This window comes from Vicia villosa, linkage group LG4 (genome assembly GCF_029867415.1).
Source record: "Vicia villosa cultivar HV-30 ecotype Madison, WI linkage group LG4, Vvil1.0, whole genome shotgun sequence".
Taxonomy (NCBI): Eukaryota; Viridiplantae; Streptophyta; class Magnoliopsida; order Fabales; family Fabaceae; genus Vicia; species Vicia villosa.
Window position 1 is genome coordinate 106,541,256 of NC_081183.1, and position 72,089 is coordinate 106,613,344.

General features: G+C 36.1%; 4 protein-coding genes, 1 long non-coding RNA gene and 1 pseudogene across 5 annotated transcripts in view; 3 read left to right on the forward strand and 3 right to left on the reverse strand.

Moving 5' to 3' along the window:
- Positions 1–7,931: 7,931 nt before the first annotated feature.
- LOC131597625 (uncharacterized) lies at positions 7,932–8,282 on the reverse strand. Its single transcript, XM_058870312.1, has one exon. It carries the CDS (start codon positions 8,280–8,282, stop codon positions 7,932–7,934), a length of 351 nt encoding a protein of 116 aa, XP_058726295.1.
- A 19,340-nt stretch (positions 8,283–27,622) lies between these two features.
- Positions 27,623–28,262, forward strand: LOC131599433 (uncharacterized). The gene is made up of 3 exons (XM_058871785.1): positions 27,623–27,707; positions 27,806–27,893; positions 27,982–28,262. The coding sequence occupies exons 1-3, from the start codon at positions 27,685–27,687 to the stop codon at positions 28,237–28,239; spliced, it is 369 nt and encodes a 122-aa protein (XP_058727768.1). The 5' UTR covers positions 27,623–27,684; the 3' UTR covers positions 28,240–28,262.
- Positions 28,263–31,752: 3,490 nt separating this feature from the next.
- LOC131599434 (uncharacterized) lies at positions 31,753–32,562 on the reverse strand. Its single transcript, XR_009282769.1, has 4 exons — positions 32,426–32,562; positions 32,200–32,320; positions 31,938–32,058; positions 31,753–31,856 (listed from the first exon to the last, which is right to left on the reverse strand). It is a non-coding gene; the product is annotated as an uncharacterized LOC131599434 (long non-coding RNA).
- Positions 32,563–35,913: 3,351 nt separating this feature from the next.
- On the forward strand, positions 35,914–37,640 carry LOC131597626 (uncharacterized; annotated as a pseudogene).
- A 6,485-nt stretch (positions 37,641–44,125) lies between these two features.
- On the reverse strand, positions 44,126–45,212 carry LOC131597627 (uncharacterized). The gene is made up of 2 exons (XM_058870313.1): positions 44,202–45,212; positions 44,126–44,152 (listed from the first exon to the last, which is right to left on the reverse strand). Exons 1-2 carry the CDS (start codon positions 45,210–45,212, stop codon positions 44,126–44,128), a joined length of 1,038 nt encoding a protein of 345 aa, XP_058726296.1.
- Positions 45,213–65,292: 20,080 nt separating this feature from the next.
- The window catches only part of LOC131597628 (uncharacterized), a gene marked incomplete at its 5' end in the record, with an annotated part of 12,724 nt that continues 5,927 nt past the window's right edge, over positions 65,293–72,089 (forward strand). The window contains one exon of the mRNA XM_058870314.1: positions 65,293–66,525. Within this exon, the coding sequence (XP_058726297.1) occupies positions 65,293–66,525 (1,233 nt within the window). The remainder of the gene's footprint in view (positions 66,526–72,089) is intronic.

The following is a 72,089-nucleotide window of genomic DNA, read 5'->3' on the forward strand; positions in this document are numbered from 1 at the left end:
TATCACAGTTTGTGATTATAGCTTTTAAGAAGCAATTGTAATACTCTTAGAATTGATTACATTAAGTTGTAAGGAACTAGAGTGATCGTGTGGATCAGAATACTCTAGGAAGTCTTAGAGGGTATCTAAGCTGGTTGTAACTAGAGTGATCGTGTGGATCAGAATACTCTAGAAAGTCTTAGAGGGTATCTAAGCAGTTGTTCCTGGAGTGATCAGTGTGTGATCAGAAGACTCTGGAAGACTTAGTTGCTGACTAAGTGGAGAACCATTGTAATCCGTGCGATTAGTGGATTAAATCCTCAGTTGAGGTAAATCATCTCTGCGGGGGTGGACTGGAGTAGTTTAGTTAACAACGAACCAGGATAAAAATAACTGTGCAATTTATTTTTATCTGTCAAGTTTTTAAAGCTACACTTATTCAAACCCCCCCTTTCTAAGTGTTTTTCTATCCTTCAATTACTTCACCAAATGGGTAGAAGCAGCTTCATTTGCTTCTGTCACCAAGAACGTGGTGGCCCGATTTATCAAGCACAATCTCATTTGTCGGTATGGCATCCCTGAAAGGATCATCACAGACAATGGCACAAATTTAAACAACAGAATGATTACTGAACTCTGCACACAGTTCAAGATCAAACATCATAATTCCTCTCCATATCGACCAAAGATGAATGGCGCGGTAGAAGCTGCCAACAAGAACATTAAAAAGATCATACAAAAGATGACAGTAACCTACAAAGACTGGCATGAGATGTTACCTTTTGCTCTTCATGGTTATCGCACATCAGCGCGTACTTCAACAGGGGCAACTCCATTCTCTTTAGTCTATGGTATGGAGGCCGTTCTTCCAATTGAAATTCAGATTCCTTCCCTAAGGATTATGAAAGAAGCTGATCTAGACGAAGACGATTGGATTCAGACTCGGTTGGACCAGATAAACTTGATTGATGAAAAGAGGCTCGCAACTATTTGTCATGGTCAGTTGTACCAGAAACGTATGATCAAAGCCTTCAACAAGAAAGTCAAAAGTCAGGCATATCAAACCGGTGACTTGGTTGTCAAACGTATCATCTTACCACAAGGTGATCCCAGGGGCAAGTGGACTCCCACTTGCGAGGGACCGTTTGTAATCAAGAAGGTGTTCTCTGGCGGAGCCATGTTGCTTACCACTATGGACGGCGAGGATTTCCCACACCCTGTAAATGCGGATATAGTCAAAAAGTACTTCGCTTAAAGAAAAGCTCGTTAAGTTGAAAACCTGAAAGGGCGACTTAGGCAAAAATGAGCGTCTCGGTGGATTGAAAACCTGAAAGGGCAATCCAGGCAAAAATTAGAGACTAAAAAATAATTATCCCGGTAGGCTGAAAACCTGAAAAGGCAGCCTAGGCAAAAGTTAGGGAATAAAGCGTACGACTATGTCCCGTTTAGCTACCTACTCACCTTCGAGGTTCAACAAATCAAAGGCACCGATCGGTCCAATCACTTTCTTCCAACAAGTGAGGGATGAGATACTCAAAGACAGATTGGCAATAACAGAATTGAAACTTGACTGGATTGTTTTCACATAGCTATTTCTCTTTATAAGTACTTTTCAAAGTTTTATGACAATTTCCTACTACTAGGATTTTTGTCTCCTAGTACTAATCCGCCTATTATGGCTCTTTTTCAAAAATCAATGCAGCTCATGCTCAAAATCAACGTTTTCACTTTTTCTGTTTTGAATACGTAAACGTCCCAATGATAATTTTGAATGAACATATGCATTTGAATATGACTGATGTTTATAAGAAAAACAGGAATAGCATTCAGGTAGTGTCCCAATCATCTGGACATCATCCCGAAACCAGCTTCAGAGGAAAATTCCCCAACAGAGACGTATTTCTCAGCAAATTCCTCAATGAGATTTTTCTCTCCAACAAAATGATTCGAGAAATCTTATTCCCCAGCAGGGATGTTCAAGATCACTATCCCCAAAAGGTGTGGTCTCCACACCAAGGCTTGGTCAAATAGTGCATCGGAGGATTATGCATCTTTTTCATTCCCATTCAAGGGGCATCAAAATCAGAACTTTCAAATTACCTTCATCCCCAAGCGGTAGTCAAAGATCCCTCAACAGAGTAATCTGGTCCGTGAGGAATTTCCCCAGCTAAGTATACTCGAACAAGATAGCAAAAATCATCAACAATCATCAATGCCTTCATTTCCAAAATAGCAAGCAGGGATTTATTTTCCCAACCAGAAGTTTGATACGCTCTAAATTGCATAAATCATACATCATACATCATACATCATACATTATACGCATATTCATATACAGCATATAATGTTTCATGACAAACGCATACATAACATGCACGTTTCTCATTTATTTTGAGAATCTCGACATGTACATTACATGCATCATGACATTGCATGTCACTAACTTGATTTTTTCAGGTAGACGAATATACTCAGAAAGGTTGTTCTCAATCACGTGCAGTGTTCCCCTGAATTCTATTTAGACGAACATTCCTCTCAGATATAATCAAGCCAAAGATTCATTCTGAAGAGATCTTTTTTTTCAAAACACCTATCAACTCAAAAAACAAGCAACATAGATCTAAGTCGATACCTTGGACGGTTCCTTAATGATCTACCATCAAAGATCTAAGTCGATACCTTGGACGGTTCCTTAATGATCTACCATCAAAGATCTAAGTCGATACCTTGGACGGTTCCTTAATGATCTACCATCAAAGATCTAAGTCGATACCTTGGACGGTTCCTTAATGATCTACCATCAAAGATCTAAGTCGATACCTTGGACGGTTCCTTAATGATATACCATCAAAGATCTAAAGTTGATACCTTGGACGGTTCCGAAACGGTCAACACAAAGGTTTTCAAATCCTTCATCAAGATATAATCAAAGGATTCATTCTGATGAACAAACCATCAATACATTCAATAGATGGCATCTGAAAGCCCATCTCAGGTAATGTTATGATCTGCCAACAACATCTCTCAGACAATACTCAAATGCAATTTCCAACATCACTTCGATGGAGGTAAGTGCAAATTTTCAGGGCATCTAAAATATTCAATCATCTTCTACCTTCAGATTCCAAACAGTCTCTTCAGGTTTAAGAAGATTGAATAGGGGCAACTGTTATACCCCAAAATTTGCCCGCATCTTTTTTTAGAAAGAAGGCAACAGACTTCTGTCTAAAAATTGGGAGTTTCATATAATCTTGGATTTTATTTCATAAATATCCCGATTTTATGAATACTCGGTTTTTAGAATTTTTCTTATACGGTATTTTGGTTCGCTGTTGAATTTATTCTTACACAAACGCCAAGTACTGTTTATCATTTCACACACGCTGTTTATTTGAGATTTATTTGCATATAAATAGTACTGACGCAATTGGTACAGAATTAAATTTTTGCAAGCGCAAAGTTCGGGGATTCAGACTGTACTGGTAACAAGTAAATTATTATTAGTTTTTGTTTCCCACTAATTTTTGTACTATATTCTATTATTTTCAAAATCTTTTCCTTTCTTTTCAAATCTCTTTCTTTCAAAATCAAATCCTAACTTTATTCTACACATCTCTCTTTTTCAAACCCTACCATACACTTTCTTTCAAATCCTACTACCACTCAAATTTTCCTTTTTGTACGGAATCACTCCATTCCCCAACGTCTCTATCCTTCTTTTCACTCTATAAATACCTCTCATTTTTTCCATAAATTCTCACATCAAATTTCAACTCATCCCTCAAATTTTTACCTCCTATTTATTTTCTCTTCTTCCCCGGCAAAATGGCAAAGTGGGTGGATACACTGTTTCTTATAGTCATCACTGTTTCTACGGTGATCATGTCTTTCTTCTGTCTGCATAGTCCTGAGAAATGCGGACCTGCGATGTTTACACTTCCGATTATCTATATGCTGTTGTTTATAGCATGGATTTTTAATCGTCATTTTTAAAGTTTGTCGTATCTTTTGTTTTCAAATAATGTACCGTTTATTTGTCGTACTGTTCATTATATTATGTAATATTTGTACTGTCAGTATTAAATGTCGTACTATCTGTCGTACTGTAGTTTAATTATCCAGATAATATTTTGTGTGTTTTCTGCCAGTTAAATATTTATTTCACTGTGCATTAAATATTTTTCAAGGTTATTATCGGTAATTTCGTTCGCGTACTGTATATTTTATTTATTTATTATGTTTGTGTTTTTCTAACAACTCATGTAAATAAATTTTCACCATTAACACAAAAAAAAAAGAAAGAAAGAATTAACTTTAACTGTTGAATTTTCACTTTAACTGTTACGTTAATGCCCGAACAGTCAGTTGACAGTCAAACCCGCTGACAGCACGATTCTCCGTGTTTTGTACCATCAATCAAATCAATCTTTTGCATTTCAAAATTCCAAGATTTTTGTTCTAGAAGTCTTCTGATAATCACATGATCAGCAGAGACTCAGCACTGCACAAAAATCAGGTATGCTTAACTATCTCCTACACAAACAGTCCTTAACTAGGGTTTTTGTTTTTTTCAGGAGAACAAGTTTTTTGAGACCTCAAATGGATTTCATGGATCTCCATATATCTCAAAGTACCACCATAAAAATTTTCAAACTTCAATTCACTCAGACGCACAGTCAGCAGCTCAAACAGTCAACAGACGACCAGTTTGACCGAAAAGTCAACAGACAGTCAAAAATGAAATTTTTTGTCAACATCCATATTTTGTCAAAAGATTCATCATTTGATCATTGGTTGATCATAATTCATCAAGGAAAGATCAAAAATCAACAAAACCCTAAGTTTCAAAATTAGGGTTTTCTCCTAAAAAGTCAACTGAACTTTGACCGGCCATAACTCTCTCCTCGTTCATTCAAAAAATTCCAACCAAAGCTTGTTTTGAAGGAAATTCAATTACCTTTCAAATGCAATTGATCCCATGGTCATTGGATTCACCATTTGAAAAATATGAGCTCAGACATTACAGGTCATTTTCAAAGTCAACAAAAAGTGGTTTTTTGTCAAGGGCCATAACATCAAGATAACTTCTCCAAATGAAAAACAGTTTCCAAAGTGGCTTGTAGAGGACATATTGAGGTTTCTAAAAAGTACAAGAACTCCTTCATATGATAAAAATTGAGGGATTTATGCCTTGTTGAAGTTGGCTATTTTTTGGGAAAATGCATGAAATCAACATTGATCAAAAATGTTTTTTTTTCCAAAAGGGGCCAAGTTTACATGATCCAAACATGTTTCTAATGATACTAAAGGGCTCCCACGACCAACTTGAGGCCCATGGCATTTCTATTTCTTTTTTAATTTAATTTTATTCCATTTAAAGTTAAATTAAAAGAGAAATGGTGCAAGATAATGTATCAAGGCTTTTGTCCTTAGCATGAGCCATCAAAGTTGATCCAAACTCTGCAGCATAGAAGTACATGGCAGGCCTAGAGCAAGAGGGATGAAAATCTAATTGTAACTAAAAAATAGTAAAAATATTTTTTTTTTATGTTTTCTTTTATCATACAGTAGAATGTTTTAGTAATAAAATTGAAAAAAATTTCTTTGAGCTGGATTTCAAGAAAACAAACTACTGAACATATTTTCTATTAATATAAATGTTAATGCTATATAAAAGATACTATGCACTAATTTAATTACAAAAATGTTTTTGTCGAAAAATAAAATAAAATAGATGATTAGAATGGCAATGAGCAATATTAAAGCACTTTTATTATTAAATTGATGGTTAAATGTCAAATAATTACATATATTAATTGAATGCAAAATAGAGAGAGAAAATAAGTTTTAGGTATAAAAATAATTAAAAAAGAAATTATATAAATTATAATTAAGAGAGAGAAGATCTTTTTATCTTAAATTAAGAAGGTGCATCATGCTAATACACACCTTCATTAAAATGAGTGGATGTGTTATAGCATTCCCATATATATATATATATATATATATATATATATATATATATATATATATATATATATATATATATATATATATATATATATAGAACTCCCACTTGGATTGGAGATTTGGAGGTACATATTATAGCCAATTGCGTAACTCAATTCGCTTGCACTTTATGGTGCATATTATTTTATTTATTTCAGCAACATAGTGCATTGACCTCAATTGAAGATATCTCACAATCTAAATATTATTTTAAGACCATTGACTGCCATCTTATTCATATTCTCTGTGCTGCATCTGCCGTTGAGTTTCCTAAAAAAAATTATGTATATATATGTAGCCGGAATGAGAGACAGATCGTTGGTGTGAGAATGACTGAAGAATTCAATAAACCATTCAAAAGTTGGTGTGCAATGCAAATGTCCAATTCTAATAAACACGATACACAGTTTTGAATTGAATGCTTTTGATTTTTGACCATTTTGACCATCTTTTTCTTTTTAATGGCAAAGCAAAATATATATATATATATATATATATATATATATATATATATATATATATATATATATATATATATATATATATATATATATATATATATATATATATATATAAGAGAAAGAACAAGAGTAACAATGAGTAGTACTCCCTCCTTCCTACAATGAATGACTCAGCACACCATTTCACACAGATTAAGAAAAGTGTAAAAAAGTAAGAGAGATAATATTGTTTTTACTATAGTACCCTTATTATGTATTGGAAATGGTGAACTTTTTAATAATTAGAGGGTAGAATTGGAAAAAGTGTATTGAAAATTGAAATGGGTCACTCATTTTGAAAATCATTTTATTCCAAATAGATCACTCATTATGGGACAGAGGGAGTATAAAAGAAGCTAACACCAATAGAAGTGCGCAAAAAGAAAAGCTAAATAGTAACACAATCAGAAGGAAACAAATAAACTAACTACAAATAACCAAATCAAACTATCAAGACTACTACGAGGCTTTCGACAAGATAGATTTGTTGTTGGTGTTGATTGAAAATATACATGTTAAAAAAGTGTCACGTTGATTAATTTTTGTAAAGAAAATGGAGTTTAAGACTATGCAGAATTCAAGTTATTTGAAATCTCACATCGCTTAATTTTATGAAATAAGGGGGAGTCCAAAACTATATAAAATTCAAATTTTTATTATAAGATGCACTAATAAAAAATACTTTAAATTTTATATTTGACTTATTCAACAAACACTCTCTCTTTTTTTCTTTTGAAAAAGTCTTACACTTCATTAATAACAAAAACCTATTCCATCACATGTTTATGAGGAATGAAAAATGATTGACAAAGAGATATCAAATTTCCTATAACCCTCGTCAATCTAGTTTCCAAAATCTTGAAAATAATTCTTTACAAACAACCCACAGAAAAGTGGCTCAAACTACTTTATACATTGTGGATTATTTAGGAATTAATGAAATATATGAAGTTGTCACTACCTTTGAGAATGTCATTCAAATAAAACTCATTAACAAACATATCACATCTATCTATCTATTTGGATGAATTCCCAACAACTTTTGAAAAAAATCTAGGTTATAGCCATTTAAAATTAGGCATTTCTCCCCATCATTATTCTACACCACGTCTTTAAAATCATCATACAAGAATGGAGTTTGAAGCATTATACTTGGAGATTTTTTATTCTACCCCATGTTTTTCTTACGCACCACGCAAAATTCCTTAAATGTTCCTCAAAAATAGAAGTATATTTCCAGTGCACACCAAAATTTGATAAACTATACATTGGAACCAGAATTTAATTTCTGATTTTGACCCGGAGAAGTAATTCTGATTTTGTGCTACACTTAAACCAGAAAAACATCATTGAATAACACCAATATCACAAACTCAAAATACAATTTTTAACATAAACATAGGAAATACATTAAGGATTTTAACATAAATCAAAAATTACAGATCAACGTCCACATGGACGTTGCAACATCCTGATAATATCATCGACCGATCTTGAAATAGTCGCATCTAACTCGATCGAAACTTTCTCCTCAAAACTGGTAAAAGTATTCCACAAAGCCCATATATCACTGTCGTTCTTCAGCTCACAGTTGATGAACACAAGCTTCCCATCTTTGTCAACAGATGGCGAGCGGTACTCGATCTTCACAACTTTGCGATTGTCGCCATAAGGTACACGTTTCTGCAATATTTCAAGCACATCTTCAATTGGGGTGTACTTGGTGAACTTAAGTTTGCGTGATGGTGTATTGCCGATAAAGTGGACAACTCCAACATGCCATTTGATGTTCATTTTTGGTTTTTGGTGTTGTGGTATGAAACAATATGACAAGTGAGGTTATTTATACTAGTTGGAGGCAAATATGAACCATACAAATATTATCCTTGTGTCAGAATTGAAACCGGAATTTCACTTCCAGTTTTATATAAATTGTAACCGGAAATATATTTTTGGTTACTCCACTGGGAGTGAAAAACCAGAAACAGAACAGAAACAACAACTCATTAAAAAAACATCATGTATTCAAATATTGTATTTTGGTCAAACTATAAAAATGGCTATATTTCCATAACATAATGTTAGACGATAGGGATGGTCTAGAGGGGGTGAATAGACCACCTTTTTCCGACTTAAGAAAATTTTAGCTTTTGAAGCGTGACTTCCCTGAATCACTTAATCGTCTCCGAACGATCGATTTATCGGGGACCGGATATATGCACTAAACCGAACGGATGAAAACGGCGAATTATGAATTACGTTTTAACGAATTTATCAATTAAGTCGAATACACACTTAATATAGTATTACTCACAATGAACCGTTTTACCAAATTTTGATCAAAAATTGAATGAGTAATTTTATCGAACACTTGGTGATCGATCTTCACCAAACTTCACTTTTTGCTCAACAATGGATATTTAACAAAAACAAATATTGTAAAGATAAAAGTAAGAACGATAAAGAACACGAGATTTGTTAAGGCAGTTCCTCTATCGTCCTCGCAAGAGTACGTCTGCCCCTAATTTCAAATGAAATTAGGAAAGTTTTATTTGATTGCAAAATGTTTAACAAGGATAGAATTTACCAATCACCAACTACACACATGCAGTAAAATTAAATACAATTCTTTCCTCCCCTTGATTCAAGTAGAAACAAGTCAATGTCAATGATCTTCACCGATCAAGCCCCGATCCTTCCCTTTTAATCCTCCGGTTGTAGCAAATTTGATGAGCGAATCTTCAATCCCTCGATTCCTTATGCTCGGCTGAATTGATTCCCAAAGCGAAGCGATCGTCAAAAACCTTCGAATCAAACCTTTGATGTAGAAGGAAAAAACCTAAGGTTTTATACAAGAAACACCCTCAACAATCTTCACTCGAACAAGAACAATGTCTACCGTCGAACCTTATCAACGCACGTTCCTTACTTCGATCGAAAAAGATGATTATGTGTGATTTTCGATCAATAAGCGAAAGGTTGAAGATGAGAAGAAGCTTGAGTATATCTTTCACGTTTCTTGTAAATTTTTGCTTGAGAATGACCAATTTGATATATATACCACACCCCTTGCATTAGCCAATTAAACACAGCAAAAAACCAGTAAAAGTAGCGATAGGTCGACCTTCCCCACTGCATAGGTCGACCTGTTGAAGTTCTGCACTTGTTTTTGGACCAAGCATGACACATGCGTCGACCTGAAAGGTCGGCGTGCGCATACCCGAGGTTTCCTCAAAATGCCATGCGTCGACCTGAGCTATCAATGCGTCGACGCATTCTGTTCATACACTGAATCCTTAAGTCACCAGATTGGATGCGTCGACCTGAAGGGTCGGCGTGCGTGTCATACCCCAAAATTTTCCCATCTCACTTCATCTTCAAGGGTTCAAGGCTCAATGGTTAAACTCAAGTCACTCTCTCCTAATTAAAGGGTCCTCAAGTTAGGGTTTTGGATTTGCTAAGGAGAAAAGATGGATCAAGGGTTCCAATGGATTTCATATGGTTTATTAGGGTTCAAGGTATCTCCATGTCAAAAGTCAAGCTTCAATTCCAGGGATTGCTCATCCAAATGCTCAGATGATCCATAGTCGACTAGGTCGACCTAAAAGTCAACTATGGTCAAAGTACAGTCAAAACTCCTGATTTTTGGTCAACATCAACATTTTTATGTTATATTCATCATTTGATCAAAGGTTGATCATGATTCATCAAGGAGAGATCAGAAATCAATAAAACTCATAGTTTCTAAATTAGGGTTTTCTAGGAGAAAGTCAACTCAACTTTGACTGGCTATAACTTTCACATGGAGTATCAAAAATTTCCCAACCAAAGTCTATTCTAAAGGAAATTGGTTTCTCTACAACTTTGTCTCTCACATGCCAAGGCTAGAAATGCTTCATTAAAGAGATACGGTCCAATACATTACAAGTCCTCCCAAAAGGTCATTAAAAGTACATCTATTTCAGAAGCCCATAACATGAGCATGGAAACTTCAATGGAGATGAAACCAAAATGAGTGTTTAGAGGACTCTTTAAGCTTTCTAAAAAGTCCTAAAACACATCCATAGGATCAAATTTTAGAGAGATACGAGGTGTACAAGTTGGCCAAATTTCAAGAAATACATGAAACCCTAATTGCACAATTTTGCATTTTTGGATTAATGGGCCTAAGATTTTGATTTCAAACATTCTTATGACATAAAAAAATGACCTCTAAGAACATCCTCATATTTTTATTTTTTTTACTTATATTTATTTGAATTTTATTCAATTAAAAGGCAAATAAATTAAGTAAAATGTGGAAATAATTGAATTAATTCACATGGGTTTGATTTCTATCTTTTGAAGGCCCATATTATGCCCCATTGAGTGACCAAAAACGTGGAGATTGGTTGAGAAGGAAGAATAACCAATTTTGGAAAGTTTTCATACAAATTATATGAAATTACCAAGTCACCTCATAACCGAAAGTCCAAGCCCATTATTTGATCTAACTTGCTCCACATATACACACAAACTGATTCAGATTAGGGGAGGAGGTAGAGGAGGAGAAAAAATAGGGTTTCTCACGTTCAAAATTTTCAAGTTCTAGGGAAAGACTAAGAATCGATTCTCCAGGAAGTTTAAAGCAAAGAGAAGCATCCAAACATCATCCTGAAACTCCCAGGAGGAGATCCAAGCATTCATTCAAGGGCAAAGCATACCAGAACCTCATCTCTCAATTACATCGGCCGTTAAGGTTTGAAATTTCTAAATCCTTGATTTTAAGCGTATTCTATAGCATACTAATGTTTGATCAAGTTTGTGTGAGCTGGTAGATTGTTTCTGGGCGATTGGATCAGAGGTTTTACGTGGGAATCGCAACCCACCATTGTTGCACCGTGTTGCATTGTGTTACTTGTATCTCATTATGTGATAACACGTAATTATATCGTATATTAGGCTCGATTATAACATAAATTGTTTCGTTATTTTATTATAATTATATATTATTACGGTATTATGCTGGTATTTTCCTTTGTTTCAGGTATTATGTTTATGCAAGAAGCATTTGGCAAAAGAATAAGAAATCGAGAAGAAATCGTATTAAAAAGGCAAAAGAATCAAGTTGGAGGTACTGTAGTGAAGTGAGGTGCAAATAGAGGAATCCAAAGTGGAACACGCGAGGCCCAGCCCACGTGAAGCTGAAGCCCCCACGTCTCCAAGTGGGAGACGGTCGTCTCACCCTCCGCAAATCAAGGGAAGCACGTCCCTATCATTCAAGCCACGTCACCCACATCTCCATAAAGGGAGACGCCCGTCTCCACCCCTCTACCAATGAGAGACGCACGTCTCCAACGTCTCCTTGAATCATTCAAAGATTGAGACGCTCGTCTCCTACTTTTGAGGGCCCGTCTCCATTTCTTTCGCTTCATTTGCAGATGACTAATACCAAGACCTCCCACGTTTTATGGAACGGAAGTTACAAGGCAGCACTATATAAAGGACAAGATGTTCACGTAAAAGGAGTTGAACCGTGCTTAGTCCCAGCCACTGTTTTTAGTTCAGTATTATCTTCCTTTCATTCCAGCAATTTTAATTCCAGCTTTTATTTCTACTTTCGTTCATATTTTCTCACAACAATTTCTACACCGGAAATTGTTGTGAATCTTTAACTGATCTAACCTTACGTTAGATTTGGTTTTTAATTTCCTTGTTTTAATTCCTGCTGAATAATATTTGAAGAACAATCCAACCAACCTGTGGTGGAAGTTCAAGTACTCCAAGATTCCAAGTTTAATTAATTCAGATTTTATTATTCAGGTTTCTATTTACTGTTTTAATTATTATTGCATGATATATTGTATGCCTGCTAATATGCCTATTATTATGAACCAAATCTATTTATGCATGTTTAACCATATTAATATGTCTGGCTAATTTATTTAGATATCTGTATGTAAAGTAATCTAACCGTAGGGATCCGAAATAAATTGGCTTAAATATGTTTTATTAAAAATCACTGGTTTCTGGTTTTGTGTCTAATTTAATTTGATAAAGTTATAAAACCAACAGAGTGAGAGTTTGAGGTTTTAGAAATAATAAAGGTTAAGGTCAACAAAGCGAGAGTTTGAGATCTTTAACTGGATAGTAGACATAAGGCATTAGTTTTAAGGATGGCGAAAGCGTATTAAAACTGATTAGAAATTATTTACTTTCAAAAAGTGTTCTTAAACCCGACGCGGGATGGCGAAAGCGTGCGTTAGGGAATATTAGCATGAGCCGAGTCAATAGAGCGAGAGTTTGAGATAGGAAATTTAAGTAGATAACGAATTCATAAAGCGAGCATTTTATTAATTATGATGTTTTCAAAAAGCGTTTCTAAATCTGGTGGGATGGCGAGAGCGTACATTATGAGTTAGGATCGTAGTCTGAATCAATAGAGTGAGAGTTTGAGAGGAGGACTTTTAAATAACATAGTTAGTAAAGATCTTTGATTTAATTAGAATTTGGTCAATAGAACTTCGAATCACCTAAGTTAGATGAAATACATACTGATATCCGTTTATTATTATATTACCTAGATTTAAGATTTTATTTTCCCCATTTATAAATAACCCAAATATCATTAGCCTTAGCTTTACATAGTAACTTTAGATAACGGTAGGTCGATTTATAGTCCCTGTGGATTCGATATCTTTTAAAACTACACGACACGACTGTGCACTTGCAGTTATCCCGACTAATAGACACGCAAAGTCGCGATCAAGTTTTTGGCGCCATGCAGGCCGAACCAGGACAAAAGGATTACACCATTAGATTCGCAATGTGTTAATTGATCGATCTGGGTTTTAATTTCATGAAGAACGATGCGTTTTCGGTTGTTTTAGGGGGATTGCAGGTTGGAGAAGACGATTGGAGTTCGTCTCCGGCGTCTCTGGCTTTTGGGGTTCAGGCGGCCGCAGTGTGTCGCGTGGTGATTTGTCTGTTCCATAGGGGGAGACCTTGGGCCATGCGTGGCTGTTCCCAATTAGGTGGTCAATTTTTCAAATACTATCTCTCTCCATGTTTTATTGGTGCGCGCGTATAACTCTGGGCCCAGGTTTGATTTATGCTTGATTGTTCATCCAGGATCTTTTGTTGTGTATATGATTATTTTTGTGTATTATGCCAATGACTAACATCGAGCAGCAGCATTGGTAACAAAAGATCCCATGTGAAGTAACAGACCTGGGTTCGATCCCTGGGTCTGTATTATGTTTTGGTTATTTTTTCATTCATGTTCCAGCGCGCGCAACCCAGGAAAGACCACGATACACCTGCAGGCAATAACCATAGGATCCACCAAGCAGCAGATCCAACGCATCAGGATTGAAGGATCACCATAGACACTCATATGGCCACCATACAGGATCATGCCCAGGTTTTATCTATTTATTTATATATAATCTTTTCTTGTTTCTTTTAATTAATTAAGTCAATTTGGTTTTTTAGGTTTATTCTAGTAATTTGATTTAATTTAGGATTTAGGTTTTTTTTTCTCTCTAGTTTAGGATTTTATATTAATTTAATTAATAATTTAAAATTAGGTTTTATTAATTAGGTTAATTAGGATATAATTAATATTGGGATTTTATTTATTATTCGTTTCGACTGAATTAATCGGTCGCGATGGTTAATAATTAATTAAATAATATAAATTCAAATAAGGCTTATTTTGCTAAAGGGTTTTAACCGATTCTATTGGTTACGATGATTAGCATATTTTTATCAATTCGTTATTTATTTTGATCAAATCTATTGATCGCGAGGAGTAACGATAATTAATAATCTAATTAAAACACATCAATTTGCTAACGGTGGTAATCGAATCAATCGATTAAAATAATTAGCAATTCCTATTAAATCTGTTAATTATGGTGATTAAATCTATCGATCATCGCGATTAATAGAACATACTATAATCAGGGTTGTACGCCATTCAAAACACATTTCTTTCACAAAACTACGGAGTTTCAAAACTGCGATAAGGTAATTCAAAATACCTTGCAAACTGCGAATTTCAAAACTACGATAAGGTAATTCAAAATACCTTCAAACAACTTCGTATTAATCTAAGGCGTACAACCCTGCCCCGAACAACGTAGACTCTGATCCTCCATAAGGAGGTACGTAGGCACTTGGATAACCAAGGCGAGTCCCCTTCCCCAAAATTCTAATTAGGTTCGAATTTTGCCGTTCACCCTATTCATTTTCTTAGCTATAAACCCTTAACATTTTAAGCCACAAACCTTTTCCTTAAACTCAAAACCTTAGGAAAGGGTTAAGGGTGCATAACACCTTCCCTTGACCCGAACATAATAACTTACCCCGAATCTCTTAACTGCGTAAGGTTTCCTATTCGCCCTGGTAGAATAGGTGGCGAGTCTAAAATTCTATATTTTTAGGGCAGGTTGCTACAGTGCGCATACCCGAGGTTTCCTCAAAATGCCATGCGTCAACCTGAGTTATCAATGCATCGACGCATTCTGCTGATACACAGAATTTTCCTTAAGTCACCTGATAGGTCGACCTATGGTATATATGTGTCGACCTGTTGACTAAAATTTGACAAAAACACTCTTCTTTAATGCATGAATTGCTTAATGACTTTCCTCTTGCTAAAGTTAGATGAGTAGGATTCAACAAGTTCATCAGGAATTAGAGATAGAGCATTTTCCAGTTCAGGTTGTGGTTGAGAAAAGGAATCTCCCCTGTTAGCTCTCTTTCTTAAAGATTTGTGGGAAGCCATTGATGAATGATTGAAAGGAGTGTGAGAGAATTGTAGTTGGAGATTTTAGGGTTTTATGGTGGAGAGGTCGACGGCGCAGAGAGAAAGAGGAGGAAATGATTTTGCCTTTAAGCCCTTTTTAAATTTAACCTATTTTTGAAATTCTGCGACCGATGCGTCGACCTATGCAGGTCATGCGTCGACGCATTAGCTTTAAATATTGAAAAAAATTCTTGTGATAGGTCGACACACAGAATTAGTAGGTCGACCTATTTTTGGCATTTTTCAAAAATTGGTTAAACTTAATATGTGTATGCATGAGAATACCAAGATATGCATAAAACATACACACTTATGAACAAGTAGCAAGTTTACCATGTTGATGCATTATCATGAGAGAAGTCTAAGGTTGAAACGATATTACCTTTACACATGGGAGATAGAGAAATATGCCCTCACATATCTTGAGTAAACACTTCAACACATTTGTGAGAACATAGATGATAATAATGATAATAAATAGAGCATATGCAACTACTCATAGTTGCAGCCTATCCGATATATCAAGGACACCAAGTTCCCTACGAATGTGAAACAAAGGCTCGGTAGCTAGTGGTTTTGTAAAGATATCGACAAGTTGATTTTTGCTATCAACATGCTCAAACACTACATCACCTTTCTCCACATGATCTCTAAGAAAATGGTGCCGAATTTCTATGTGTTTAGTGCGAGAGTGCAAGACCGGATTTTTGGTTAAATTTATAGCACTTGTGTTATCACAAAAGATGGGAATATGATCAAGCTTGACATTGAAGTCAAGTAATTGTTGCTTGAGCCATAATATTTGAGCACAATAATTATCGGCCGCCACATATTCCGCCTCGGCAGTTGACAAAGCAACGGAAACCTGTTTCCATCTATGCCAACTCACTAAGGAGTTTGAGAAGAAGTGACATGTACCACTAGTGCTTTTCCTATCCAACTTGCACCCAGCAAAGTCGGAATCGGAATACCCAACCAAATAACAATCACTACCTTTGGAGAACCATAAGCCATGCTTAGTCGTACCAACAAGATACCTAAGTATGCGCTTAACGTCTTTTAAGTGAGACTCCTTAGGACATGATTGGTATCTTGCACACATACAAACACTAAACATAATATCGGGACGAGAAGCGGTAAGGTAAAGTAGGGAACCGATCATACCTCTATACCTTTTTACATCAACCGGCTTACCATGTTCATACCGATCAAGATTTACCGCGGTAGGCATAGGAGTATCAATGGCCTTTGACTTTGCCATGTCAAAGCGTTTCATAAGCTCTTGACAATACTTAGTTTGACTCACAAATGTGCCTTCCTTTATTTGCTTGATTTGGAGTCCAAGAAAGTAGTTTAGTTCACCCATCATGCTCATCTCAAATTCTCCCTGCATAAGCTTAGAAAACTCCTTGACAAGAGTCATGTTAGTAGACCTAAAAATAATATCATCAACATACACTTGAACCAATATAGAATGCTTTTCATGTCTTTTAATGAATAGGGTGGTATCTACCTTCCCTCTTGAGAAACCTTGATTTATCAAAAAGTTACTAAGCCGTTCGTACCAAGCTCTTGGAGCTTGTTTAAGACCGTACAAGGCACGCTTAAGTTTATAAACATAATTGGGATAATCAACGTTTTCAAAGCCAGGAGGTTGGGATACATAGACCTCTTCATTAATAAACCCATTTAGAAAAGCACTCTTAACATCCATTTGATATAGTTTAAAGTTTTGTGAACATGCAAATGCAATTAACAAGCGTATTGCCTCGAGTCGGGCGACCGGAGCATAAGTCTCCTCATAATCGATCCCTTCCTCTTGGCTATACCCTTGAGCAACAAGACAAGCCTTGTTGCGAGTAATAATACCATTTTCGTATAATTTGTTCCTAAACACCCATTTAGTGCCAATTACTCGATGGTCTTACGGAGGAGGGACAAGGTCCCAAACCTCATTTCTATTAAATTGGTTTAGCTCTTCTTGCATAGCTAAATACCAATGCTTATCGACTAATGTATCTTTCGAGTTTTTAGGCTCAATTTGAGAGACGAAAGAATAATAAAAACAAAAGTTACTTATCCTTGACTGTGTTGTTACTCCTTTTGATATGTCTCCTAGAATGTTCTCCATAGGATGGTCCTTAGAAGATTTCCATTCAAGAGGAAGATCACTTTTGTCACTTGGTTTGTCTTCCACTTTCTCTTTAGGTGCTTGATCCACTTCCTCTTTAATATTCTCGGGTGAGAGGCAATCTTTATTTATCTCAAGCTTAGCATCCGGATCCTTAAGTATACTCTCAGTTGAGATACCTGCACCATTTAAAACACTACCTTTTCCGACAACTTTCGGACAAGACTCATCAAAAGAAACATGTACGGACTCTTCAACAATATGTAACCTTTTGTTGTATACTCTATAAGCTTTACTAGATTGAGCGTATCCTAGAAAGATACCCTCATCCGCTTTTGCATCAAATTTACCAAGATTTTCCTTTCCATTATTTAAAACAAAGCATTTACATCCAAATACGTGAAAGTGGGATATGTTTGATTTTCTTTCTTTTAAGAGTCCATACGGTGTTTTGTTTAGAATAGGTCGTATCAAGATCCTATTTAAAACATAGCAAGCCGTATTTATGGCATCAGCCCAAAATTATTTTGGAAGTCTACGTTCATTAATCATAGTCCGCCCAAGTTCTTCCAAAACACGGTTTTTACGTTCCACCACTCCATTTTGTTGTGGAGTTCGTGGTGCGGAGAAGTTATGATTATTGCCATGATTTTCACAAAACTCTTCAAAAAGATGATTTTCAAACTCACCCCATGATCACTTTGAATGGATACTATGGTAGTATTCAACTTATTTTGAAATAATTTGGCAAATTTCTCAAATGCGGAGAAGCTGTCACTTTTGCTTGCTAAGAAAATCGTCCAACAATACATAGAGAAATCATCAACTATGACAAACCCATAATAGTTCCCACCTAGACTTTTTATTCTAGATGGTCCAAAAAGGTCCATATGAAGAAGTTCAAGAGGTCTCATTGTAGATACAATGTTTTTAGATTTAAAAGAGATCCTCGTTTGCTTCCCCATTTGGCACGTATCACATAAGTGATCTTTGGAGAACTTAATTGTGGGTAGGCCAACAACTAGGTCTTTTGAGACGATTTTATTAAGCAAATCGAAGTTGACGTGAGCCAAATGTCTATGCCAAAGCCATGAGTCTTCACTCATAGTTGCTAGACATTTGGCCTCGGTCAAAGATACCTCATTTAGGTCAAGCATGTATACATTGTTTACCCCCAGGCCTTTGAACACATCATCTTTCTTGTCATCATTTCTAATTGTGCAACTTTCTTTTGAAAATGATACCGAGTATCCTTTATCGCACAATTGACTAATGCTAATAAGATTGTGTTTAAGGCCCTCAACTAGAAGGACGTTAGAGATAGTAGTAGAAGAGGGATTACCTACACTACCTTAACCGAGTATTGCACCCTTGTTGTTATCACCATAGGTCACAAATCCTTTCTTCTTAGCCACAAAGTCATAGAATAAAGATAAGTCACTCGTCATATGTCTTGAGCATCCGCTATCTAGAAACCACCTTTTCTCAGAAGGCTCAAGACATTCCACCTACAAATTTAAACAAGGGAAATAGATACCCAATTTTCATTGGGTCCTTGTGTGTGAGTGAAACAAATGTTTCTCTTGGGAGTCCATTTGAAAATGCCTTTAGGAACCAAAAGTTTCCTAAAGCGACATTTTTTAATGGTATGACCCCTTTTGCAACAATATAGACATCTTGAGTTTGAATGGTCATTACATTTGCTAGATTGATCTTTTATCACATAAGTGTATCGTTGATACGGATTTATCATACTATTTTTGATATGTAATCGATCAATAGCATATGTAATTTTTGGTTGTGAAGCCTTGTCTAATTTGGCTTTGATAATTTTAACTTCTTTTTGCCAAATGTGACAAGTTTCACATCCTCCCCATCTAAACCAAGGACTCTTGTCAACTTCGCTTATGTCTTTGATACTTTTAATCATAGATTCCTTGAGAGTTTCTAATTCCTTTTCGGAATCGGAGACTTTCTTCTCAAGGTATTTGAAAATCCTTTTTATTTGAATCTAAGCGTTGAAATGCTTCCTTAGCTTCATGATGTAAAGTATCAAAGGCATGCTTTAATTCAAAATAAGACATATCATCAACATTATTATATTTCTCATGACTTACAATCTTTTTCTTCTTTTGATGGGCCATGAGACATAGGTTGACGGTTTCCTCTTCATCACTTGAGCTTTCTTTGCTAGATGAGTCACTATCACTTTCTCAAGCGATATAGGTTCTTCTTCCTTTTGTTTGCTTCTTTTGAGGTTTTCTCTTTGCCTTATCTTTCTTAAGCGAAAGGGCAATCCGGCTTGTAGTGACCTGGTTTACCACAATTGTAACAAGATCCTCTAGGTTTAGTCTTCTTATACTCATCTTGCTTGTTAGGCTTTGATTGACGTCTATAGTCGACTAGATTGTTGTCCGAGTGTTTGATTTCATTCTTTCGAAGATATTTATTGTACCTTCTTACGAACAACCCCATATCTTCATCCGGACTATCATCCCCGTCACTAGATTCACTATCACACGTATCTTTGGTGGATGACTTTGAACTTGAAGCCTTTAGAGCAATAGACTTCTTTTCGGTGTCCTTTGAATTCTCTTTCTTTTCGTGCTTGTTTAGGTTCATGAGATCTTGCTCATGCTCTTCAAGCTTTCCAAATAGAGCCGTGAGATCCAATATAGAGAGATCGTTGGCTTCTTTGATTGCCGTGACTTTAGGTTTCCATTCCCTACTAAGACATCTCAAAACTTTATTACTAGCTACGGCATTGGGAGTAATATGTCCCAAAGTGTGTAAACGATTCATAATATGAGAAAATCTCTTTTGCATTTCCACAATGGTTTCACCTTGCTTCATGTGAAAGAGATCAAACTCTTGCGTCAAGGTATTGATTCTAGCTAGCTTAACATCATTAGTTCCTTCATGGACGACTTGTAATGCATCCCACATTGCCTTTTCCGTTTGGCAATGCGATACACGAAAGTACTCATCAACCCCTAAGGAAGCTATAATCATGTTTCTAGCTTTCCAATCATACCCGTAATTCTTTTCATCTTTTTCATCCCATTGTGCTTGAGGTTTAGGTCTGGTAACGCCTGCATAGTTGGTTATGGTGATAGCCATAGGACCATTGACGATGACATCCCAAATTTTTCTATCAACGAAATTGATATGAATGCACATACAATCTTTCCAATAACTATAGTTTTCTCCGGTGAAAACAGTCGCTTTATTATACACCCCTTTTTGACCGTTCTCCATTTTCTAAAAAGTTATATACCAAGCACTAGATGAACCGACGCTCTGATACCACTTGTTAGACGATAGGGATGGTCTAGAAGGGGGTGAATAGACCACCTTTTTCCGACTTAAGAAAATTCTAGCTTTTGAAACGTGACTTCCCTGAATCACTTAATTGTTTCCAAACGATCGAGTTATCGGGGACCGGATATATGCACTAAACTGAACGGATGAAAACGGCGAATTATGAATTACGTTTCAATGAATTTATCAATAAATTCGAATACACACTTAATAGAGTATTACTCACAATGAACCGTTTTACCAAATTTTGACCAAAAATTGATTGAGTAATTTTATCGAACACTTGGTGATCGATCTTCACCAAACTTCAATTTTTGCTCAACAATGGATATTTAACAAAAACAAATATTGTAAAGATAAAAGTAAGAACGATAAAGAACACGAGATTTGTTAAGGCAGTTCTGCTATCGTCCTCGCAGGAGTACGTCTGCCCCTAATTTCAAATAAAATTAGGAAAGTTTTATTTGATTGCAAAATGTTTAACAAGGATAGAATTTACCAATCACCAACTACACACATGCAGTAAAATTGAATACAATTATTTCCTCCCCTTGATTCAAGTAGAAACAAGTCAATGTCAATGATCTTCATCGATCAAGACCCCAATCCTTCCTTTTCAATCCTCCGGTTGTAGCAAATTTGATGAGCGGATCTTCAATCCCTCAATTCCTTATGCTCGGCTGAATTGATTCCCAAAGCGAAGCGATCGTTAAAAACCTTCGAATCAAACCTTTGAGGTAGAAGGAAAAACCCTAAGGTTTTATACAAGAAACACCCTCAACAATCTTCACTCGAACAAGACCAATGTCTACCATCGAACCTTATCAATGCACGTTCCTTACTTTGATCGAAAAAGATGATTATGTGTGATTTTTGATCAATAAGCGAAAGGTTGAAGATGAGAAGAAGCTTGAGTATATCTTTCACGTTTCTTGTTAATTTTTGCTTGAGAATGACCAATTTGATATATATACCACACCCCTTGCATTAGCCAATTAAACACAGCAAAAAAACCAGTAAAAGTAGCGATAGGTCGACCTGTCCCACTGCATAGGTCGACCTGTTGAAGTTCTGCACTTGTTTTTGGACCAAGCATGACACACGCGTCGACCTGAAAGGTCGGCGTGCGCATACCCGAGGTTTCCTCAAAATTCCATGCGTCGACCTGAGCTATCAATGCGTCGATGCATTCTGTTCATACACTGAATCCTTAAGTCACCAGATTGGATGCGTCGACCTGAAGGGTCAGCGTGCGCATACCCGAGGTTTCCTCAAAATGCCATGCGTCGACCAGAGCTATCAATGCGTCAACGCATTCTGCTCATACACAAAATTTTCCTTAAGTCACCAGATAGGTCGACCTATGGTATATATGTGTCGACCTGTTGACTGAAATTTGACAAAAACACTCTTCTTTAATGCATCCACTTGATTCCTTTGTTTCCACATCAATTGTGTCAAGTTCACAATGTTTTTGACATCATGAAAACACACATTTTCCCTCACACATAATACATGAACAAAATAACATTTACAATATAATGATACCTAACTACTTAAATGAGCTGAAAAAACAGTCGCCGGCCAAATCCATCGGTGACACCCCTTTTGACTTTTCTCTATTTTTTTCTATATCAATTTTTTTCAACTTGTTGTATTCTTGCATCCTTTCAATGAATTGGTCCGACCATGTCTCAGATGGGATTATGAAATGAATTGCCCACTCCGGTGATGTATGTGGTATAGGGTATCCCAGTTTCAAAAACACTTGAACAAACTATCGTGGATTTGAAACCCACCCAACACATATGATAAGATCATTGGGATTTGGTGTTGGAGCAGTGCCCAGAGGGAATAAAGTCTTCGAGAAACTGTATCTCGTAATATTAATACATACCCTCTCATACGCATTTGCTATTAGATGCCCATAAAAGGGAATTGCATCCATTTATCCTCCGGTATAAATCCACTCACGCAAGATACAATAGATATATATATATATATATATATATATATATATATATATATATATATATATATATGTATCTTTAAATTTCTCTTTACTCCCAAACACACGTGTGTATAAATCTCTATTCCCCCTTAATTCTTTGATCAGGGTATGTCGGACAATATGGTAATCCTCTTCCCTTTACTGAGCAAACCAGAAACAGCTCGAAAACCATAGTTACCATAAACCCGGACATTGACGATCCGTTCAATGTACTTGTACATATAAATTGACTTGAGATGGTGGTTTCAAGTTTGTCGTCTCCGGGAACGCAGTCTTCCTCAATTACACTTTGATGTGGAGTTTGGTGGCGTCATCGGCTTTCAAAAATCTTTCTTGTAACGCTTGTCATTCAGTACAGATGGAAATACTTGATTTATCATCTTTATTTTTACCGTCATCTTCAAAATTGAGTCTCTTCCAATGACTTGAGACCTCTTCCATTTGTATTGGGCAATCAATTTATATCTTCACCTACAAAGTAAGGCGTAAGAAGTAGAAATACAATTGCAACCGAATTCATTAATGTTGTATCTCGGTCGGTAACAATGACTTTCGAAATATCTTCTTGACCCTTCAACATTGACCTACAAGCCTCAAAATCCCATGCAAAGTTTTCCTCTTTTTTACACTCTAGAAATTCAAAACCAACCGAATACGTCTTGTTAGTCGATGTAACACCAACAATTTCCAACAATGGAAGCATGTACTTGTTGGTCTTATACGTTAAATTAATTATAAGTATAGTTGGAAACATATTGACCAATTTAATGGAGTCAGGATGAATCCAATAAATATCTCTTACTATTACCCCCGTCATCACCTCGTCGATGCCTACAAACATAACTGTTTTCATCTAGAAGTTTCAAGAGGTGTTGCATCTCGGTTCGATCCCCCCTAATCGCTAATTTGGATTGATAGCGCCTATTGTAAACTTGCTTGATATTTGATGTGTTCTTGGCTCTTTTTCACTTCAATTTTGCAAGTATGTTTTTGAGCGGTACCAAGTTCAAAGTCATGTCAGAAACACGTGTCTTCTCATCCGGAAGGAGCCGACATGCAATTGGATGACCAGCTAACTTTTAACTTAAATCATGGTTGTGTAAACCACATATCACATTAAATCTCCATTTCTTATTTTCCAAAAGATAACCATGCAACCTAAATGGACATTCACATTTTCTTGAACCATACGACTGATATATTTCCCACTTCTTTCGCATGTCAAAGTCACAAATGCATTTCTTCTATCCGTACCATTATCGGACCTTCCAATCACAACACCAAATCCTAGTTTTGTAGCCTCTATACGAATCCACTGCAACATGTCTTCACATAATTCAAACTCTTCTCCATTTTCAAAATGCTCACGAATATTTATCACATTAGTTACGATAAAAGATACGAGAGGTGAAAGAACTTGAGAAACATTAGGTTTGAGAATGTTATCGAGGTGCACCATACCTAATGTTATAAAAACATAAAACTTATTAACACTTACATAGAACATGGCAGAAGCTGCTGTCAAATAAACACAGACAAAAACCGGAATTTCATTTCCGGTTATGTTCAACTACCAACTGGAAGTATACTTCTAATTTTCGTGTAACGTTTTTCCACAATGATAAATAGATTAATGTAAGGAATGAGGACTGAAATGAATAAACTTTACCTTAAACTCCACTTCCTTGAGCTCCTTTTGATATGATGAACTACAAAAATGAAGATTTAGAGTGGAAAAGTGGATTGAGAATGGAAGGGTTTTGAGAGGTTTTATAGAAAGAAGAAGAAATGGTTTGATCAAAATTGACTATGGTGGTTACTGTTTTAAGCATCATGAATTTTCCATAATACCAGAAGTATATCTCCAGTTTTGAAATGACAAGGTGGCAGAAAAAATCAATCTTCCCGCTCTAAAAACCAGAAACATAATCCCTGTATAGAACCAGAAGTATATCTCCAGTTTTGATTTTACCTTTGGAAGGGTAAAACCACATTTGGCCTGTTTTTGTGAAATATATGGTGCGAACCGGAAATGCATTTCCGGTTTTTGAGGGGAAATTTCGGAATTGTAAGGGGTCTTTCTTTTGGGCATGAGCTGGAATAAGAAATTCCCTTATACTCTCTTTCATAGAAAGATGATTAAACTGCACTCCTTCTAACTTGGGCCTCTTATAATTGATTTCTTTGATTTTTTGCTCAAAATAATTCACACTACAAGAAAAATTCTATTTAGTCAGGAGTTAAACCCCTCACAAATGCAAGGGGTTATAAATAGGTCATCGTAAATTATTTGCGGGGGGCTGTCGCTTCGCTATTTTGCTTGGGGCTTACCCACTGGAAAAATGCAATTCCTATTTTTCCTGTTGCAGACATGCAGGCGTAGGCGCGGACCTCGTGGCATAATGTGTCATTATTTAGGTAGGGCTTAAGCCTCTGACAAAACAATATGCGTTTTGAAATTTATGAGGGGTTCAGCCACTGGCAAGTTGGCATTTTTTTACAGGTTGATCTTATTATAATAAATCATATATATTTTTCTAAATAAATATACACTAATTAAATAATATACTTTCTCTAAAATATATATTTTCCCTAAATAAAATAATATATTTTCTCTAAAATATATACTTCCCTAAATAAATTAATATAATTTCTAAATAAATATATACTTATAAAATTCATAATTTCTCTAAATTATATATTTTTTCTAAATAAAATAATTTTTTCAAAAATATATAATTTCCCTGAATAGTATTTTTCAAAATAATACTAAAATATAATACTAAGCTAATTTTTTTACTAAACTATATTATAATACTAAGTAATATATCTTTTATAGTGTTTTTAAAATAAAAATTTACTAACAAAAATTTCGAAAAAAATTAATATCTAACTATTTATACTACAACCATTCCTATTTAAAAAATTATAGAACACAAATTTTTTATCCTATTTATAAACCCATTAAAAATATATCTAACATATTAAGTAAACCTATATTTAAAATTTTTGAAAAATAATAAAACACAAAATTTATATCAAACATCAATAAATTTCAAAATAAATTTAAAAAATAGAGAAGAAAAGGGTAAATTGAAAATAAATAGAAAAATTAACTTAGACATAAAACTTACCTTAAAAAATCTTAGTGTTGTTGAAGTTGTTGAAAGTTTGAAGAGCAAGGGTTGTTGAAAGAGAAAGAGAAAAAAGTATAGAAATGAAAAAATAAAGAGAAAGAGAAAGCGCGTACTTGCTAGGGAAAGAATGAGGTAATAATTTGTTGCAAAATTTACTAGGGGCTACCCGTCACAAATGATAAGTAGAATTTGCTAGATGCTACCTCTTGCAAAGGACAAAGTAATAATGACCACAACAGAGAAGCGCGGTAACGTCTCTGACTGATTTGACAAAGCAAAAATTTGTAAGGGGCTGCCCCTAACAAATGCTTAATTTTAAAATTCAAAATTTCTTCTGTATTATTTTCTAGGGGTTTCCCTGACAAATGTTTACTTTTGAAATTTAAAATCCCTCTGTATTATTTGCTAGGAGTTGTCCCTCACAATGAACTGTCATATTTTATTTTTTTATTTTCTGCGTTGCGAGGAGATTAATCTCAAGCAACATATTAATTTAGTGTGAGGCTTTACCTTTGGCAAATACCCCTGGCTAAACAAGGTTCTTTTTTTAAATGTCAAGCTTAATCTTTTCAACTCGATCAACCCTCCCCTTGAAGTATTAAGACCAACAATTATGTTTCTTCCAAAAATATTCTTCTAGACCAATAATCTAATCTAAATCTATTACAAGAACTCTTGAAACGACTTAAATTTTAGCCTTTTCTATAGTTACTATAGTAAGTGTTGGTTTTGTTATTATACTTTTTTTAAAGAAACTAGTGCGATACCCGTGCATGCGCACGGGTACGTGTTGGTGCCGTATCATTTGGGTCAACTAATAGTTATTTGTCTACCTTAAATTTTTGTAAATATTTTTGATGTTTTGATAAATATTTATTTGAATATATTTGGATTATGCATACCACGGGTACCCGTCGGTCTTGCGCATTGGATTTTAGGGCACTTAAATAAAATAGAGAAAATAAATATATATGTGTAAGTTAATATAATAAGGTAAAATAATTTAAATAGGTTAAAAATATATGTTGGGCCTTATAGTTTGTTAATATATGTAAGTTAATAGGACATTAAAGTTTATTGGGCCTTAGATGGTTAGGCTTGGTGCAGAATACCTAATTTAATTGTTAGATCTAAGATGTTAATAGGCCCACAAAAGAATCCTATTATTGTTATTGTTACATAACGTCGGCATTTAAAATTAAAGAAACGTTGGATTTCATAACTCTTCAACGTGTTGGCAATCAAAGGTTGTGTCTTCTTAAGTCTGTGTTTGGCATTGTTGCTGTAAGAAACGCAGGGTCCGGTGATACGTTTGAAGAACAAAATGTCACAACCAAGAAGGTATTCTCTTCGAATGAGGTATGTGCATGTGTTACTGTTTATGTTGTTTGCAGAGTTTATTAGAAGATATTCATCCATTTAGAGGTCACAATGTTGTTTTGATTTTAGTTCACCCGATCGGTTGGAGTTGCAAACACCATGGGAGCGGCTCACAGTTGAGAGGATACTGAGTGGGTCACATGAGAATGAGGATGTTATGGAGGAATGTAAGAAACAACATGAAAGATTGAATCTTGTCGAAGAGGCTGGCAGTGTTGTCGAAAATAAACGGTAATCTTATAGTTTTATTTTATTTTTTGCATTGAATTCCATTTAACCTCCACAAAATTGAATGTGTTTCCCGAATAATGTGTTACAACTTAGTTTAATGAATAGTTTGTATGTTATTGTGTTGAAGGAATGATGGAGATGGGATAGGAAGTTCTGTGGGATTATCAGATACTGCTGATTTGAATGAATACATAATGATATCTTCTGATAGTGAGAGGTAAAGTTTATTTATAAGTGATAGGGAATATATTATAGTTATAGGTATACTGATGTTGTTGTGTTGGAATTTTGTTGTAAATGTGGTGTTAATTTCAGGGAAATGAGTCCTATACAGGAGGAGCTGGAAGAAGCATACTGGACTCGTGAAGTTCATGATGTAAAGAAGTTTTGCTCAAATGTTATGGTAAGCAGTGTTCAATGTCTATAGTTGTTGGCACAATGGTGTTATACGCAGAAGTAATGTAACTGATATTGTCTGTCAATGAGTGCAGCATATTCCTGCAGAAATAGTAGACAAATGTGGACTTGCTGGAATGGCAGAGATTACCCTCAATGATGTGGACAACGGGTACCCATATGAGTGCAATGTGAAGAAGAGGCCCAAAAAAAATGAAACATATTTGTATGGAGAATGGTTTGATTATGTAAGGGCAGCTGAATTGAAAGAAGGAGATAAAGTGCACTTTGTGATTTATTACCCGCCAGTGTTAGATATTATGGTTACAGTGGAGCGCAGTGGTGATCGTTGATAGAGCTGTTGGTTAGGCAATGTTTGTGGTGGACGTATAGGACTGTTTGTTGGCAGTTTGGTTTGTATGGGAATTATCGTTTTGTTTTTTTGTTGTAATGGTGGATGTGAACAAAGATTAACAATTATGGTACTATGTATGGTTTTAAATTAAATATTATCAAATTTGGTTTTAATCTGCCATGGTTTTATATGCAAAATTGATTACCAATCTGTTTTTAAATTAAGTATTGCTTATTATAAGTATTGAACAGGATTTCTATTAAAATTGATCAGAACAGGGTTCCTAATTTCATTATTGTTGGTATAAGTAGGGGTATGGGTCCTGTAAATGGTAGGCTATTAAATCTAAATGGTGAACATACAACAATGGACTTATGAATAGTTGAAAATCCAATTTAATAGGAGTATATGTTAAAGAGTAGTATGGTAATATTAAATGGTTATAAAATAGCTGTAATGTGTTATATTATATTGGGATGTGAAAGATCAATTGGGTTATGGGCAGTTAATGTTTTTCGTGAGGAATATAAATAAAATGAAAACTGTTTTGAAGTGATGTAAATGCAAAGAAGACTAATTGAACAATTGCATTGAATTCTATTGGACTGTGGAAAAGTTGCAGGTATGTGAAGAGTCCATTTAGAGTGTTATATAAGTAATGTGTAGTAAGTTTGAAAGGACTAAAAACTGAAGCAGTCATCATTACTCTGCAACCAATAGTGTAAGCCGCGAACTTCTGAAAAGATGGAAGGAAGTGTTGATCAAGCAATGAGAGGTAAAGGTAAACATATCATTTGAATGGTTGTTCTGTTACATTTTGAATTTAAAAGTTATATATGGTTGCATGCAGGTGAAGAAAACTCGATGAACCAAATGGCTATGGAGAAAGCTGTCACTTGTGATAACTCTGTTTATGTTTGAATTAGCTTATGTTGAGTATACGTTTTTATGCTTGAATTTAGAATGTTTGATAACACATTTATTTATTCACCATGTTGTTTGTTTCTATTATGTTTCAGATGCCATGAACCGGATGGTGAGGATGTTAGTTGCCATGCAGAGCAGCCTGCTAAGTTACGATATTGTATCTGGAAGCAAGATGTGGCTAATGGGAAGATGGCTCAGTCATGTCTTCTTGTAAGTTATTATTCGTTTTAAGCTTATTGTCTTTCCCTATCAGTTAATGGGATAATGTAATGTTGTTTTATATTAATATTGCAGGAAATTCCTGAGCATATTGTGGCAAGTCGCTGGCTCAATGGAGCAAGGTTTGTAGATTTGGTTGACAGGGAAAGAGAAGTCAGGTATGAATGTGAAGTTCATCATACCGAAAAGGGTCAGATGTTCTTAGGGCGTTGTTGGTACAAATTTGCCAAGGAAAGGTGCCTGCTTGATGGAGACTCTATGGGTTTCAGCATTAAGGATCCCGTCAGCAAGGAGATACTTGTAACAATGTTGAAAAATTGAAAAATGATGTAAAAGTTTGTTATAAGTATCTATCTATTAAACATTTTGTAATTCCCTGGTGGACTTAGCTCCACCTTTATATTAATATATATGATTTTGGTATTTAGATATTATGCTATAAATATATTACTTCTGTTACTTGCATTACTAATATGCTGTTAGTAATATATATTACTGCTGTTACTTGCATTACTAATATGCTGTTAGTAATATATATTACTGCTGTTACTTGCATTACTAATATGCTGTTAGTAATATATATTACTGCTGTTACAGATTTACCGTGATTAATTTTTAAAACTTAGACATTGTTAAAAACCTCTTTATACACAACATTTGTAGTTTTCCCCCTGAATTTCTTTTCTTCATCATGTATCAGTATTTTGATTCCCTTTTTTGTTGTTACTCTTGACAATGCGTCATAAATCTGGCCATGTGTGAATACATCTTTTGGTAAGTACAAACCAACGTTATCCAATGACTGTCCCTGTGATTTGTTGATGGTCATAGAATAGGAAACTATAATAGGGAACTGTCTCCTATTCAGTTTGAATGGCCATGTTTCTTGTCAATGTTAATACCTCAACTGAATGCCATATGTAAGATGCATTTATGGCACAGTGTACAATATCTGCCTCTGGGGACGACAGGTAAAATCTGTCTGAAATCGCTACCGAAAACAACAACCTTTCCACCAAATACATCAGTTGAATTTTTGTTTGCACTCATAACATCTTTCAAAGTTCTGTCAAGCGATTCTATTGCATACTTATGCGCCATTGGTGGCTCATCCCATATTATAAGCTTTGTCTGTCGTAACATGTCTGCAACATATGTCTGCAACATCATCGTTGAACTGAAATATTATTACACATATATATTGTTACCTCCTGGAAGTAACAATATCAATTCCAATTACAATATTAAACTGTATGAAATCTACAATATAAAACTGTATGGATTCACATTACTCTTGTGATAACAGCTGTTATGAAACAAACAGATATAATATTAATGGGGTATGTTGGAAAGTTGATTGGGATGAGGCAATAAGTGAAGCATTATCTGCTATATACTTTATACAATGCAAATGGAAGGTCTTGTCATTATAATTTCAAAACGTTATGCACAATCTTTATATTACCTATTATAACAGTCCTTATTAATGAGAACATGAATGGACATTAACATATTTCTAACTCTCATGTGTACCTTTATTTAACTCAGTAGGTGATCCCATTCAATCCAATTGCAACAGGTGCTCAGATAAATGTCAACAATTTGAAGAGAATACATACAATGTCTTTGATTATTTATAACATTCAACAGAGCATTTTGTCGGTGCATGCTAGTTGTGTGGACTTCTCAGTACAAAGGCAAGTTCATAGCAGTTGAATAGATGATTAAGGAAAAACAGAAAAGTCTTATATTAAGATAACAGAATCAGACTTACAAGTCTGATTTGTTTATGATACATAAGTGAGATAAAACAAAAAACAAATAAAGTGGAAAGGAAATAAAACAAAAACACACCCAAACATACTTAAAATTATGCAGGAACTACTAATCTATCTTCTCTATTTTTATAATTTTCTTTAACTTGTTTGATGAAAGTTCTCCATCACACGTGGCATCCGAGGTTGTTGACTCGCTTGATGCGCCTGGAAAGTGTCTTTTTCCAGTAGGAGTAAGTGGATCTGTGCTGTGCGTTGAACTCACATCAAGATCCTGTTACATAAGTGAACAAACATCACACAATTAATATTCAACAGTACATTAAAAGTGGAGTACATTTGAGTACAGTAAACGTCCTTACGAAGACAAAATTAGGTTCGGATCGAATAGTGGTCATTGCTTCGACAGCAGGCTGTTTCATCTACAAATCATTCGAAACATAGTACAAAATCATAATATGCGCAAAGTCAGTTTACAGTGATTTTAATTTGCATAACACATGCAAAGATTAAATTCAAATACCTCATTTGGGTCAACCTGATCAGCAAGCTCTTTCACAAAAGGGTCATTCTTCAATAGCATAACGATAGAGGCATTCTTCCAACGTGGTTGCCACTTAACTTTGAAAGCCATCTTGCAATCCAACATCTGATCCAATGCCAGTGGGAATTCCAAGGGATCATGAATGCCAGCCTGTAGGAGATTGCAAGACAAAGATCAGTTAACTCTGGCATAATTGTCTATGTTTTTCCAACGGTATGTAAACGGAAATACCTTAATCATTGTATGACGCAGCTGAGAAGCAGACAATCCCAAAAGTAACTCACACTCTCGGTCCCAAAATAAAAAGTTACAGCTATTCCCGGCATGAGTAACCTCAATCTCAATCTTATACCTACATTCGCAGTATACATAGAGCACTCAAAAAGGTCATGTCTAGTACCTTGACAATCACACATATAAATGAAATAACATAAAACATGTGACAAGGATGTTAACCTAAAAATCTCTGCCTTAGTGAAATGTCCAGCCTCACACTCAAACGGAGCTCTGTCACCACGCGCAATACATGAGCAAGCATGACAACCACGATAATACCAGCCATACGGAGAGGCAACCAGCATTTTAGTTTCTCCCACAGTCGCACAAAATGTAATCTGCAATTATGGAACCAAAAGATAATACGATACACAGTCAAATGCAACGGAAAAATGGAAATATATACTAAATCAGAATAAACGGCCAACAACTTCCAAACATACAGTTCTGAGTTTTATAATATCCCCAATAGGCATTACAACAGCCTTTGAAAGCAATTTCTGTACAGGAGTCATCTGTTGATTTTCAGAGTTCTGTGCTGAAAGCTGTGAATTGGAACCCTCCTGGCCAGACAACGTAATCATGGAATCCTTCGAAAAACTGTCAAAGGAAGACAATAATGTAACAATCACATTGCATAAAAATTAAAACCACACAAAAGCAAATCCAGGGAGCATACCTTTCTATAAACTCTTTCATCGGCAGTAAATCAGTATTCAGACCAAGGACGGTAACATTAAACGTGTTTGTCACGGACAGTGGAAACTTACCTATTCAAATAGAATGTTACATAACCATCTGTATCAAAATACAAGGATATCTAACACCAAACTTGATCAATTACTAACCCTGTTCCTTGACTTTAGCATATTGAATCATGACAAAAATAGGACCAGAATCATCTCCGCGCTCCTGCTTGAACTTCATGAATTGTTCAGCATAGGATTCCCAAAGCGTGCAATTGATAGTATTCTCACTGAAGAAATAATACAAACCATGTCATCTACATAGTCACATAAGATATGTTTGATAAATTATACAATAAATATGAAAACAAACCCCCCCGTCACGCATCATCATGTTAATCTGCTGCTTCCGGGCACCTGATGTGGTCTGTGAATACCCAATACTTTCCACCATACCAATGACATCTAAAACACATACAGCCAAAAAAACCTTAAAATGAAACAACACATAAAAAACAAATCCAGTCAAACAGAATAGAGATAAAATATTCTACCTATAAGCACATCCTTGTTAACGTTGCCGTTTATTATATCAGTAAATTTAGTAAACACCAACGGCTTTGGAGGTATTTCAGCGTTGTTATCATCCGTAACCGTAGTGCCAGCAGTAAACTTCAACATAAACTTATGAGACGAAGGTCTGAAAGCCGCAACATTAGCCTAAACCTTAAAATTGGAAACAGTGTAACTATGATCCAAGACCATTTTTTCAGAAAAAAGAGATACATGCGGTGCAGGAACAACAACATGTATGTCACCACCCTGGAAAAAACATTAAAATCAAACATACAACAAACCAGAAACAATATATGTAAAAACAACCGAACAATTCACTTCATTACCGATACATCAACAAAAATCATCTCAAAATGCTCCCTCTTGTACGAAACAACTGTCCATTTGTGGTGCACACGAACAGAAACTTTCCAATGTTCTTTGCTGTCATTGATGTCACATATTTTTGCTAATGGTCTTGCCATATTGAACACTGGTATGATACTGCAAAAAAGTGTAGCCAACCAATACCATAAATAACCAAACCATGTAGGAGTTACAAACTCTTCATTCCACTCTTCATTACATAACCATAACCGATGCTGAAGCTGAATGGAAAGAAGCATATAAAGTCCTCATTAAGCATAGAAGCTGCATGGACAAACCGAACTTAATGCCAATTATATGAGACATCAATGGTGGAATATGGAACAACATACGTTCATTTATCATCAAAATTACACATGGCGCATCAAGAAGAAACAAATTCTGCTGTAAGACTAAGCCACTTGGCAGCACCACATAGAAAGTTCAAAAAGATAGAACTTTCTTATATTATAAATTAAAAAAATAATATAATATTTCTTTAGTTAATACTTTTTTTATCCTATTTTTTTAAAATTTAATTCCTTCATTTAAAAAATCAACTTTTTAGTTTCTGAGTTTTGACTTTTCTATATTTTCATTATTATAAATAACTTCATTTCACCTCGGATGTGAAGTGGATATAACATTAGTTACACAAGTGAGGTAGCGAAGTGCGACATAAAAATCTGCTACTTTATCCTTCGGTTTTTTAATAACCGAGGGAAAAGTGGAACTGGTCATGAATTCAATCCTCAACAACTGCATTTTTTTTCAAATTGCGCTACTTTTTACCTCGGTTTTTAACAAAAACCGACAGGTAAAGTGTTGTTTACAATATTTTAATTTTAATTTTTTTTCATTTTAATCTGCAAAGCATCATATTTTCTCGCTAATTCTAAATCTTCCTTATCAACAACAACACCAATAACAACAACAAAAACAAATCAATAGAATCCTTAAACATTAAATCCCAACAATAATAATAACAACGATAACAACAACAAAATCCATGGAATCTTTAAATATTAAATCTCAATAGCAACAACAACAAATAAACAAAATCAATAGAATCGTTAAATGTTAAATTTCAACAACAACAATATTAAATATTTTACTTGATACAACTACAAATAACATTAATAAGTTATTTTCATGTTTTCCAAACTAACATTAAACATTTTTAATATGGAATTACTAGAGAAAAGATTACATTAAAAAACCAACCTTGAAATATTTTCCTACTCTTACTTTTATTATCATTGTTTTCAATATGTTAAGTTTAAATTTCAACATTTTTTATCCAAGATGGATATTTACATTTTGATTGGCTAGTGAGAGTTTCACGCGGATCACTAATGTGTCACATGGATTGATGAGTTGGCAATGTCATGACCATTGTTACTTTATAAATGGACGGTAAAGATTCGTTACTTAATTTTTCATCAACTTGGTCATTAATAAATAAAAGGCTTAAATAATCTTTTGGTCCCTATAAGTTGGCATGTTTTTGTTTGTTGTCCCTGTATCTTTTTTTTCTTGGATAAAGTCCTTAAATGTTGAAATTTCATTTGATTTTAGTTCTTAAAGTTAAAATCTGCAGAAAATCCACAGGTTTCCTTCGAATTTTCCTGCAGATTTTAACTCCAGGGACTAAAACCTAAAGATTTTTAATATTCAGGGATTATTTCAAAGGAAATAAATACAGGGACGAAAATAAAAAATGCACCAACTTACAAGGATCAAAAGACTACTTAAGTCAATAAAAAATAAAATATGCTACTTTACTCATCGGTTTTTAGGAAAAACGAGGTAATAGGCCATAAATGTTTTTAAAAAATTAAGAAATGATAAAATATAGTTGCTGAGATTCGAAGACGTGTCCTCTAGATACTTTACCCCTCGGTTTTCAGCAAAAACGAGGTAATATGTCATAAAAAAAATTAAAAAAACTAAGAGGTGATAAAATGTAGTTGTTGGGATCCAAAGATGTGTCTTGGCCGCTGCATATGCTTTTTTTTCTCAGGATGGAGGTAATCCATTCAATCTGGAGTTCACATGGTGATTGTTAAAAGATGAACCTAAATGGATGGGAGCATCGACCAAAAATTCTTCAAAAAGAAAAAATAATTCTTCTAGTGGGGCTCACTCATCATCGTCTAACCTTGTGACACCTTCAAGTTATGAGTATAACTCATCATCACCAATGGAGCGTCTAATGGGACAATAGGCGGTATAAAAGGAAGAGTAAGGTAAAGGAAAATGCAAATGCATATGAATCACCTTCTAATGTTGTGCAAGATACATAGAATAAAAGAATAGCAGCAATGGAAAGACTATCTAAATGTAAGGAGGAAGAGATGGAGTTTAAGGCAATGCAATTAATCATGAAAGACACTTCTACGATGAATGAAAGTCAACGGGATGTTCATGAAAAATATTGTAATAAGTTGTGAGCAAAATATGGACTTTAGTCATGATGAAAAGATGTAGTACTTGTTATGTATCAACACCGATGTAAAATGGTCATTAGTACCACTTTAATTTATAATAAATATTATGTTGTTATTCAAACTAGCTGTTATTCAAACTAGCCACTATTCAAACTAGTTGTTATTCAAACTAGTCGTTAGTCAAACTAGCCGTTATTCAAACTAGTTGTTATTCATATACCACTATATACATATATATTACCACTATTCTCATTATTTTCTCATTCTTCTATCATTATTCTCTCATTCTTCACTCACTTTAATAGATTCAGATAATTCAGATGATCTCTTTTGGGACTTGATTGAAGAAGAATTTATGGACAACACTGATGAAGAACTACTAATGTCAATCCTCGAGAAGGAAAGTCAATCTAGAAGTTCCTCTAGACAAAAGAAAAGAACAATGATTGATCAAAGTCGTGAAGAAGGGCACAATCGATTATTCATTGACTACTTCTCAAAAAATTCAGTATACACAGATGTTCAATTCCGAATAAGGTTCAGAATGCATAGGCATGTGTTTCTTCGAATTGTAACCGCACTTGGAAATCATGATGAATATTTCCAAATGAGGGTCGATGTAACTGGTAAAATGGGTCTTTCACCATTCCTGAAATGCACATCTGTTATTCGTATGTTGGCATATGGGTCTCGCGCTAACATTGTAGACGAATATGTTCGAATCGGTGAAAGCACTTCAGTTTAGTGCTTAGAAAGATTCGTTTGGGGCGTGAATGTTGTATTTGGGGCCGAGTATTTGAGAATTCCTAACAACATTGATATCAAACATCTTTTACAAATGGGTGAGGCACGTGGCTTTCCAAGTATGTTGGGTTTCATTGATTGTATGCACTAGGAATGGAAACATTATCCTATTGCATGGAAAGGACAGTTTTGTCGAGGTGATCATGGTAAAACCACAATCGTGCTTGAAGTAGTGGCATCTCAAGACTTATGGATTTAGCATGCATTTTTCGGTTTTGTAGGTTCTAACAATGACATTAATGTGCTAAACCAATCAAATGTTTTTAACGATATTTTGGAAGGACATACTCCCACAGTGTAATATACAATCAATGGAACACCATATAATATAGGGTATTATTTAACGGATGGTATATATCCTGAATGGGCTACATTTATCAAGGCCATTTCAATGCCACAAGGAGAAAAGAAAACTATTTGCTCAACATCAAGAATCAGCTAGAAAGGATTTGGAACGGGCATTTGAAGTGCTCCAATCTCGATTTGTAATTATATGTGGCCCAGCGCGTGCATGGCACATGGAAACCCTCAAACATACCATATATGCATGCATCATATTACACAACATGATTGTTGAAGATGAACGACACACATATGAAGGTGATTTTCATTACTCGTATGATAATGTAGATGAGAATAACTCAACAACTGAAACATTTAACGATCCTCATCCGAATCTTGTAACAAAATTACAAAGAAGAGCAAGTCTTCGTGAAAAACAAGTTCATCGCCAACTGCAAGGAGATCTAGTAGAATATATTTGGGAACATCTTGGACATGAGGATGATGAAATTTAAATGAAAAATTATGTGATGTTGTTTATTTTATTGTTTTTAATTATATGTAATGCATTTGAGATTAATTTTAATTATCATTTAAAATTTTATGTTTAATTTTAATTTTATTTATTTTATATTAATTAACATTTAAATAATTATTTTAAATAAAATAAAATTTAATATGAATAAAATATTAATATATAAAATCAAGTTGTGGAACTCAATATGAGTTCTTTAGAGTAGTACCATTGGAGTGAAAATTAGAGGAGTTGTTTCAAGATAATGTGTCTTAATTGGTCTTACAGAGAACTCAAAAATGAGTTGCACCATTGAAGATGCTTTTAGCATTATAGAACGTAAATGATCAAATCGAAAAGAATAAAATAAATATAAATAACAAAATCGGTATATAAAGTTAAATTAAGGGTTCACATAAGTAACTTTCCTAATTTTTCGTAATGCCTTTTTACTTTGAAACTTTGGAACTGACTTGAATATATATTTCACATGAACATCAATTTAACCTCCTTCCAAATGCTCTCAAAACTTTCAATAGAAGATGAAACCCTCAATGCAAGTCGGTTGTCTCTGTTGCTATCATAAACATCTTCAACATTAATTGGACAGGCACAAAGAACCTTAGATTCAATAATGTTAACTTAATTATAGTACCTTGTTGTGCAAATATAAATGGGTCATAGTTTTTATATTTCTTAGATGCTCTGACTTCAACAATTCCATAGTTATCTATCTTTGTACCTTGATTTATAGTAGGATCAAACCAATCACATTTGAATAGAACTAACATCTTTAATGGCCAGCCTGTATAGTAAACTTCAATAATGTCAGTTAACACACCATAGTAATCATTGTTTATTGTGTCATTCTCACCACCTTGAACAGATACACCACAATTTGTTGTGTTCATCCCGTGACCATAATCTTTTGTGTGAAACTTATATCCATTTACATAATACATTGGCCATTTTTTGACTTTTTTCTTTGGTCCCCCAGCCAAACTCCTCAAAAAGTCATCTTCACCATGATTTTTTTATACCTATATTGAAAATGGTTAAATTAGTTTCACCTAACACCCAAATAATGTCAGATTATGAAACACGGGAGATTAGATTAACCGTACATATTCTCTAAACCAATAAGGAAATGACATAATTGGTCTTACAGAGAACTCAAAAATGAGTTGCACCATTGAAGATGCTTTTAGCATTATAGAACGTAAATGATCAAATCGAAAAGAATAAAATAAATATAAATAACAAAATCGGTATATAAAGTTAAATTAAGGGTTCACATAAGTAACTTTCCTAATTTTTCGTAATGCCTTTTTACTTTGAAACTTTGGAACTGACTTGAATATATATTTCACATGAACATCAATTTAACCTCCTTCCAAATGCTCTCAAAACTTTCAATAGAAGATGAAACCCTCAATGCAAGTCGGTTGTCTCTGTTGCTATCATAAACATCTTCAACATTAATTGGACAGGCACAAAGAACCTTAGATTCAATAATGTTAACTTAATTATAGTACCTTGTTGTGCAAATATAAATGGGTCATAGTTTTTATATTTCTTAGATGCTCTGACTTCAACAATTCCATAGTTATCTATCTTTGTACCTTGATTTATAGTAGGATCAAACCAATCACATTTGAATAGAACTAACATCTTTAATGGCCAGCCTGTATAGTAAACTTCAATAATGTCAGTTAACACACCATAGTAATCATTGTTTATTGTGTCATTCTCACCACCTTGAACAGATACACCACAATTTGTTGTGTTCATCCCGTGACCATAATCTTTTGTGTGAAACTTATATCCATTTACATAATACATTGGCCATTTTTTGACTTTTTTCTTTGGTCCCCCAGCCAAACTCCTCAAAAAGTCATCTTCACCATGATTTTTTTATACCTATATTGAAAATGGTTAAATTAGTTTCACCTAACACCCAAATAATGTCAGATTATGAAACACGGGAGATTAGATTAACCGTACATATTCTCTAAACCAATAAGGAAATGACATAATTGGTCTTACAGAGAACTCAAAAATGAGTTGCACCATTGAAGATGCTTTTAGCATTATAGAACGTAAATGATCAAATCGAAAAGAATAAAATAAATATAAATAACAAAATCGGTATATAAAGTTAAATTAAGGGTTCACATAAGTAACTTTCCTAATTTTTCGTAATGCCTTTTTACTTTGAAACTTTGGAACTGACTTGAATATATATTTCACATGAACATCAATTTAACCTCCTTCCAAATGCTCTCAAAACTTTCAATAGAAGATGAAACCCTCAATGCAAGTCGGTTGTCTCTGTTGCTATCATAAACATCTTCAACATTAATTGGACAGGCACAAAGAACCTTAGATTCAATAATGTTAACTTAATTATAGTACCTTGTTGTGCAAATATAAATGGGTCATAGTTTTTATATTTCTTAGATGCTCTGACTTCAACAATTCCATAGTTATCTATCTTTGTACCTTGATTTATAGTAGGATCAAACCAATCACATTTGAATAGAACTAACATCTTTAATGGCCAGCCTGTATAGTAAACTTCAATAATGTCAGTTAACACACCATAGTAATCATTGTTTATTGTGTCATTCTCACCACCTTGAACAGATACACCACAATTTGTTGTGTTCATCCCGTGACCATAATCTTTTGTGTGAAACTTATATCCATTTACATAATACATTGGCCATTTTTTGACTTTTTTCTTTGGTCCCCCAGCCAAACTCCTCAAAAAGTCATCTTCACCATGATTTTTTTATACCTATATTGAAAATGGTTAAATTAGTTTCACCTAACACCCAAATAATGTCAGATTATGAAACACGGGAGATTAGATTAACCGTACATATTCTCTAAACCAATAAGGAAATGACATAATTGGTCTTACAGAGAACTCAAAAATGAGTTGCACCATTGAAGATGCTTTTAGCATTATAGAACGTAAATGATCAAATCGAAAAGAATAAAATAAATATAAATAACAAAATCGGTATATAAAGTTAAATTAAGGGTTCACATAAGTAACTTTCCTAATTTTTCGTAATGCCTTTTTACTTTGAAACTTTGGAACTGACTTGAATATATATTTCACATGAACATCAATTTAACCTCCTTCCAAATGCTCTCAAAACTTTCAATAGAAGATGAAACCCTCAATGCAAGTCGGTTGTCTCTGTTGCTATCATAAACATCTTCAACATTAATTGGACAGGCACAAAGAACCTTAGATTCAATAATGTTAACTTAATTATAGTACCTTGTTGTGCAAATATAAATGGGTCATAGTTTTTATATTTCTTAGATGCTCTGACTTCAACAATTCCATAGTTATCTATCTTTGTACCTTGATTTATAGTAGGATCAAACCAATCACATTTGAATAGAACTAACATCTTTAATGGCCAGCCTGTATAGTAAACTTCAATAATGTCAGTTAACACACCATAGTAATCATTGTTTATTGTGTCATTCTCACCACCTTGAACAGATACACCACAATTTGTTGTGTTCATCCCGTGACCATAATCTTTTGTGTGAAACTTATATCCATTTACATAATACATTGGCCATTTTTTGACTTTTTTCTTTGGTCCCCCAGCCAAACTCCTCAAAAAGTCATCTTCACCATGATTTTTTTATACCTATATTGAAAATGGTTAAATTAGTTTCACCTAACACCCAAATAATGTCAGATTATGAAACACGGGAGATTAGATTAACCGTACATATTCTCTAAACCAATAAGGAAATGACATAATTGGTCTTACAGAGAACTCAAAAATGAGTTGCACCATTGAAGATGCTTTTAGCATTATAGAACGTAAATGATCAAATCGAAAAGAATAAAATAAATATAAATAACAAAATCGGTATATAAAGTTAAATTAAGGGTTCACATAAGTAACTTTCCTAATTTTTCGTAATGCCTTTTTACTTTGAAACTTTGGAACTGACTTGAATATATATTTCACATGAACATCAATTTAACCTCCTTCCAAATGCTCTCAAAACTTTCAATAGAAGATGAAACCCTCAATGCAAGTCGGTTGTCTCTGTTGCTATCATAAACATCTTCAACATTAATTGGACAGGCACAAAGAACCTTAGATTCAATAATGTTAACTTAATTATAGTACCTTGTTGTGCAAATATAAATGGGTCATAGTTTTTATATTTCTTAGATGCTCTGACTTCAACAATTCCATAGTTATCTATCTTTGTACCTTGATTTATAGTAGGATCAAACCAATCACATTTGAATAGAACTAACATCTTTAATGGCCAGCCTGTATAGTAAACTTCAATAATGTCAGTTAACACACCATAGTAATCATTGTTTATTGTGTCATTCTCACCACCTTGAACAGATACACCACAATTTGTTGTGTTCATCCCGTGACCATAATCTTTTGTGTGAAACTTATATCCATTTACATAATACATTGGCCATTTTTTGACTTTTTTCTTTGGTCCCCCAGCCAAACTCCTCAAAAAGTCATCTTCACCATGATTTTTTTATACCTATATTGAAAATGGTTAAATTAGTTTCACCTAACACCCAAATAATGTCAGATTATGAAACACGGGAGATTAGATTAACCGTACATATTCTCTAAACCAATAAGGAAATGACATGGTGATCTCTTTGTCAACATCTGAGTCGCCTACACCAAGTTCTTGTAGCATATTCGTATATATGCTACATTAAATTCACAAGTTAAGTCACTTCATTACTTTTCAAAAAGTATGTTGTGCATTTTCCGGAAGGACGGCCTTGATAATTAAAGATAGAAAAAGGTGGTCCAGTTGAACAAATCTCACCTCCATCATCATTTCGTGGCACTCTTGTCCTTCTACATGGAATATCAGGTGGATAATAATAAGACGCAAATGTAGAAGTCTCCTCCACTAAGTATGCTTCACAAATAGAGCCCTCAACTACAGCTGTGTTTGTGACCTTGTTTTTTAAGGTACGGATAAACCTAAAAATTATTTGAAGACGTTAAAAGAATGAATAGGAATGGTAATTATTTAAAAAAAAGGATAGAAGGCCGAACCTTTCGAAAGGATACATCCATCGGTATTGCACAGGACCACCAACCCTTGCTTCATATGGCAAATGAATTGGAAGATGCTCCATGGAGTCAAAGAAACTAAGGGGGAATATTTGCTCTAATTTACACAAAATGATTGGAATATTTTGCTCCATAGCACATATAGTATCCTCTTTTAGAATAGGGGATGTAAGCTCTCGAAATAATTGACTAAACTCTGTAAGTGTGTTCCAAATAGGTTTTGGTAGAGATTTAAATGCAATCGGAAGCAATCGTTGCATGAAAACGTGACAATCATGACTTTTCATTCCAAATAATTTTTCTTCTCGCATATCAACACATCTAGACAAGGTGGAAGCATACCCATCTGGAAGCTTTATTTTTTTTAGGGTTAATAGTAGTTTACCCCCCTGTAATATGAGCGTGTTTTGGTTTACCCCCTATCGTTGCCAAAGACAGGTTTTGGCAACGGTTTTTTTGAAAAAACCGTTGCCTAAAGGTAGGGAGGGGGCAAAAGCAAAATTCGCTAACATTACAGGGGGTTGAATTACTATTAACCCTTTTTTTATCCACTCACACACAGACAATCTTTGTTGTTTTGTTAATGTGTACTTAGCTTTTGGCTTTTTTTGTTTCCCCCCTCCACAATCTTGCAACTCTAAATCTTTTCTTCTACAAATATCTGTTAAATCCAGTCTAGCATTAAAAGTGTCTTTTGTCTTGCCCTTAGTGTCCATAACTGTATATAAGATATTGAGAAAAACGTTTCGCTCAATGTGCATGACATCTAGATTATGTGGTAGAATATTTTCCTTCCAATATGGCAACTCCCAAAAGATGATTTTTTTGGTCCAATTGTGCGAAACTCCGTACCTCAGGAAATTTTCATATGGAGGTCCAATTATGCTTGGAAAATGCTTGACCATTTCCCATATTTCTTCACCAGTCATCCTTTGTGGGGGAAATGATTTCTCATCTTTTCCCTTTCTAAAAGCATTCTTGTTCCTCCTATAGGAATGATTGAGAGATAAGAATTGGCGATGACAATCAATAAATGTTGTCTTGTGACTATGTGGAAGGGTGAATGCTTTTGTAGAATCCATACAAATTGGACATGCAAGTCTTCCCATTGTCATCCAACCTGACATCATTCCATATGCAGGAAAGTCATTAATTGTCCATAACAAACAATCTTTCATAACAAAATTTTGCTGTAGTGAGACATCATAAGTCATCACACCAGAATTCCACAAAAGTTTAAGGTCATCTATAAGTGGTTGCATGTACGCATCTATTCTCCCTTTTGGATTGGAAGGGCCAGGAACTATAATGGTTAAGAATAGGAACTCTCTTCTCATGCACATCCAAGGTGGGAGATTGTAAGGAGTAAGAATCACTGGCCAACACGAATATGTCCTTCCTGTTTTATCAAATGGTGTAAACCCATCAGCACACAACCCCAGCCTTACATTTTGAGGGTCCATTGCAAATTCAGGATATATTTCATCCAAATGCTTCCAAGCTTCTCCATCTGATGGATGACATAAGTAGCCGGGCTCTCTTATATTCTCACGATGCCACCTCATCTGACTCGCAGTTTGCATTGAGGAATAAAGTCTTTGAAGTCTTGGGATAAGAGGGAAATACCACATCTTTTTTAAAGGAACTTCTTTAACCTTACCATTTCTAATGACACTTTTGTAACGATCTTCACTGCATATTTTACATTTACGGAGATTCTTATCATCAGAAGAGTAATAAATCATGCATCCATTTGGACAACAATGAATCTTAATGCAACCTAATCCAAGCTTTTGCACAGATTTCTTTATATGATAGAAATTTTTGGGCATTCGATTGTCATTTGGTAATGCCTTTCCCATAAAATCCACCCATTGGTTAAAGCAATTCTCAGAGATATTGAAGTCAGACTTAATATTTAAAGCATGTATTGCAGCAGACAACTCAGAATAACTTTCACAACCATTATACAAGGGAGCTTGCGCGGCTTTTAACATATTAAAAAATAATTTGGCTTCTGGGTTAAGGTTTTCCCTTATTTCTTCTTGACAATCAAATTCTTGTTGCTCAAGATAGTTACCAAGAGATGGTCCAGCTGCATCCATTACCATTTGCTCAAAATCATTAAAGTCTTCTCGAACCTCATTAGCTCCATAATAGTAGTTGTCTAAAACTACAGGCGGAATCGGAGGCCTTTTTTCACCGTAGCTAGTCCAATAATAATAACCCTCCTTAAATCCATTCAAACAAAGGTGTCCCATGACATCTCCAACTATATGATGCTTCTTACACTTGCATACTTTACATGGGCATCTCAACTTTCCTACTTTTTTGAAATTTTCTTGTGCACAAGCAAACTCAACGAACTCGTAAACCCCAGCCATATACTCATCTGTAAATCTACTTTTATCAGGATTCATCCAATTATCCATCCACTTGCGATGTTCGGGAGTTTCCATTTCTCTAATTGACAAACAAGCATTTTGTCAATTATAATAATTAATAAATTTTTATTAAGATTCCTTGTAACAATTTAGGAATCTTAACATACTAAGGGATATGGTTGTACTAATTAGCACGATAATAAATTATCGCACAAGTTAAGATTGTCATGCAATCTACCTAAAACAATTGTCAAAGAAAATAATATTATTTCAGCGCAGGAAAGGAGAAATAAGAAAACATAGAATCTCATATTAGCATTCAATAATCAGTGAAGTGAAAAACATAAAAGTATCTAAAAGACTTTATACATATATTAGTTTTTAATTATAGTGAATAACAGTTTAAATATTTATAAATATTAAGATATTACATACTAAATTTATAAATATTTATATACTTGAAAACTTAAATTGAAATTTATGAATTAAATTAGAGAGGTGATAGTTTAGATTAGAAATTAAATGGATATATATTCCATGAGACAAACAAAGCAGGAATAACATTATGTCAGAACTTAATGTCACAATCCAAACTATCACTCTAAACTAGAAAAAATGCTTCTTTTTATTACCAAGAATCAGTGCTCAACTAATGCAATTAAGCAAATAACAATAATTTCTAACAACACCTCTCTAAATTCTTATAGAAAGAAAGAATACCTCTAACAGTCTTGATAGCAGTATGAATATTTTGCTTCTCACAAGTTCTCAGGATCTACAAGACACCTCCAACAAACTTGATTATATAACTAATATATTTAAAGGAAAAGGTTAGTTAAGACACAATTTAGTTGACATTATTAAATGTATATGTTACCATAGTATATCAATAAGGTAATTTAAGGACCCAACCAGATTGTCTAATTTAAAACTATAAGGACCTAATAATATTTCATTCAACAGGGACTTATTTGAGAATATTCATAAACATTGGTCCTTCAATTAACTTAACATTGTACTTTTGCTCAATTATAGTAAAGTAATACAAATTTTCCAAACTTTAAATTACTCACTTGTTCAATGTCTTCTTTATATAAAACAAAACAACATACATACAAGGCTTAAAGTTTATTCAAGACAGGAAGATATTCAACAATAAAAAATAAATATAGCCCCTGCTTTTATAAAAATAGTGTTTTAATCGGCCAGTGCTGAAGCCGATAAAGTAATACCATTATTAATGTTAAAGAAAAAGTTATGGTTATTTCACACCGCGATTACCGCAATTAGTATCGCGACATCTGTACCGACTGAAACCGTGAAAGCTGCATCGCGAAGGAAAATGTTTCTTAAAAACCTTGATAGTGTTATAAATTGTATTTAAATAAAATAATATTGAAGATTACCCGGAGCCATACTTTAAATTGAAAGAAGGGTAGTTATTTTACTAGGTTGAAAACAAAAGCAATAAGAGTATCCTTAAATTAACAGACGAAAATCAAGTTATTGATAAGAGGAATGATATAGTTACACCATCTTGTAACACCACATCCCTTTACACCGTAGCTGCATACAATATTTTGCCTTTTGATTCAATTTCCAATGCATAAAAAATAACAAAATAAAGTAAAAAGTGGATTGTATTGTATTTATATATGGTGTAATGTCAAATTGGGGTGTAAGGCTAGCATTCCTCTATTGATAATGAAAGTTCAATTCTGAAATCTCAATATTAAAGGAATAGTTCACCAAAAAAAATATGAAGTATTGGAAAACAAATACTAAGGAAACTAAGAAAATTGATTACGTTTTCAAACATTTCTAGAAATTTAAAGTAATTTGTGAAATTAATCAACACAGTTTAAAGTAATTTGTGAAACAAATAAAATTGAGCACAAACCTTTTTTGTTTGTTTTGGGATTATGTCCTTTCAAATCCACAAATCTCTTTGTTTCAAGCTTGCTGAAATGAGTATTAAACCTATAAGTAAGGGATAGAAACAAAATTGAAATTGAAGAAAAATAAACTATCCTCAACCTCAATAAATAACGAAAAGGAATGAATCTGAGACATGAGATGAAATGACTTAGATTAGTAAGAAAGACACCATAGAAAATGAATTTAGATGAAAATATTAGAACAAAAGTTGAATCGATGTATTACCAAGATTTGGAGGCTTGCAAGCTAAAGAAGAGGAATCGTTGCCGCAACCGAAAATCAACAAGGGTGACGATATAGATGAAAGAAAACTTGAAGAGGAAAGTGTTTATGGTTTTTCTGTTTTAGTTTTTAGAGTTACTTGATGTTGTGAATTCAATGCCACGAACAAAGTATAAAATAAGGGATGAATAAAGGACAAGGAAGAAGAGGAGAACACAAATATTGGTTATAACTGCTATTCTTTTACTTTCTCTTAAAACAAGATTACAAGTTTACAAGAATAACAAATAACCTCTCTCACCCTAAATTAGGATTTGCAGCTTAGCAATGATGAGAGACTAGTATGTTATTTATAATAAAACCTAACATACTAACAAATGGGCTTTTTCCACAAGGCCCATTACACAAGCCAACTTAATAAACAAGCTAACTTAACAAATTAGGGTTTAAACACTAAAACCTAATTTAACATGCTAACAACCCTAGCATTTTCGACACAAGCATGTGAACAACCTTCGACTTCATGCTTAACCCTGTCGAAACAAGAAGCTACCCTTCGGCCATACTAGAGTTCGATCCAATATCTCACAAATCTCCACCTTGGATCTAACTCTACAACATCAAGGGAACAAACTAGCTTTCTTCATGCAGCTTTAGCAACTGCATACAGTGGAAAAACTTGCAACTCGGTAATGTCTTGGTGATCATATCAGCAGCATTGTCTTCAGTCGAAACCTTCAGCACTTGGACTTCTCCACGCTCGATTACTCCTCTGACGAAATGCAGCCTCACATCAATGTGCTTAGTTCGCTCATGATAGGCTGAATTTTTCGACAGGTGTATTGCACTTTGACTATCACATTTAACAGTGATACCTCGACCTTGAAGTTTCAGCTCCTTCGCAAAACCTTCAAGCCACAATGCTTCTTTCACAGCTTCAGTTAATGCAATATACTCCGCTTCAGTGGTTGATAGAGCAACAACCTTCTGAAGTGTTGCTTTCCAACTAATTGTTGTGCCAAACATAGTGAAAACATATCCAGAAATAGATTTTCTGGAATCCATACAACCTGCATAATCAGAGTCGACATATCCTCCAATTGCTGCTTTACCATCTTCACCCAAGGCTCCACCATAAATTAGGACTCTTTTCAGAGACCCATTTATGTACCTTAAAATCCACTTCAATGCTTGTCAGTGAGCCTTTCCAGGATTCGCCATGTACCTGCTTACAAGACTTACTGCGTATGCTATGTCGGGTCTAGTATAGACCATAGCATACATCAAAGAACCAACTATATTAGCATATGGTATGCTATTCATATAGGCTCTTTCGACATCAGTACTGGGACACTGATTAATACTCAGCTTGAATTGAGGGTTTGTTGGAGTCACAACTGGCTTCGAATTCGACATACCAAACTTTTCAAGAATCTTCCGTAGGTATGCCTCTTGAGATAAACATAACTTAGACTTCTTTCTATCTCTTCGAATGTCAATTCCAAGAATTCTGGAAGCAGCTCTCAGATCCTTCATATCGAACTCCTTATTGAGTTCAGCCTTCACCCTCGTCACATCTTCAACATTGTTGCTTGCTATGAGAATATCATCCACATAAAGCAACAAAATAACAAATGAATTACTAGGTCGAAATCTGAAGTAAACGCAGTGGTCGAACTGACTTCTAATGAAACTTATGCATGCCATGAACTTGTCGAATCTCCTATTCCATTATCGAGGAGATTGTTTCAGCCTATACAAAGATCTCTTTAACTTGCACACATAACCTTCCTTCCCCTTTTCGACATACCCTTCAGGTTGCCTCATCAGGATCGTTTCATCTAGATCACCATACAAGAACGCAGTCTTCACATCCATTTGTTCCAATTCAAGATCGAACTGTGCTACCATGGTAAGTAACATTCGAATGGACCTATGCTTCACAACAGGAGAAAATAAATCATTGAAGTCGACACCTTCTTTCAGAGTGAAACCCCTTGCAACTAACCTTGCCTTGTATCTTTTCGACGTCACTCCTTCAATTCCTTCCTTAACTTTGAAAATCCATTTACAGCTGACTAACCTTGCCCCAGCAGGTTTCTTAATCAGTTCCCAAGTATGATTATCATGAAGAGATTTCATCTCATCATCCATGGCTTTCAGCCATTCAGTCTTATTTTGACTCCTCATAACTTCCTTGTAGTCTCTAGGTTCTTCGTCTAAAACCTCACTTGCAGAGATTAAGGCATAAGCTATAAGATCTGCATACCCAAGTCTCTGAGGTGCCTTGATGACTCTTCTCGACCTATCTCTCGACAATAGGTAGTCATCGTCAGTTTCCTCAACTTCCTCAGCATCTTCTGCTTCTTCTTTGACTTCATCAGGGATATGCAATTCAGCATCAATATGCTCCACCTCAACAGGAATCTCTACCTGTTCCAGCTCTTCGTCAAATGTTTCTGTACTTCGATCAACATCATCAGTTTTCTTAAAAGCCATTTCAGCTTCATTGAAAACTACATCTCGACTGGTGATACACCTCCTGTGACCTGGCTCTAGGCACCATAGCCTATAAGCTTTGACTCCTTCTGGGTATCCCATGAACATGCATTTCAGAGCTCTAGGTTCGACCTTGTCTTGCCTAATGTGAGCATAGGCTACACAGCCAAATACTCTCAGTTTGTCGAGATCTGGTGGATGTCCCGACCAAACTTCTTCAGGTGTCTTCATATCTAACGCTGTCGAAGGACATCTGTTTATCAGATATGTTGCTGTCGAAACAGCCTCAGCCCAGAACACCTTCGTTAACCCCGCACTAGTCAACATGCATCTGACTCTCTCCAAAATAGTTCGATTAAACCTTTCAGCCAAACCATTTTGCTGTGGAGTACCTGCAGTAGTTCTATGCCTTGCAATACCAGAGGCAGCACAAAAACTGTCGAATGCCTCATTGCAAAATTCAAGGCCATTGTCGATTCTCAACCTCTTGACCTTTCTGCCAGTCTGATTTTCAACCAGAGACTTCCAACTTTTGAAATTCTCAAAAGTTTCATCCTTAGTCTTCTGGATGAATACCCATAATTTTCTGGAATAATCATCTACTATGGATAGAAAATACCTTGCTCCTGAATATGATGGACACCTTGCAGGCCCCCAAAGATCAGCATGGATGTAATCAAGGGATCCATGTGTTCTTTGTTTGCCTTTGTTGAACTTCACTCTGCAAGATTTTCCAAGTACACAGGGTTCACAAAACTTCAGCTTTTCGACTTTGTCTCCACCAAGCTGATTTTGTTTCCCTAATTCGACCGGACCCCTTTCACTGACATGGCCCAATCTCATGTGCCAGATTTCTGTTTTCGACAAAGGTTTCATGGATGCAACATTTGTCGAACCACTTACAACTTCAACCTCAAGGGTATACAAGCCTTGTTTCTTCATGCCTCTCAAGACTTCCTTCGAACCCTTCATGACTCTTAGGATACTTTTCTCTCCTTGGAAAACATATCCTTTCTTGTCGAATTCACCAAGAGAAAGCAGATTTCTCTTCAAATCAGGAACATACCTGACTTCAGTCAACAACCTTATTGACTCATCATGGAGCTTGAATCTCACAGATCCAACACCTGCAATCTTGCAAGCCTTATTGTTTCCCAGCAATACTGATCCACCATCTTGATCACATAATTCCTCGAACAAGTCTTTGTTTGGAGTCATGTGCCAAGTGCAACCTGAATCCATAATCCACTCCTTCTTAGAGTCAATGCTTGAAACCACAAGAACATCAGATGATTCGAAATCATCTTGAACAATGGCAGCGTTGCCATTATCCTTACCTCCATGATATTTCAGGCGTTCAGGGCACACCTTTCTTGTGTGACCCTCCTTCTTACAATGGTAGCATCGAATGCCAGATGCTTCGCCACTGTAAGACTTCGACTGGCTTTTGCCTTTCTTTTTGTCGAACTTACCATCCTTTTGTAAGAGTTTTCCTTTAACGGCCAAACCTTCGCCAACAGTCGAAGGTTTATGCTCCTTTCGTTCATTCAAGTCCTTAGAGTACAAGGCTGATTGAACTTCTTCAAACGTCAGGGACTCCCTTCCATACAAGAGAGTTTCTTTGAAGTGAGCATGTGATCGAGGCAAAGAACATAATAGTAACAGCGCTTGATCTTCATCATCGATCTTTACATCAATATTTTCAAGATCAATAATCAGCTTGTTGAACATATCCAACTGCTCAGCCAATACTTTGTCTTCAATCATCTTGAATGAATACAAATCTTGCTTCAGGTAGAGTCGATTTACCAGCGATTTGGTCATATACAAACTTTCAAGTTTCACCCATAACCCTGATGCCGTCGTCTCCTTTGATACCTGCCGGAGAACCTTATCACCAAGGCTCAACAAAATTGCGTTGTGTGCTTTCTCGATCATATTCGTCTTCTCCGCTGCCGTCAGTTCTGCATTCATGGCTGCCTCTCCCTTCAACGCTTCCAAACAACCCTGCTGAACCAGTAGGGCTTTCATCTTCAAGCGCCACAGACCGAAATCATTCACTCCGGTGAACTTTTCAATCTCATACTTTGTTGAAGGCATCTTCTCCATGCTCACCGCACCAATTTGTAGTGAATTCAATGCCACGAACAAAGTATAAAATAAGGGATGAATAAAGGACAAGAAAGAAGAGGAGAACACAAATATTGGTTATAACTGCTATTCTTTTACTTTCTCTTAAGACAAGATTACAAGTTTACAAGAATAACAAATAACCTCTCTCACCCTAAATTAGGATTTGCAGCTTAGTGTCATACCCCAATTTTTGACCTAAGATACCACCTCATATCATTGCATATGCATCATTTGCATCTCTAACAAATTGCATAGTTTGTGTTTGCTACTTGTGACTCAGCAGGGATTTAATCAAGAAAATCACTCATCAGTACAAGCAACAAATAACAATTAGGGTTTTGTTTTCCCTTCATCTCAAATGAACCATCTTCATCAACAATCAACATTTGGTCCTCAGAGATTCACTTCAACAAGCCCAACAGCTTTGAATCGACCAAACTAGGGTTTTGCCTGAAGACAGCATACTCCTGACTTTTGCTCAGGATTTGACCTAATGACTTGGGAAATGACCTCAAGACCCCAAGTGCATCATTTTGACTTAATCCATTGGCTCAGAACATCTCCTACACAAGGATTGATCAACAGTGAAATCTCAGATCATCAGATTAGGATTTTTGAACTATCAGGGACCAAAATCAGGGATCACATTTGGGAAACCCTAAAAACCCCCAGGAAGTCAATTAAAGGTTTCAATCATCTTCTAATATTCCCTATGACAATATCCAGTGGAAATTGCATCTCAATTCAAGATCCACAGCCATCAATTTCATCAGGTCGACAATTAGGGTTTTTGACCTAATTCACTGAATAATTGACTTTTTAATCAGGACATGTTGCCACAACTCAAACCATGGCTCAATATCCTCTAATTCTTAAATGTGATCCATTCATACCATTCATATGGTGAGGATAGCCTGTTTCATTTGAAATCTCCAAAAACGCGATTCGTCTGAAAAAGTCAACTGTACAAGATCACCATTGACTTTTGGGGAATTTTGGTCAACCATGACTTTTGAAGTTTTGAATCATCAATATATGATATATGAAGTCATTTGATCAAGAAAAATCAAGAAAATCAATCAAGAATCAAAAAGTCAAAAGTTTGACTTTTCATACTTAGAAAAATTTCTAAGTGTTTTGCATGGTTTTTTCCAAACTTTGGAAGGGAATTTCTCAAAATTTCACCTACAAACTGAAAAAAACTTCCAACATGAAAGTTGTAGATTTTGATCCAATGAACAACTTTGACACATATAATTTTTTTCCAAAAGATCAACCATTTAAGAGAAATGGAGCTTCAAAGTTGGTACTTTTTGAAAACTTCACTTAAAACCTCATTTTCTTCAAAGTTCATGGATCTTTTTCACCCACTTCCTTAAAGATCTTGAAGAAACTTTCAACTAGGGTTTTGAAGTGTGTAATATGAGCTTTCCAAAATGTCCAAGAGCATGAAAAAATATGGAGTGTAGCCATGGTTTTGAATTTTGACATTAGTGAGCTTTTCACTTAGAATTTCATGCCATTTTCACTAAGTTATGCACTATTCTACCAAATGATCCAATTGATGACACATAGAGGCAATAATTGAAAGATATTTCTGGTTTGAGATCAGAATGGAAAGAGATAAGAAGCTTAGAGAAATAACCATGGTTTAGTTACTTTTAACAATATGCATTAAATGTGAAAGATTCCTTTCTATCCTTTAAGCCAAATCATCAAACCTTGAAGCAAGTTGCAAAGCTCTGAGTTCAGACTCTTTGGCCTATAAATAGAGGTCCAAACTCCATTCAAAATCACACCAAAGTCTCACAAATTATAGGCTTTCTCTTTCTTTCTTAGAATGCAAGTTTCTTAAGTTTCTAAGAGGTACAAAACTCAACCTCCAAACCCTTGAAGTTATGGCCAAAGTGATGGTTCTAGCAACTCATAAACATCATATGGGATGTGTTTGAACCACTCACACACCCCAAATCACCCCAAAACTCAGATTCACTCTTCAACCTCCATATGAACACATGAAGAGCCTTATCATGCCAATTTTCATTCCAGATCATTTCTGTCCAAATTAACACTTCCCACACCTCACATATATCACATATGAGCTATCCAAACACTCATCATCAACCTGAAACATCAGAATCATCGAGCTCAATTCACACTTAGGCTTAACTGCAGATCGGGTACCTCCAACTGCTCTAGGTGTTTTCAATTCACTCCAAGCATCCAGATACCTTCCATAAGGTTCATTGAAGCTGTCCAGATTGAGCAACAACATCTGTAACACCTCCTTTGCAAAATTCAATCTCCAGCTTGGTCGTTTTTGAGGTAAGTGCTCATGAACTTCAAACTCTATCATACATGCATCATAAATGAAAAACTGAGTTACCATCTTGTTTCTGCACCATCACTAAATAATAACCCTCAATCAATTGCATCATATCATGATCATACACGATTTCACAAAGATTTATCATATTAGGGTTCTTCGTGTTCATCAGAGAATTAATCATCTTAGAGCAAAAATAAATGAAATTAAAGGTCATCATCATGTTCCTCGTCCAAAACCGAGTGAGATAGACCCTTTGATCGATCAAAACAATACAGATTTGAGGAAATTCAAAAATCAGTTAGGGTTGTGTTCTTGGCGCCAGATTTGGTTTGGGAAATTCAAATTCTTGATTTAAAATATATTTTACAAAACGCGTATGTTTAACAAGCCACAAGCGTGGCTCAGTTGGTCCATGTTTTGGTCAGCAAGCGTAGGTGCGTGGGTTCAAACCCTGGTAGGACCAAAACCAATTTTTTTGACACTATTTTTCTTTCATTTTTTAACAAAACTTCATCATTTAATTTAACCAATCAAATCAACTTATTTTTTCTTCATTTTTTAAACACTTCTTATTTAATATACATATTTTGACAATATCAAAAAAAATCACAAAAAAAGATTTATTTGATATGTTTTTAATTAGGTTTAAAATGATACATTTTTAAGTGTTTTTAAATACTTTAAATATTTGTTTTTCATTTAATTTTCAAACCTAATCACTTGTAAATATTTTTGTGATCAAAACCCTAATCACTTAGGTCTTAATTAAGCATTAAAATTTTATTTAAACTTAATTAAGTTGACTTTTGTCAAATTCAAATTGTTTTAAAACAAGCGATCGCGATTCTTTTCAAAGACGATAAACCATTTCTTTTTGAAACTATTGATTAAATCTTTTAATTGATCAATTAATTTTCAAAAAAAACGAAGTGGGGCCTCTCGAATATTAGAGAGTGTAAGTCCCATTTCTTTTCTTTTTGTACAGTTTTTTAAACAATAAAACTTTTTTTTTCAAAATAAAATCTTTTCAAACAATTTTCAAAACAGTTTTCAAATCATTTTTCAAAACAACAAAACTTCAAACTTTTAAAATATACCATGGGCCTCCATGTAGGTATAAGTCCCATTCCAGTACATGAAATTAGGTATTTCATTGTACGCCTTTTGTACATATCTCAATCAAATTTTTTAACCTTGAATAACTAATCAAAAATGAAGGTTTTTCTTTAAATCTTCCCAAAAATACCATGGGCCTCCACATAGGTATAAGTCCCAAGCCTCTTGTAAGTATTTTGTTTGCATAGTTTTTGAATAAACTCAAGTGGGCCTCTCCCCGAGTATGAGTCCCGAGCCCCTGTGTATAAAAATGGATCATGCTTACAGGTATATTTCCTTCATAAACTCCATTATATATACACACTTTGTCATATATATGTATAACTGTTCATATTTGTTCATGTACTTGTTCATATTTGTTCGTACTTGTTCATGTTTGTGATTGTGTTATATATACTTGTTCAACTTAGTACAACACTAGGTTCCCCATAGCCTCCTATTGGGCTTCGTGCAAAGAATCTCCCCTAGTTTAAGTTAGGACATAGAGTATGGTTTCTCGGTGAAATCGCTCTAAGAGCTCAAACCAACTATACCATGCCTCCCCTTGGGCTTTGTACAAACGAGTGACCCTCCCATAGCCTCCTCTTGGGCTTACAATGCAAGGACCCTCGATAGTCCCTCCCATAGCCTCCTCTTGGGCTTACAATGCAAGGACCCTCGGATAGCCTCCTCTTGGGCTTCGTACAAGGACCCACGGGCTTCTTATAAGCATCCCCAATATCCAAAACAAATACCCTAGGAGATTAGACATTTATCATCTCTATGATAGGAGTATCTCTTCTATATCATCACAAACAATCAATCAATCAAACTTTTTTGCCACAAGGCTGGCTAATCAATCAAACTTTTTTGCCACAAGGCTGGCTAATCAATCAAACCGTTTTGCCACCATACTGGCTGATTAATCAAAGTTTTTGTCACAAGGCTGACTTCATTGAAACTTTTGCCACAAGGCTGGCTGATTAATCAAAACTTTTTGTCACAAGGCTGACTTCATTGAAAGTTTTTGCCACAAGGCTGGTGAAACAAACAAAAAACATCTTTATCATTCTAAGCGCCATAAGTGGCATGGCCCAGGGCTTATAATGAAAAGATTTTCAAACAAAATCAAACAGATGTATGTGATGATATAGATTAGATACATCGAGCATTTAGATGACATTTGTCTATTTTCCTTTGCTTCCACTAGCATAAGTGGGAACTACGATTGCTCTGACTTTCTCAACATCCCTTTGAGAATACGTAGGCACAAGGTCGTATCCTTGGCGAGCAAAACTTCTCCCTCAAACCACTCAAACCTTAGCACCCGTAGACCCCGAGCTACAGATGCTCTGATTCCCTCTAGGGGATATGTATGCAGAGGATCGCGATGATCTTTGCGAGCATAATCAAACAAACACCTTAGGTCCCACCTCTTTCTCACAAGAACCTCCACCATAACAAGAATGGAATAAACAAAACAAAGAAACCTATAGAGTACTATAGATACGTTGGGTGCTAATACCTTCCCTTCATATAACCAACCCTCTTACCCAAGATCTCTCCCCCACTTTTAGGTTATTGCAGCTTTTTTCCTTTTCCTACTTTGGAAACAATAAAAAGTTTGGTCGGTACAAAAGAAAAATCATTTTTTGAGCACTCGAGCCCAAAGAAGGCATCAGGTGTCTCATCCCGAAAAAAGGACAAACGATTTTTCCCCGCGACAGAAAAATGGCGACTTCACTGGGGACCATCTTTTTATTGTTTCCAAAGAAAGGGTTATTTCTATTTGTTATGTTTTTATTTTATTCTTGTTACATGTGTGGTTCCTTGGTTCTGCTACATCTGTGGTTCTGTTACAAGTGATACATTATGGACAAATCCTAACCCGGATTAAGTACACATAAGAATTAGGTGGAGGGTATAGTCATGTATGGCATACAAGGAGTTCAGTCCTTAAAAAGTCAGCATGAGAATCCTTCCGCTCAGTGGAGGTTCCTTGTTTGTAGTATATGTTTAGCAAGTTCAGTTGCGAAGACATTATTGCTTTCATTGAACTATAGAAGCTGAGTTGGCTGTAGAACCCCAACCCATCCTGGCCTTATTAGGACGTGGTGCAGAAACGATCCAGGTGAAGACTTGGATAGTTGTCATGCGGAGAACCACACTCAGACGAGTTTTTCTTGAGAATATTTCTAGCTCACAAGTTCAGTTGTGCAAGCCGGTAATATCCGAAAGAAAAATGTAGACTCTGACGTATCAGTAGAACATGTTTTGCAGGTGATAAACCCTAGTACTATCCCATGTTTGGTTCTCTGACCTCATGCTCGTGACGCTGGACCTTTGAACCTATGTATACTATGTTTGAATTACCATGTTTGTAGTACCATGTTTGCGTTACCATGTTTGAACTACCATGTTTGCTTTACCATGTTTGAATATGTGGCATTCACGCATCCATGCATTCATACATTCATTAAAAAACCCATCTTTTTCCATAAAAACATGATTTTTCCAAAAATTTTAGAGAATTTCCTTTGCAAACATTATAGGATTAAGTTATGGAAGGGGTAAAAAGGCATACCAAGAAGTACGATTTCAAAATGCCTAATGTGGAAAGACTGAAAGAGTTAGCATCTTCTGTACAAGATCCTTCTGATTTTAGGAAAAGCCATGGAAAGCTTTTGCCTATCTTGAACACTCATGTTGATGAAGGACTTCTCAAAACTCTGGTTCAGTTTTATGATCCCGTCTACCGGTGTTTCACCTTTCCAGACTACCAGTTGGTACCAACCTTGGAAGAATATGCCAATCTTTTGGGTATTCCTGTGTCTGACAAAATACCTTTCAATGGTTTGGAAGCCATTCCTAAGTCACCAGTCATTGCAGCAAGTATCCACTTGAAGAAATCTGAAATAGAAAGTAATTGGACTACCAAAGGAAACTTTCCGGGTTTAACTTTGCAGTTTCTAATAAAGAAAGCCTTTGATTTCATTGACACCGGTAGCATGATAGCTTTTGAAGCTGTATTAGCCTTGCTCATCTATGGGTTGGTTCTGTTTCCCAACGTCAACGACTTTGTTGATATCAACGCCATAAAGATTTTTCTGATTGGAAATCCTGTTCCGACTTTGCTTGGTGACATGTATTTCTCTGTTCATCATAGGAATCGCCAAGGCGGTGGAATCATTGTATGTTGTGCACCTCTTTTGTACAAATGGATTGTTTCACACTTACCTAAGTCTCCTATTTTCACAGAAAACCGAGAAGGCTTACGTTGGCCTCGAAGACTTATGTCTCTTACTAATAATGATATTCATTGGTATACCTTGGCTCGCTGTGGTACAGAAACCATTGATAGTTGTGGAGAGTTCGCCAACGTACCTCTCATTGGCACACAAGGAGGAATTAACTACAATCCGGTCCTAGCCCGACGACAACTCGGGTATGCAAATTCAGCTAAACCCATTGGTCTCGCAGTGGAATGCTACTTTTACCGAGAAGGGGAGGATCCTCAAAGGTTGAAGACAAGAATGGTAAGAGCTTGGTACGACGTCCGAAGAAAAGAAAAAGGTGGGGAAAGAAACTGCATTGCTACGAACGCCTACACCAGCTGGGTGAAGAAAAGAGCAAAAGAGTTTCAAATGCCTTACGATTATGAAAAACCCATGTTCCCTGTGGTGTCTCAACTACCCAACATTCCCATTGACACTACGGAAGAATACCAAGAGATTTTAGCCAAGATGAGGTTAGAAAAAGACGCTTGGGAAGAAAAGTTTCGTAAGACTGATGAGGAAAATAGAAAGTTGAAGAAAAGAGTGAAAGATCACGAAGAAACTCTTTATTATCAAGATGGTTGGCTCCTGAGTAAAGATGAGAAGATCCGTCAGAAAGATGCTGCAATCAAGAGATACATCAAAGAAAGCAAGAAAAATCTTGAAGCCTCGACAAGCAACGCTCCGATGCCTGACAATTGGAAGAATGTTGTTGACAAACTGAGGGCTGAAAAGGCCAAATTGAAAGCTTACTATGGGAAAGAAATCCTGAGGCTCAAGCTGCACAACGCATTTGGTTCTTCGTCTGATGAAGATGCTTAGGATTGTTTAGCCTTTTATTTATCATTTGCTTTTGTAAGGAGCTATGCTCCAATGTTGTAACATTTCCCATTTGTTCAATAAAAGAATTGTTTGTGTTCAAATGTTTGCAAGGAAATAATCTTTAAAATAATTGGAAAAATCATAAATTTCTTTTTGCATACATCATTTTGCATATCGAGTCTGTTGTATAGAGTCTCATCTTTTGGATCTTTCTCCAATAGATCGTCAAGCTGTCGCGTCTCAAAGTTTCTCGACCGCGCTCGCAATCAGATCACATATACAATACTCGTTCAAATAGAAGAAGAGTAATGGAACACTCTGAACAAGAGAATATTGAGCTCCGTGGTACGGTGACCACCCTTCAGGAAAAATTGGAAAGTCTCACTACTCTGGTTGACTCTTTAATGGCCGCACAGAATCAGCCGCCGCCACCTAACAGTCAAGCAACGGTAACATCTGAAGTCACTACTCCAGTTTCTACAGTTGCATTCAGCATTCCATCTTTCTCTATGCCAGAAGGTTGGGGCACGCCTTTCAGCTTTGGTGCAGGTTTCCGCCATAATTTTTCTGGGGTTCAAACAACCACAACTGAAGCGCCTGCTGCACAAGGTTCGGCGTTTATTCCACATTCAGGGGTAACTTTTTCCCAAATCACTATGGCACTTTCTCAACCCACTATGACAGTTCCGACCCCTACGGTTCACACTGTTCCTTATGATGGCAATGAGATTTATCATGATCAAGGTGATAGCACAAATCCGCGTAATCTTGTGGAAGATCTCCAAGAACAGTTCAACAAGATTCAATTGGAAGTCAAGGCTATTCGTGGGAAAGATTTGTTTGGAAAGAATGCCCAGGAGCTATGTTTGGTTCCCAGTGTACAAATACCGGCTAAGTTCAAGGTCCCTGACTTTGAGAAGTACAAAGGTAGTTCTTGTCCACAAAGTCATCTCGTAATGTATGCCAGAAAGATGTCTACTTATGCAGATAATCATCAGTTGCTTATCCATTACTTTCAAGACAGTTTGACTGGTGCCGCACTGAAGTGGTACACAGGCTTGGATAGCACTAATATTCGAACATTCAATGACCTAGGTGAGGCCTTTGTCCGACAATACAAGTATAACTCGGATATGGCTCCAGACAGAGATCAGCTTCGGTCCATGGCTCAGAAAGACCATGAAGCTTTCAAAGAATATGCCCAACGATGGAGAGAAACTGCTGCTCAGATTAATCCACCGTTAAAAGAAAAAGAGATGACAAAGATCTTCTTGAATACTCTCAGTCCGTTTTATTATGAACGCATGATTGCTAGTGCTCCAAGTGATTTCACCGAAATGGTAAACATGGGGATGCGTCTAGAAGAAGGAGTCCGAACCGGACGTCTGACTAAAGAAGGTGGATCTTCGAGTGGAGCCAAAAAGTTCGGAAGTGGTTTCCCAAAGAAGAAAGAACAAAGTGTTGACATGGTGTCCCAAGGGAAGCCAAGAGGAAACGTCAATCGTCGACAACAGATTGCTGCTATTGCGCCAGTCGTTAATACAGCACCAAATCCGGGATTTACCCCGCAGTTTCAACAACAACAGCCTCGACAACAGGCTCAGCAGTTCAACAATAATCAGAATCGTGTGCAAAGAGCTCCACAGTTTGATCCGATTCCAATGACCTACACAGAATTATACCCTGCTTTGGTTGAAAAAGGTCTCGTTCAAACTAGAGCACCACCACCAGTACCTGAGAAACTCCCATGGTGGTACAAAGCTGAGGTCTCATGCCCTTATCATCAAGGAGCACCTGGCCATGATCTTGAGCATTGCATAGCTTTGAAATATGAAGTTCAGAGGTTGGTTAGATCTAATCTCCTCTCTTTCAGAAATTTGAATCCAAATGTGCAAGCAAATCCGCTGCCCAATCATGGAGGGCATGTTGTAAACATGGTGTATGGATGTCCTGGTCCATACCGAGTCTATAATATCAATTACTCAAGAGCCGATTTGGTACGAATGCACGCCACTCTCTCTCGAGGGCCGAGTTTTCGCCAGCATCAATACGGTTCCTGTAGCATATGTTGTGTAGATCCTCATGGATGTTCGATTGTGAGAAGAGATCTCCAAGTGCTGTTGGATAATGGTACTCTTCAGATCTACAGAAATAGGAATGAAAATGAAGTTAACATGATAGGATGTTATCCGCATGAGCTTTTAGTCTCAGATATCAACTCGAAAATGCCTAAAGTTAACGTCATCGTTCCTCATTTCAACATGCCTGAGCGCATGGAAGTTACTTACAACAAGCCAAAGGTTCCTGTTGCTCCTTTGATCATTTGTCTACCTGGACCTGTTCCTTATGACTCTGACAAGGCAGTTCCATACAACTACAATGCAACAATGATAAAGGATGGGCAAGAAGTTCCTTTACCTACTCTTTCATCTGTCGTGAATATCGCCGATGTGAGTCGAGTAACAAGAAGTGGACGTGTGTATACTCCACTACCTCCAAAGCAGCCTGTTGCTCCGGCAGCCGGACAAAATCCTGTTAATACACCAGTAGGAAATCCTGTGGAAATTCCTGTCAGTAATACAAACACTGATGTTGGTCAATCCAGTGGAACCAATGACAATCCTGACTTTGATGAAATTTTGAAGCTTATCAAAAGAAGTGAATACAAGATTGTGGATCAGCTTATGCAGACTCCTTCAAAAATCTCAATACTTTCATTGCTGTTGAATTCAGAAGCCCACAGGGAAGCCCTGATGAGAGTTTTGGATCAAGCTTTTGTAGATTATGATGTGACTGTTGATCACTTTGATGGGATAATAGCCAACATAACAGCTTGTAACAATTTAAGCTTCTGTGATGAAAAACTCCCCGAGGAGGGCAGAAATCACAACCTTGCTCTACACATTTCTATGAATTGTCAGTCAGATTCTTTGTCTAATGTACTGGTAGACACCGGATCTTCCTTGAATGTGATGCCAAAGACGACTCTTGCTCGCTTGTCTTACCAAGGAATGCCTATGAAGTTCAGTGGTGTAGTTGTCAAAGCATTTGATGGATCGCGAAAATCTGTTATTGGCGAAGTCAACCTTCCCATGACCATTGGTCCACATACATTTCAAATCACCTTCCAGGTCATGGACATTCAAGCTGCTTATAGCTGTCTGTTAGGACGACCATGGATCCACGAAGCAGGGGCAGTAACTTCTACGCTCCATCAAAAGTTAAAATTTGTAACAAATGGAAAATTGGTAACGATAAGTGGAGAACAAGCCTTGATGGTGAGTCATTTATCCAATTTCTCTTTCATCAGTGCTGATGATGTGGAAGGAACTCCGTTCCAAGGTCTCTCTTTAGAAGACGAATCTTCCAAAAAGAAAGCATCGATCTCTTCTTACAAAGAGGCAGTAAAAGTAGTGAAAGATGGAACTACCACTGGCTGGGGGCAAGTTGTGATCCCGACCAAGAATGAAACTAGAGCAGGACTCGGATGTTCACCAACATTCTCAAACTGCACCAAGAAAGATGAAACCCTTCGTCCGATCAAAGAAACGTTCCATAGTGGAGGGTTCCTTAATCCAATTCCTCAAGAGGTTAATGTCCTTATTGAAGAATGCATCGAAGAAGGTCTCTCCGATACTGAAGAAGAATGGAAATGTTATCTCAATGACTCGGGATACATATCTCAGGAAGAACCATATCCTCCTTCAGAGAAAACAAGTGCTAAAGAAATTCCGCCTATTCCTGCAGAGGTTTGGGACACCTTGGGACAACCAAGTGGAAAATTTGATTATATGGTGAAATACACTGCACCTGAAAGTTCAAAGATTGCGATTGAAGATATCCAACCAACTGGATGGGGAGATCCCTTTGAATATAATAGTCAACCAGAAGAGGCTTATCAGCCCTGTCAATTTTCTCAGCAGCCTGAAATTACTGAAGATTTCAGCTTCAACGCATCTACCAAGATTTATAATCCTGAAGATGGTTATCATCACATAAATGCCATTTTTGAAGATGAAGGGGAAGATGGTCCCGCAACTGACTCGGAAAGTGTCGCTGACAATGAGTCTCTTCATCCTGAAGATTGGGAAATACATCCTGAAAATTCTGAAGATTGTGACTCATCTTATGCTCTTCAAGAAGTAGAAGAAGACCGTTTCAACTCTACAAAGAACAAGGTTGACAAACAAGGACCTTCAAATCCTGCTCGACCAGCGGTCAATGTCAATACTGAAGATCACTCTGGGGAGGATTTTCCTGAATACATAATACACAGAGGAGTTCGTTGCTACTGGAAGGCTGTCGACGTTCCGAATGTTGTTCGCCGCTCAAAGTAATCACCTCGCTGTTATTTTGACCTCCTGCCTTGCCCAAAGCAGAGAGATGTTTTATAGGGCTTTGTTTTTAAATGTTCCGCCCAAATAACTTTGTGTATAGGGCTTTGTTTTAAAAGTTTCCCTCTTTGTCCTGCCCAAGACAAATGAGTTTGTGTTTAGGGCTTTGTTTCAAAAATGAATCATAAATAAAGCGTCATTTTGAATTCCCTACATTATGTATTTTATTTTTTGCTTTTTTCTGGAAATGGTAATCCTAAAAAACCAAAAAAAAAAAAAAAACTTTTCAAAAAAATCTGCATACACTCTTGCATTCATAAATTTTCTAAAATAAATATAAATCACATGTGCAGATTAACTATTGATAAACCCATTGAATGCAATAACCCTATGCCCTCTCCCAACTTTGAGTTTCCTGTGTTCGAAGCCGAAGAAGAGGAAGAAGAGGAGATCCCGGACGAGATCTCTCGATTACTTAAGCACGAGGAAAGAGCCATTCTGCCTCACAAAGAGCCTTTAGAAAAGATCAACTTGGGTTCTGAAGAAGACAAAAAAGAAGTGACCATTGGATCGCTGCTTGATACTGATATCAAGAGTAAGTTGACAGACCTTCTCAAAGAATATGTTGACGTGTTTGCTTGGTCCTACCAAGACATGCCTGGGTTGGATACCAACATTGTTCAGCATTACTTGCCATTAAAGCCAGAATGTCCGCCAGTTAAGCAGAAATTGCGAAGGACTCACCCTGATATGGCTAACAAGATCAAAACAGAAGTTCAAAAGCAGCTCGACGCAGGTTTTCTAGTCACCTCTGAGTATCCTCAATGGTTGGCCAACATAGTGCCAGTTCCAAAGAAAGATGGCAAAGTCAGAATGTGTGTTGACTACCGTGACTTGAACAAGGCCAGTCCAAAAGATGACTTTCCATTACCGCATATCGACATGCTGGTTGATAACACCGCTAAGTTCAACGTCTTTTCCTTCATGGACGGGTTCTCCGGTTATAATCAGATCAAGTGGCTCCTGAAGACATGGAGAAGACATCTTTCATCACCCCATGGGGTACCTTTTGCTACAAAGTGATGCCGTTTGGATTAAAGAATGCAGGTGCAACTTACCAAAGGGCAATGACTACTCTCTTTCATGACATGATGCATAAAGAAATTGAAGTTTATGTGGACGACATGATAGCCAAGTCCAGCACAGAAGAAGAACACATTGAATACCTTTTGAAGTTGTTTCAACGACTAAGGAAATATCAGCTTCGCTTGAATCCTAACAAATGTACTTTTGGGGTTAGATCTGGAAAACTCTTGGGTTTCATTGTCAGCCAAAGAGGTATCGAAGTAGATCCCGACAAAGTCAAAGCTATTCAAGAGATGCCTGCACCAAAGACTGAAAAACAAGTAAGAGGATTTCTCGGACGATTGAACTATATCTCCAGATTCATCTCTCAAATGACTGCTACTTGTGGGCCAATTTTCAAGCTTCTCCGCAAAGATCAAGGGGTTGTATGGACTGAAGATTGCCAAAAAGCGTTCGACAGTATCAAAGAGTACCTGTTAGAACCACCAATATTGATTCCTCCAGTTGAAGGAAGACCATTAATCATGTACCTTACTGTGTTAGAAGAATCCATGGGTTGTATGCTTGGACAACAAGATGAAACCGGTAAGAAGGAGCATGCCATCTATTACCTGAGTAAGAAATTCACAGATTGTGAGTCTCGTTACTCCATGCTCGAAAAAACATGTTGTGCTTTGGCTTGGGCTTCGAAACGTCTCCGCCAGTACATGATCAACAATACTACTTGGTTAATCTCCAAAATGGATCCGATCAAGTATGTCTTTGAAAAGCCTGCATTAACAGGAAGGATTGCCCGATGGCAAATGCTGTTATCTGAATATGACATTGAATACCGTGCTCAAAAAGCAGTCAAAGGAAGCATTCTCGCTGATCATTTGGCGCATCAACCAATTAATGAATATCAATATGTCAAATTTGACTTTCCTGATGAAGATGTCATGTACTTAAAGATGAAAGATTGTGACGAACCGTTACCTGAAGAAGGTCCTGAGCCTGGATCAAGATGGGGCCTAATTTTTGATGGAGCAGTTAACGCTTTTGGCAATGGAATTGGGGCAATCATCATCACTCCCAAGGGTAATCATATCCCGTTCTCTGCCAGATTGCTATTTGATTGTACCAACAATATCGCAGAATACGAAGCTTGTATCATGGGTCTCGAAGAAGCCATTGACTTAAGGATCAAGATCCTCGACATATATGGAGATTCAGCCCTCGTGATCAACCAAATCAAAGACAAGTGGGAAACTTACCACCCTGGCTTGATTCCTTACAGAGATTATGCAAGACGTCTGTTGACTTTCTTCAACAAGGTTGAATTGCATCATATACCTCGAGATCAGAATCGAATGGCAGACGCCTTGGCTACTCTATCTTCCATGTTCAAAGTCAATCATTGGAACGATATGCCTACAGTCAGAATTACGCGCCTTGAAAGGCCCGCCTATGTGTTTGCAACTGAAGCAGTCATCGATGATAAACCGTGGTTCCACGACATCAAACGCTTCCTTCAAACTCAAGAGTACCCGCTTGGGGCATCAAACAAAGATAAGAAAACTCTAAGGAGACTTTCTGGCAGTTTCTTCCTGAACGGAGATGTGCTATACAAAAGAAACTTCGACATGGTTTTGCTCAGATGCGTGGACAGACACGAAGCAGACATGTTAATGCATGAAGTGCATGAAGGGTCCTTTGGAACTCATTCAAATGGGCATGCAATGTCCAAAAAGATGTTAAGAGCAGGATACTATTGGTTAACAATGGAATCTGATTGTTGTAAACACGTGAAGAGATTTCACAAGTGCCAGATCTATGCAGATAAGATCCATGTGCCACCGACTCTACTCAACGTTCTCTCATCTCCATGGCCTTTTTCCATGTGGGGTATCGACATGATCGGAATGATCGAACCGAAAGCTTCAAACGGTCATCGTTTCATCTTAGTGGCAATTGATTACTTCACCAAATGGGTTGAAGCAGCATCTTATGCCAATGTTACAAGACAAGTGGTTGTGAGGTTTATCAAGAATAACATCATTTGCCGATATGGTGTTCCCAGCAAGATCATTACTGACAATGGTTCAAACTTGAACAACAAAATGATGAAAGAACTGTGTGAGGAATTCAAGATTGAGCATCATAACTCTTCTCCTTACAGACCAAAAATGAACGGCGCCGTTGAAGCTGCCAACAAGAACATTAAGAAGATTGTCCAGAAAATGGTCGTCACTTACAAAGACTGGCATGAAATGCTGCCATTTGCTTTACATGGGTACCGTACTTCAGTGCGTACTTCAACAGGGGCAACTCCCTTTTCTCTAGTATACGGCATGGAAGCTGTACTCCCCCTGGAAGTTGAAATACCATCAATGAGAGTCCTCATGGAGACTAAGTTATCAGAGGCTGAATGGTGTCAAAGCAGATACGATCAGTTGAACTTAATCGAAGAAAAACGTATGACTGCTCTATGCCATGGACAGTTATACCAAGCAAGGATGAAACAAGCCTTCAACAAAAAGGTTCGACCTCGTGAATTTCAAGAAGGCGACCTCGTGCTTAAAAAGATCTTGTCTTTTCAACCAGATTCTAGGGGCAAATGGTCTCCTAATTATGAAGGCCCGTATGTTGTCAAAAGAACATTTTCTGGCGGCGCCATGACTCTTGCAACCATGGATGGTGATGAACTCCCGCATCCTGTGAATGTTGATGCAGTCAAGAAATACTTTGTCTAAAAAATACAAAAGAACAGCTCGGTAAGTCGAAAACCCGCAAAGGGCGACTTAGGCAAAAATGAGCGTCTCGGTGGACTGAAAACCCGGAAGGGCGGTCCAGGCAAAAATTAGAGACAGTAAACAGAAAAAATTCATCCTGGTAGATTGAAAACCTGAAAAGGCAATCTAGGCAAAAATTAGGGATTCATGACAAAGTAACTGCATCAGTCCATACTTCGTCACCTGAAAAGTCTGTACGTCATCAAAGGATCTTCGATCAAATTCTCGCCAATCTGAAGCGACCAGCACAGTTGGAACTCAAAGTTGTTAGGGGAATAGTGGTTATTGCTTTCAATGTAGCCTTTTCCGCATAATTACCATTTCCAACTTTTGTAAATACTCTATGGAATCACGCCTTTAGCTGATTTCCATCCTATTAAATAAATTTGAGCCTTGTGCCCATTTGTTTGCAATCTCTAATTTCTTTTAGCTTGCAAAATGACGCTTTAATTGTGTTATTCACTTTTGAAACAAAAAGAAAAATAAGTTTTAAATGAATTTACCTCATACTTTTCTTTTTCAAAATAAAAGCGAAATTTTCCTTTGAGCTGTGAACAACAGAAGGAACGTCAACAGCTATCTCCATAGGATGAATCAAAGATTATGATAGGAAAAGCTCTTCTATCCCCAGTGAAGAAGCTCTTCTATCCCTATTGAAGAAGATCTTTTATCCCTAGTGACGAAGATTTCCAATCCCCAGTGAAGAAGTTCTTTCATCTCCAGTGAAGAAGTTCCTCCATCTCAAATAAGAAAAGATGCTTATCTTCCCCAGAGAAGTTTAAAGCACGCAGCATCATTCATCACCTGTGTTATCTACACCGTGTTGAAAAACATTTGCCAAATATCTGGTTGTATTGCGACGTCGGTCCTTCTCCAGTATATACTTCTTTGTCTGTCAGTATTGTCAACATGCATGCGACATTCATGACATTCATCATTCATACATATTTGCATCATTTATGCATTCTTGCATTTTTTAATGATTGCTTCGAAATCATTCATTCAGGATATATTTATCCTCAAAAAGAAAAGAAAGAAAAAAAAGAAAAAAAAAAGAAGAAAAAGAAACAGGTATGGGCATGTCATCTCTCCAGTAGGTTGTCACCCATAAGCAAAAAGAACATCTTCTTTCTCCAATTCCCCACTGAGATCATTCCTCGTGGAAGAAGGTTGCTTTAGTTTTCTCCTCTCAAAACAAAGGAGAAAATCCCCATTTGAGTTCATTCCTCATGGGTACAAAGTCTTGTTTGACTGTTTCTTTCCAATTCATTCATGGATAGAACCCTGTCTTTACCAAAGATTCAAATTACGATTCCCAAATAGAGTCGTGAAAACAGACAATAAGCAATAGCCTCATCGTCTGAGCAGCTTATTTCTCTTTCAAAAGATTTTTCCTCTCTAGGAAATCAATCATGAAAACCATTTGACAATCAGGGCCTTATTACTGTTCACAAGGCTGAATAACCAGTAATTTCCCTAGCAAAGTCTCCAGAATCATTTTATCACTCGGTTGATAATTGATCATGTCTTCAAAACCACTATCACGAGACTGGTAGTCGGTAACCTTTTGTTCTGGTTATATTATTTAACATGTCTATCACAAGGCTGATAGTCGGTAATATTAATCGAACCTTTGAAACTCTTTTTACCTTGTCAAGTCTATCACCATGCTGATAGTCGGTAATACAGTTTCATACCTTTCACCTTCGCATTATTAAACAAGTCTATCCCCGTGCTGATAGTCGATAATGTCGATAGGTAAGCTTTTCTTACAAGGCTATCATTCCCCGGTGAAGCATACACTTGCTTTCCCGAAAAGAAAGAAAACGGATTCTCTTCCTAAAACGGATTGAGGTATCCTTCCCAATCTCTTTTCCCCAGCGGATTCAGTTCTTGATATCCCTCGGTAAAGATATCCTTGTATCATTCGCAATTTTGGTATCTTAGGTCCAAAATTTGCGTCTTCTGATATTTAAGTCTCTTCCACCCTATCAAAACGAAGATTTTCAATCTTCATGTCTCAGGTTGAAGAAACTTAAATAGGGGCATCTGTCATACCCCAATTTTTGACCTAAGATACCACCTCATATCATTGCATATGCATCATTTGCATCTCTAACAAATTGCATAGTTTGTGTTTGCTACTTGTGACTCAGCAGGGATTTAATCAAGAAAATCACTCATCAGTACAAGCAACAAATAACAATTAGGGTTTTGTTTTCCCTTCTTCTCAAATGAACCATCTTCATCAACAATCAACATTTGGTCCTCAGAGATTCACTTCAACAAGCCCAACAGCTTTGAATCGACCAAACTAGGGTTTTGCCTGAAGACAGCATACTCCTGACTTTTGCTCAGGATTTGACCTAATGACTTGGGAAATGACCTCAAGACCCCAAGTGCATCATTTTGACTTAATCCATTGGCTCGGAACATCTCCTACACAAGGATTGATCAACAGTGAAATCTCAGATCATCAGATTAGGATTTTTGAACTATCAGGGACCAAAATCAGGGATCACATTTGGGAAACCCTAAAAACCCCCAGGAAGTCAATTAAAGGTTTCAATCATCTTCTAATATTCCCTATGACAATATCCAGTGGAAATTGCATCTCAATTCAAGATCCACAGCCATCAATTTCATCAGGTCGACAATTAGGGTTTTTGACCTAATTCACTGAATAATTGACTTTTTAATCAGGACATGTTGCCACAACTCAAACCATGGCTGAATATCCTCTAATTCTTCAATGTGATCCATTCATACCATTCATATGGTGAGGATAGCCTGTTTCATTTGAAATCTCCAGAAACGCGATTCGTCTGAAAAAGTCAACTGTACAAGATCACCATTGACTTTTGGGGAATTTTGGTCAACCATGACTTTTGAAGTTTTGAATCATCAATATATGATATATGAAGTCATTTGATCAAGAAAAATCAAGAAAATCAATCAAGAATCAAAAAGTCAAAAGTTTGACTTTTCATACTTAGAAAAATTTCTAAGTGTTTTGCATGGTTTTTTCCAAACTTTGGAAGGGAATTTCTCAAAATTTCACCTACAAACTGAAAAAAACTTCCAACATGAAAGTTGTAGATTTTGATCCAATGAACAACTTTGACACATATAATTTTTTTCCAAAAGATCAACCATTTAAGAGAAATGGAGCTTCAAAGTTGGTACTTTTTGAAAACTTCACTTAAAACCTCATTTTCTTCAAAGTTCATGGATCTTTTTCACCCACTTCCTTAAAGATCTTGAAGAAACTTTCAACTAGGGTTTTGAAGTGTGTAATATGAGCTTTCCAAAATGTCCAAGAGCATGAAAAAATATGGAGTGTAGCCATGGTTTTGAATTTTGACATTAGTGAGCTTTTCACTTAGAATTTCATGCCATTTTCACTAAGTTATGCACTATTCTACCAAATGATCCAATTGATGACACATAGAGGCAATAATTGAAAGATATTTCTGGTTTGAGATCAGAATGGAAAGAGATAAGAAGCTTAGAGAAATAACCATGGTTTAGTTACTTTTAACCATATGCATTAAATGTGAAAGATTCCTTTCTATCCTTTAAGCCAAATCATCAAACCTTGAAGCAAGTTGCAAAGCTCTGAGTTCAGACTCTTTGGCCTATAAATAGAGGTCCAAACTCCATTCAAAATCACACCAAAGTCTCACAAATTATAGGCTTTCTCTTTCTTTCTTAGAATGCAAGTTTCTTAAGTTTCTAAGAGGTACAAAACTCAACCTCCAAACCCTTGAAGTTATGGCCAAAGTGATGGTTCTAGCAACTCATAAACATCATATGGGATGTGTTTGAACCACTCACACACCCCAAATCACCCCAAAACTCAGATTCACTCTTCAACCTCCATATGAACACATGAAGAGCCTTATCATGCCAATTTTCATTCCAGATCATTTCTGTCCAAATTAACACTTCCCACACCTCACATATATCACATATGAGCTATCCAAACACTCATCATCAACCTGAAACATCAGAATCATCGAGCTCAATTCACACTTAGGCTTAACTGCAGATCGGGTACCTCCAACTGCTCTAGGTGTTTTCAATTCACTCCAAGCATCCAGATACCTTCCATAAGGTTCATTGAAGCTGTCCAGATTGAGCAACAACATCTGTAACACCTCCTTTGCAAAATTCAATCTCCAGCTTGGTCGTTTTTGAGGTAAGTGCTCATGAACTTCAAACTCTATCATACATGCATCATAAATGAAAAACTGAGTTACCATCTTGTTTCTGCACCATCACTAAATAATAACCCTCAATCAATTGCATCATATCATGATCATACACGATTTCACAAAGATTTGTCATATTAGGGTTCTTCGTGTTCATCAGAGAATTAATCATCTTAGAGCAAAAATAAATGAAATTAAAGGTCATCATCATGTTCCTCGTCCAAAACCGAGTGA

Coding starts and splice junctions, on each gene's coding strand:
- LOC131597625 (XM_058870312.1), bottom strand. CDS start 8,282: ATGAACATCAAATGGCATGTTGGAGTTGTCCACTTTATCGGCAATACA.
- LOC131599433 (XM_058871785.1), top strand. CDS start 27,685: ATGATATCTTCTGATAGTGAGAG. Junction 27,708..27,805: donor ATATCTTCTGATAGTGAGAG/GTAAAGTTTATT, acceptor TGTTAATTTCAG/GGAAATGAGTCCTATACAGG. Junction 27,894..27,981: donor AGTTTTGCTCAAATGTTATG/GTAAGCAGTGTT, acceptor CAATGAGTGCAG/CATATTCCTGCAGAAATAGT.
- LOC131597627 (XM_058870313.1), bottom strand. CDS start 45,212: ATGGAAACTCCCGAACATCGCAAGTGGATGGATAATTGGATGAATCCT. Junction 44,153..44,201: donor TTGCAATGGACCCTCAAAAT/GTAAGGCTGGGG, acceptor TTGATAAAACAG/GAAGGACATATTCGTGTTGG.